The 63,557-nt window shown below is 37.3% G+C and overlaps 3 protein-coding genes and 1 pseudogene across 4 annotated transcripts; all 4 read left to right on the forward strand.

Moving 5' to 3' along the window:
• The first annotated feature begins 7,308 nt into the window (after positions 1-7,308).
• Positions 7,309-13,973, forward strand: LOC143554938 (homeobox-DDT domain protein RLT3-like). The gene is made up of 16 exons (XM_077044596.1): positions 7,309-7,744; positions 8,941-8,999; positions 9,101-9,403; positions 9,477-9,530; positions 9,613-9,829; positions 9,957-10,054; positions 10,436-10,522; positions 10,670-10,801; positions 10,876-11,016; positions 11,095-11,217; positions 11,302-11,715; positions 11,791-12,177; positions 12,258-12,872; positions 12,942-13,046; positions 13,136-13,335; positions 13,417-13,973. The coding sequence occupies exons 1-15, from the start codon at positions 7,480-7,482 to the stop codon at positions 13,322-13,324; spliced, it is 3,189 nt and encodes a 1,062-aa protein (XP_076900711.1). The 5' UTR covers positions 7,309-7,479; the 3' UTR covers positions 13,325-13,335; positions 13,417-13,973.
• Positions 13,974-18,734: 4,761 nt separating this feature from the next.
• On the forward strand, positions 18,735-22,550 carry LOC143554923 (uncharacterized). The gene is made up of 2 exons (XM_077044586.1): positions 18,735-21,429; positions 22,050-22,550. The coding sequence occupies exons 1-2, from the start codon at positions 18,735-18,737 to the stop codon at positions 22,439-22,441; spliced, it is 3,087 nt and encodes a 1,028-aa protein (XP_076900701.1). The 3' UTR covers positions 22,442-22,550.
• A 925-nt stretch (positions 22,551-23,475) lies between these two features.
• Positions 23,476-28,156, forward strand: LOC143554939 (AT-hook motif nuclear-localized protein 14-like). Its single transcript, XM_077044597.1, has 6 exons — positions 23,476-24,112; positions 24,852-24,904; positions 27,091-27,222; positions 27,287-27,436; positions 27,518-27,800; positions 27,919-28,156. Exons 1-6 carry the CDS (start codon positions 23,713-23,715, stop codon positions 27,981-27,983), a joined length of 1,083 nt encoding a protein of 360 aa, XP_076900712.1. The 5' UTR covers positions 23,476-23,712; the 3' UTR covers positions 27,984-28,156.
• A 17,902-nt stretch (positions 28,157-46,058) lies between these two features.
• LOC143554924 (protein SEMI-ROLLED LEAF 2-like) lies at positions 46,059-59,249 on the forward strand (annotated as a pseudogene). The gene is made up of 19 exons (XR_013139106.1): positions 46,059-46,205; positions 47,239-47,313; positions 47,952-48,067; positions 48,154-48,268; positions 48,351-48,479; positions 48,957-49,004; positions 49,077-49,231; positions 49,490-49,686; positions 50,544-50,836; positions 51,729-51,878; positions 53,070-53,429; positions 53,990-54,139; positions 54,729-54,804; positions 54,877-55,004; positions 55,624-55,820; positions 56,718-56,826; positions 56,919-57,008; positions 57,604-57,723; positions 58,710-59,249. The product of XR_013139106.1 is annotated as a protein SEMI-ROLLED LEAF 2-like (transcript).
• Positions 59,250-63,557: the final 4,308 nt, after the last annotated feature.

A 63,557-nucleotide genomic window follows, 5' to 3' on the forward strand; every position in this document is an offset into this window, starting at 1 on the left:
GTATATTGGTTTATAAATGAAGAAAACTTAAATTTTACAACAAAAAAAGTTAACTACAAGTTTTTTAAGCAAAAGTTTCGGTTTAGTTCGGTTTCCATCTCCCAACGAGTTCATAGATGGATTCCATATGCTTAATATCAAAGAACTTGTAAAAATGATTTTTGAAACTCAAATCTAGCAATAAACATGTTTAAACAACTATTTTAACAAAACTAGTAAACAAAAGTTCGGTTTCCGGTTTGGACTAGTTTCGGTTAAACCGAGGTTAGTCTTATACAAACCCACACCATGGAACTTGTAAATAAGATGAACAAACTAAAGGGTTAGAAGTTAGTCATAAGTGATATGTATAATAAGTTATGTGTGTGTAAATATATATCAAGAACACGAAGTCCTCCATGAAGCCTTGCCTTATGACATTCGAAACTTAACCAACCAAAGTCGGTGAAGTAACAAATAAAGGAAACAAGGGGTGTGTATTATATATATGTTGTACCACCATATTCAAGAGTTAGTAATGTTAGATGAACAAGTTAGAATGAAAGACTATAGTTAGTTTGACTTAAGAAGTCAAAACTTCAAAAATACATAAGAAATAACAACCTTGAATCTATGGAGTTTGAGAGAGTTTTTTTGGAGATGTAGCAAGAGTAAAATGAAGAAGATGGGTGTGTATATATAGGGAATGAGTGAAGGGTTGGGTATAAAGATTCTTTTATGGTTTGCATAAAAATGGGTATGTTTAAATGGTCAAACAATACATAATATAAAAAAAACAATATTTTATATATTTTAAATGACAGATCCAATATTTTATATATTTGAAATGTTCGGGTTACAAACGGGTCGGGTTTACATAACAAAAGTGACCCGAAATTGACGAATGTCACATGAAAGCCCAACACCACCTATGAAGCATTATGTACATGGCACATTGGCACCCTAGTTTGTGTTTGTGTGTGAGAGAAAGAGAAAAAAATAATTGTCTAATGATTAAAAGAGGGTTATGGGGCTTCCATAATATGCAAGTGAGGTTTTATGATGTAGAGAGTGGTTTAGGGTATTAATCTAAGTGAATCAGCAATAAAATGTAGTGATTTTTGTATATTTGAAAAAAGTTCATGTTCACTCTACAAATATTATTATTTAATTGAAAAGAATAGAAAGAATGTAATAATTTTTAATGTAATTATAGGTTTATAGTTAAAGGTAGTGATGAAAATGCATGTTCTTATACCAATATATCATCTTTTGTATAAAGCCCTCTTTATGACGCATCTATCACGTATCCTATAACGCCTCTATGTGGAGGGTTATCCCTACACGTCTCATATATAAATGTATTTTATAGTTTTCGTAGTTTTACACGTAAAAGTACTTTTATTTTGTTTTGATAGCATCAATGACAATGTATCGATACTTGAATAATGCATATGTATTCAAACTTCCATAAAGCATAAATTCAACTATCAACGAATGACAAAAGGATTAAGCAATAATGTGTCAAACTTGCCGAGAGCCTGGATGTCCTAAGCCATATAAATTTTTCTTATATTATTCAAATAAATTGTTCCATTCAAATATAGGTAGTTATAATAATAGATTTTGACCTATATGTATATGCATTCAAATAAATTGTTTTTCATATAAACCTGGACAATAAAGACTACAAATAGAGCACAAGTGTGAAACCTAAACATAATCCAATCTTGACAAACTTGTAATACAAGACTAACTTTAATACCATTTTCTTGTTTTTATGAGAATACGTATTATGGAGGAGGTTGGTTAATTAAAAAGTGGTATCACATCATTTCCATGTAAATAGTGAGGACATTAACTAAAGAGGGATAACTAACTGAGTATACAATAGTGATTGTTTTACAATTATATATTTTAGAGAAAATTACACAAACTGTCCTTGTATTACGTCAAAATTTCACCTTTTGTCTCTAGGTAGCTGAAAATACGGATTTTAAACATTTTGATTAGACGATCATCACACATTTTTCGTCCACATGGATGCCTGCTAAAAATTAAAAATGACGTTTGTTAAAAAGGTTTGATATGAGAAGTAAATTGACTCTACCCTCACCATGTGTAGTTGATGAAGCTCATACAAGGACATTTCGCGCCATGTGACGACAAAATGATGTAATTGATGGAGCTCATTCCAATCATTATCTAATTATTATTTGTATTAAAAATAAAACAAGTAATACCAACCCATCAAATGAACACATTCTTCCTCCCATCTGACGTTTTATGGGAAGTGCCCCCACCCCAAAACAACCCATAGCGTTCTGAGGGCGGTGTTCCCTAGTGGGCGCCAATCAATGAACACTTTCTTCCATCGTTCGAAATGTTGTTGTATCTCCATTATTAAAATAACTGAGTGGGTCCTTAAATAATTGGTCTAGTCATTTATTTCTCATATCATAATGTTTATTTTTCTTTTTAATACAATAAAGCTTGGCTGCCAAAATCATTTGAACAACCATCGACTGATGATGTTGTCCTTACCCTACCCCCCCCCCCCCCCCCCCCAAAAAAAAAAGAAAAAAAAAAAAAACCCCACCAAAATCCCCAAACTGACAAAGTTCTCAAACACTGATTTAGTACAATTCATTCGCTTGTGATTTATTTGAAAAAAACAAGAGGAATAGTATAACCAGTGGTTAAATACAAAGCCAACATTGGTCATGTAAACTTCTCCTAAATCGACTATATCAATAGACCAAGCAAAGGAGATGGCACTTGAGTTGCTTGAAAGTGGCCGACTATTTTTACAGATGAGATGATGTATGTAGTTAGTGCTTAGTCGTGATTTATTAACTTAATATGTATCATAGGTTAGGCTACTAGACATGTTAAAACCGGTTACTAGCCAAAAGCAGGTATTTAACTAACCAGTTTTGACCGCACTGACCGATAACCGGTTTGGTTATTAATGGATATCAGGAAAGGTGTCTGTGCCACGGAATCTGAGAAGGGGGACAGCAACGTAAAAGACTGAGGGAAATGAGTTCCGATCCCGGTATCGTCTGGTCCTTAGTCTTAGAGAAATTATTGGCGTCCCCTCCGCCCCTTTTTTCATTACTAATCGAATATCCTTCACTATTTGACTAAAAATGGCCCTCGCTTTAAAAAATGATGAAGATGAAGTCCGGGAGGCTGCAGGTACTATGGATCCTCTGACTCACCAAGAAGCTTTATTACACAAAAGTTCTTTGAAGACCTTTTGCTTCTGCTTCCCTGCTTACTATTGCTATCACCTCAACTGCTTTGACTTGCTCACTTAGAGTGAAGATCAATAATGGGCGGAAAGGAGTTCACACAAGACCACAGAGCGATAGCGTTATTTGCACCTCTACTTTGGTTGCGTAGGGTCTTTACCTTAATTGGGCCAAACAGCTGGTATAATTGGGCTAGCTAGTGAGCTGCAAGAATATGAAGTTGATATAATATTGGGCTGAAAGAAATTAATTCATTATTGGCCCAATGTTGTAAAAATGTCGAGTGTAAATCAGTAAATGTGTGATCAGTTATTAAATCAATTGTTGGCCGCTTGGCCTAATGTGGTAACATTGTAACTTTGTAAGAGAAGTATAATATAATCATAATGGGTTTGTAGCTGGGCAAGCAATGAAAAGGGCTGAAACGAAGAAGGTGGAGAAACATGCTAAAGCCTGCGAAGAGAACCAACATGTTTTTGTCCCTCTGGCTTTTGATACCTTTGGCTTCTTAGCACCGGAAGCTATCCGTTTCTTAACCAGGGTCCAACGGGTTGTGCAAAGCAATGTGTCGACTCCAAAGGGGTAGTGATATGTCTTTAGCAGATTAGGGTTTGCAATTCAGAAAGGGGTGGCGACGAAGCTTGTTGCCCACCTACCTGCTATGTTAATGTAATAGCTATGTTTCTACCATGAAATGAAATTAAATGTCATATACTACATGATTGAATCATTGACATCTATCATATTATACATCTAAACCACCTTAACACTCCACCAAAGTAGTAATGATTATTGTTGGATGTTATAAGTTAAAATCAACTATTGTAATAATCCTGTAGTTTCTAAAATGCAATAATTGAAATGAATAAACATAAACGAGTAGAAGACTCAAATAAAACATATTTAAAAAAAAACAAACATGCATTTATTGTTGATAATTGACGGTCTTGACCTGTAACCACAATCTAAACTTGTCTCGGGTTTTGTTTTTTAATTTTAATTTGATTGTATATTTTTAGAAATATTTATTAAAAAAAACGAGCATGTGTTAGTGAATTAGCCTTTTTGTTTGGTCGTCATACTTATCTAAACGTTGTTAACAGTTAATAATTTTCTTTATTTTTGGATCTAATCGTGTGTGCATATTAGTGCTTCAACACTTGGGGCATACGTCTAACTTTTATACGAATCGATACTCGTTCACTGATACTAAAAGTAAACTCTAAAGCACGTTATCTCAATCTATCTCTCAATGAAATGGTAGCTTCCATTTCTCTTATGCAACTATAGTTAGACTCTATGACTATCTCAACGGTATTCAATGTCTTGGGCTAGTATTTATGGTATTTATCATCAACAATTGCTCATGCAAATTCTAGGTTGATCGAGTTCGACAAAAGATGTATCACATCTCAAACATGTCCGTTCTTTTAAATTTTTGAGGGGTTTCCGCCTTTTGTAGTGTGTTAGGAGATGCCCTCCTAATTTAAAATCACGTAAACATATTTACCAAAATAGTCAACGTACCTTCTTGCCATGACAATAAGCTTTAAAAAGGCAATTGCCAAACCAACTAGTAAGCATTCAAGATACAATACAAGAAAGTTAAAGATTGCAATAAAAAAAATCTTAGTAGTTGGTAATTGTTATGTTAAACCTCACATAAACACCTCATCCCAGCTTTTCTAGACAACATTGAACATGAGTTTCCTTTAAGTAAATAACGAACATGATCCTACAAGAATCACGCTTTAGAATAAGCATGAACAACCAAATATAACCCAATTGAGATTTACCCCCCTAACCATATTTCTTATGCAATTATGGTCCAGGTGGACAAGTAAACTTTCTCGCATCTAAGAATATATGTTATGGACCACAAGTCAGTAATTTATCTACGGTGTCACGTTAGCGTTATATTACACTACTTCTTTCCACTTTCCTTCACAATATCAAGAAAATACTCCTTAATTCACCAATTCCTTTCCTTTTCAAATAATACAACTGATATATCTAAAATGAAATTAAATTTTAATATAACTAAATTTCATACTACATAAAACGTTACCAATTAATTAAATTGAAAACATTATTTTATAAATATGTATAAACATAAAACTGAAAAAAAATAAAATTGAGTCTTCAATGTTGCCGGGTAGTTTGAAAAATATAAATATATTTAACCATATTTACCGGTTCAATTATGTGTCAAGAGACCGATATATATTTTATGTAAAAAAAAATCGTTTTTGTTAAAGTTTATACCGAGATATTTAGAATTTTTTATTATACAAATCTATGTAGTTAGTTTTGTTTTTTTTAAATTAACAAATACAAATTACTAACCAACGATTATTAATATACATAATTATTATAAAAATAAAAAGGGATGAAAAATGGTGGAATGGTTGGGGGGAATTCCCAAAAACCTTTACCAATTCACCAACCACAAATAGTGTTCTCAATTCATCATTATGCCATGTGGACACCAGATGATAAACCAATATCTATACCACGTATTTTTTTTGTTTTACGTATCCGTAACTCTTCCTCAACCAGGTTGGAGTCTTTCTATTGATCGGTCATGTCATATAGGCCCGAATCGGACAACCAATTACTTCGATTTGAATTATCTGAAGAATGTCTTGTATAGATATCCAATATTTGATATATTGCATATCTATATAAGACATTCTCCGGATAATTCAAATCGAAGCAATTGGATGTCCAATTCGGGCCTATATGACATGACCGATAATCTAAGACCATGTGTAGTCAAAACGCCTCATTCTTGGACATTTTGCGTCATGTGTCATCCCCGTCAGCAACATAGAGTTTTGTAAAAAGTAGCGTCGTGGGCAAAACGACACAACTCTCATACAGTATTTACGTATATTCCTCTATCTCTCCCCTCACCACACACGATTTTATCAAAATTCGTACACCTTCGCGTTTTGTAGAAAACGCTCCATCCAAAACAACAGCCCAAAACGCCTGGGGGAGGGGGTGTGCCCCTGGCGTTTCGGGGCCAAAACGCCGCAACAAAGAATCACTGTGGATGGTCTAATTGTAACTACGGTTGAATTCCAATGTTAGTTCCAAAGGTATAGGCTCCAATCCAAACAATATGAAAATGAAATCTATTGGGTTATTAATATTCTTTTTATTGATTAAGATGATAACAAGCTAGGGTGTGCGCGCCTCAGAATTGTTAGCCTAAACTGAAACCAAAGTTATTGGTTAATCAAATTTATTACCCAACCATTTTTCGATTAATTGGTTCACTTTGTTCATTTTTCGGTTTGGTTCAATTAATTTTGGTTAATAATCAAAACATAACTTGGACTAAGATTTTTTTGCTTAGAAATACATTATATTTAAATATAAGTACATGAAGTAAAGATATAATTACATTAAATAGAGATATAAAGTTATAAATATATGAAAGTATGAATGGTTTGGTTTAGTTTTATTCGAGATTGGCAAAAAAACATGAAATAAAGGTCTATGAAGTAGATGGATAAATACATGAAATGAAGGTATAAAACATGAAATATATGAAATGATGGTATAAAAGCTAGAAATATATGAAAGTATGAATGGTTCGGTTCAGTTAATTTCAATTAACCGAGGGTACAAAATATCTTTCAAAAAAGATAAAAAATAAAAATCTAAAACCCTGATATTTAATCTCCTAAAAGAAAAATAAATCAAAATAATATAACCACAAAACCCCTTCGTGTAACGAGCCTAACAACGTTGTTAGTTTTACAGATTCTCCGATTATTGATCGAATTCATTGACGCGGCATGACACACCCCCTCCTATAGAAATAATCGTCCAAACTCAAAGTTGAACCCGTGTTTCTTCAAAACCATAAGTTATAAGCTCCAATGCTAAAAGCACGAAAATAAAAATCTGTTGGGTCATAAATAAATAAGTAAATAACCAGAGTTTTGAGCTAAACTGAAAGTTGAACAAAGTCTAGGGGCTATATTTATAACTTACCAAAGTATCCTTCAAAAAATAAAAAATCTAAAACCCTGATTTTTAATCTAAAAAAATGAAGTAAAAAAAAAAGAATAAAAAAATGAAAATAATATCACCACAAAACCCAAAACCCTTAACCCTACTCTGGAAACCTCTTACGCCTCGTTCATTTCCATCACACTCTGCTTCACTAATACACCAATCACCATGAATTCCATGACGTCACTAACGAATTAGCCTTAATTCGTTGAGGATGTCGAACAAGCAAGCTGCTCGCGGTAAGCAGAAGAAATGCAACCAGAAGAAGAAGAAGAGTATTACTATTAATAATAAGGTTGCCGCCAATTCTAACAAGAAGAGAAAACAGCCGCTGAATTCGAAATTAGGTTTACGGATACAGGATGATTTGTTACCGCCGCAGTATATTTTGAGCAAAGTGTTCCGGAAAGACGGGCCTTCTATCGGCGTTGAGTTTGATGAGCTTCCGACTCACGCTTTCCGGTTATGTAATGTTAAAGGTAATTATTATTATTATTATTAATGTTTTGTGAATTGAATTTGTGTGTAGAGATAATTAGGATGTTAAGTTTGTTTGCAGTTATTGATTTTATGGATGTTGTGATCGCCGTAAACGCGTTATACTATTTTATTTTGAGTTAGTGTAAGTTAATCACTCATGAATAAATTCCTGGATATTTTTAGGAATTAATAAAGCTATGAATGATATATATGTGTGTGGATGATTGAAGGATGTGATTATTTGAAGAGATAATTAGGATGTTAGTTTATTGATATTTTGAGTTAGTATAAGTTAATCACTCATGAATAAATTAACCTAGATATTTTTAGGAGTTAGTACAGTTATGAATGAGTGATATATTTTGTAGCTCTGGTCAATGTTGTGATTCAACTTTTGGACACTCAAACTAAGATGAAGTGATATGACTCAACTTTTAATTTTGACTATAAGTTAACTGGTTTTTTGGACACTCTAACTTTTGCTTTATTGGGAGGAAATGTGTGTGAGAGAAATGAAAAAAAGTTTGTAGGATATGAATATAGGTGAAGATGGATTTACTTTATATTCTGATGTAAGCAAGAAGATTATGGTTATTATTACTATTTTTGTCATGACCTGATGCTATTTGAAACACAACACAGAATAGCCTGATGAGCGGTAAACATGGTAAAGTAGAAAGAAATGCACGTGGGTGTGTATTTATATGATTTTTATGATTAAGTGATATGATTTAACTTTTAGTTTTAACTATATGTTAATCAGTCTTTTGGATACTCAAACTTTTGCTTTATTAAGATAAAATGTGTGTGTGAAGTGAGAAATGCTTGTAGGACATGAATATAGGTGAAGATGGATTTACTTCATATTCTGATGTAGACAAGAAGATTGTGATTATTTTTACTATTTTTATCATAACCAGATGCTATTTGAAACACAACACAGAATAACCTGATTGGTAAAGTAGAAGTAAATGCACATGGGTATTTATATGAATTTTGTTTGGATGTGGCCATGAAGTTATATTAAAACTTGTTTTTTTCTCTTTTTGCTAAAAGAAGCATTATTAGATATGATGAAGTTACAAAAGTATAATTGATATCTGGTAGAGAAAAAGGTAAGATTAGGGATTGTGCTTTGTGTTCCCAAATTTTTTTCATATATATATTTGTGTAATCGTCTATTTCTTCTCAATAGGTTCAGTGATATCTCATCGTGCTTGCCAAGAAAAACAAAGAGCACTTAAAAGGCAAAAGGTACAGAGAGTAGAAGTCTTTTGTTTAGTTGGTGTGAAATTTTTCTAACCATATTTTCTGTTGTAGTTATGACCCAATGATGCTATTTTTTTATTATACAGACTTCCAAGTCTACTGATGTTGAAGACCAAATCACCCCTCCGGACAGTGCTTCATCTAAACATGGTATGGGACAAGGTTTGATGACAGTGCAGAGGCTTACAAACAAGGAGGGTAATTCAGTCAAGAAACATGGTATTGGAAAAGGTCTGATGACAATTCAACGTCTAACAAATTTTGGTGCTGTAAACCTCCCAACATGTGTTGACAATGACCATGGAGCTTGTTCTCAGTTTCCACCTTCTACATCACAAAAACCACCTATTAAAGAGAAAAAGAAGCCTAGGAGACAACAACCGGTGAAGGTTTATTTTCTCTTGATCTTTTCATCTTTGTTAACACCAACTAGTGTGATTACTCACGGTGGTTCATATGCAGAGGAAGTCAGTGAATAAAGTACAAGAGAAGAAATCTTTAACTAGAAGTAAAGTGGTAATATTAATATATATGAAAGTATTTGCTACATGGGTTTGCAATTGTTGTTGAATTGTTGTTTGCCTGTCAAATTTTGAAGGTGAGACGTGAACAAGTTGATATGGAAAAGCAACCACAGAAGGAGATTTGTGAAATTGCTTTGGTGGGAGGAAAAAGTGAAGAAGACCAAAGTCAATATGCAATGCTAGCAGATGATGAGGAGCTGGAACTAAGAGAACTGCAAGAAACATCAAATCCACTGACACGTTGTGCTCATTGTGCGGCCAATGGGTTGCGGGGTTGCTCCCTTTGCAAAGGTAAAGTTCAGTCAGATGTGTTTTTTTTTTGCATTTAAAGCAATGCTTAAAGTTACGAGATATAAAATAGACATTTGTGCTTGATGAAACATTCCTAAGTGAACACTTGATTTATAATTTGTTGTAGATTTGCTGTCAAAGTTTCCCCCAAACTCTGTCAGAATGAAGCAACCCTTGCATATGCAACCGTGGAATTCTTCACAACTTGTCAGAAAGCTTTTTAAGGTACTTATTTAACCATTTCTAGGTCTGTAAGCAATGCGACAATAGATAAATTAGAAGTGACTAAGTGAGTAAATTCAGTAATCAAGTACCAGCAAATCTTGGATATCTCATACAAATGTCCTAATTTTATTCATACTGCTTGTTACATGTATAAAATCAGTTGGTGAGTTCTTACCCACATTGACACGTTGATTGTTGACCTTTTTTAACTTGTAGAGTGCTGGTTTTGTAACTCTGTCTCATTAGTGCCTTATTTTTAACCATATTTCTTCGTTATCTGTTTATGAGTTACGAAGTTTATTTTTATTTTAATCTTCGATGCAATACTAATACCGTCAGAATTTTATGGATATTAAATAGTTTTCTGACTCTTGTTTACAGATATTTCACTTTGTAAGCACTTATGCTGTAATAATCGGTGTCCAGTCTTTCACACTTGATGAGCTCGCACAATCATTTGTTGACAAGGTTAGTGATTATTTTCAATCCAAGTGTGCATATGTTAGAAATTATATTCTGTTGTAAACTCCCCAGGTTCAGTTAGTCATTATATTAACTAAATGACTTTTGCTTTGAAGCAATGATTTTTATTTGTTTCTGCTTATTATTTTTCAGGATTCCTTATTACTCGGGAAACTTAATATATCCCTTTTGAAACTGCTTCTCACGGGTGTTGAGAAGGAACTGGATAGTGGATTTGTGTCTCATATCTGCAAGAGCTGGAAGTATCGTGGGTTGCTTCAATCAGTAAGTATTAGTGATTTTTACCTTTTAATATGTTTAAATGGTAAATTGTTAGTTTTTAAAATCTCTGTTGGCAGGTTGAAAATGAAGAATCTGTCCTAAAACTGTGGAAGAAATCATTGAATTCTCTAACATGGATAGAGATATTACGCCAGGTGTTGGTTGCAGCTGGATTCGGTTCTAAACGTGACACATCACCTAAGGAACCTCCCACCAAGGTAAAAAAGAATCACAAAATTATGGTTACATCTATAAAATTGTCTATTATATACCAATTTATTTTATTTGAATCACAGGAAGCTACTCTGATGGCTAATTATGGCTTAAGCCCAGGTACTCTTAAGGGCGGATTATTCAATATATTATCATTGCAAGGGAATAACGGTATGAAAATATCTGAACTGGCTACACATTCATCAGTAAGTAACTTTGACGTCTATCAAAGGAAAGATAACAATTATCATTGAATATTTTATCTGACAATTTCATATTTCTTCATGAAGATTGTTGGATTGAAACTTGCAACTGAAACTGAAACTGATAAAGTAGAAAAACTAATAAGCTCAATGCTATCAAGTGATATTACTTTATTTGAGAAAATATCTTCTTCAAAGTACCGTCTCCGCATTAACTCCATCACTAAGAATTCTGACGATGATGAATCTGATCTTGAAGATTATGGTAGTGTTGATGATGATCCCAAGGATATTAAAGATAAAGATGGACAAAAGAATCCTGCAAAAAACAAGGATAATAAGTTACCTGTAATTTCTGAAATTGATGAGAGCTATTCTGGAGAAATATGGTTATTGGGACTGATGGAAGGTGAATATTCAGATCTGAATATTGAAGAGAAGTTGAATGCTCTATTGGCTTTGGTTGATCTACTTAGAGCTGGTTCTAGTATTAGAATGGAGGTAACTCAACTAATATTAGCCTTTAAAGCTTTTATGTTTATTTGTCTCACGTTGGTAAATGTAAAAATCTTTCAGGAACCTGCATCAAGCTCTGTTCCTAATGTTCATCATATTGGTTCTGGAGCTAAAGTAAAGAGATCAACCGCAAAGCAACTTGAGATTGAGTACAGTCGGCTTATTAGTAGCTGTGAGTCAGATACAGTACAAGACACGCAACCTGTTGATTCTTCAGGAATCATGTCAATAATCCAAGATAAAAGTAATTCCACTGGGGAATGTGCAGCAGAAATCAAAGTTGTAAATGATTTACATCACATGCAATCAATCTTTTTGGGATCAGATCGTAGGTATAACCGATACTGGATTTTCTTAGGCCCGTGTAACATGTGTGATCCTGGCCACAAGAGGATTTATTTTGAATCATCTGAAGATGGTCACTGGGAAGTTATTGAAACTGAACAGGTAATGTAATCTAGGGATTAAATTGGTTTTCTGTATTTTAAGATAATGCATATTGATTTCGAGTTTGTTTATATTTACAGGATTTAGCCAACTTAATATCAGCTTTGGATCAAAGGGGTAGAAGAGAGTGTCATCTTCTTTCATCTTTGAAAAAACACGAGGCTGCTCTTTGTGAAGCTATGTCCAATATGCATAATAATGTTACAGCTGGTCAGCCGGCTGTTTCAGGTGAATCTGAAAGGAGTATTTCTCGAGATGAGTGCTCATCCGCTGTGTCTGATGTAGACAACTTACTGGGACTACATCACATTCAACACGATAATCTGGCTTCTACCAGTGCTGTTTCTACTCCAATTGGAAACAGAGAGCAGAATAAACAGAAATGGTGTCGTCTTCAACAGTTTGATGCATGGTTATGGAGCTCATTTTGTTCTGCCTTAAATTCAGCTAAACACGGGAAGAAGTCTTTTCTTGATTCACTTGCTAGATGTGTGACTTGTCATGATTTATACTGGAGAGATGAGAAACATTGTAGAATTTGTCATACAACATTTGAGCTTGATTTTGATTTAGAAGAACGATACACCATTCATGCTGCCACCTGTAAGGACGACTCAGCTCCCGATATGTTTCCAAAGTATAAAGTCTTTTCATCACAGTTACAGTCACTTAAAGCTGCAGCATACACACTTGAGGTAAGTCGGATACTTATTTAATTAAGTTATTTGTCTAGTGTTTCCATCTTTTTAACTCTGTATATGCAGTCATCTATGCCTGATGGTGCAATGTTGGGTGCTTGGACAAAATCTGCACATAACATATGGGTTAAGCGGTTAAGACGTACCTCCACTCTGGTGCAGTTGCTACAGGTACTTTGTTATTGCAGTCTGACACACATAAATGTTTTAAACCTAAGTAGCCAACTGATGTTATATATTTTCTTTTTGTTGTATGTTAGGTTCTTTCTGATTTTGTTGGTTCCATCAATAAAGGATGGATGTATGAAAGTGACACAGATCTTGGGGTTGGTTATGATTTGGATAATATTATTTCAAGCTTTGCATCCATGCCCCAAACGTCATCTGCAGTTGCACTGTGGTTGGTTAAACTGGATTTCTTAATCGCTCCTAATTTGACAAAAGGGTGACTTTGAAAAAGGTACGCTTTGTTAATTTATGTATTTAGTTTATTGACCCCACATTAGTAATGGTAATTTGAGTTGGTTTATTTATGCTTCAGGTAAAAACATTCTAGTCAGTCGAGTAGATATATTACTCTAGTAAGGCAGCCGACTCGAACCAGTTGCATTTAATGCAAACCACCGTCCCGTGTCACTTTTTTGTCCATTTGCTGATGGAAGTATGTAATAGGTGGCCGGACAGTTGGAACTGTTACATGAGCTTTTTGTTTAAGGTTGTATGGGGCTGGTGTTACCTTATTTTTGGTCATGGCCTGGGACAGGAGTTAGTTAAGATAAAAAGATTTTGTACAGGCAATTAGGTGGTTAATGTTTACAGCTTTAGGTATAATACTTGTGGTCATTCACAAGACTTGCTTTTTGGCAGAAAACCATCTATATTACTTCATTCCTTATTATAGATGATGTATGTTGTAGTGCTCTTTAAAACGTTAAACCTTACTTTTGGTCGAAATGGAATAACGTCTTGTTTTGTTGATAAAGATGGTCAACCTTCTTTGTTTCGCTCAGTGCTGCAAGTATTGCATCTCTTTCGGTTCACTTAACAGTAACTGAAGTTTGAGTTGACTTTCTAGTTGTTTTATCTACTTTTCTACCATAAGGCAGAATGTTTCTGTAAGGCAAAGGATCCTCCCACACCACCCTGGATCTTCATAGACCAATTTTTGTCCTATACGGCTCGTATAGGGCTATACGATCGTATATGACCTGAATAGTGTCAGAGGTTGTCTGCCATCGTTTATTGTGCCTCGTATAGGCCTATACGGCCGTATAGACACTTTTTTTTAAAAAAATGATGACTATATATACAATATATGTGATTTATACGAGTCGTATTTGGCTCGTTTATAGACATTTTTTTAAAAAAATGATGACCATATATACAATATATGTGATTTATACGGGTCGTATTTGGTTCATTTATCTTAACGGGTTTAAATGTGAGCTCAAGCTTAGCTCGTCAAAAGCTCAAGACTGTCTAGGCATATTTGTTGCTTACATATAATAAAAATTTGAGGTTTTTTTAACATCTAGTCAACATACATTAAAATAAAAATGCACCCCAAAATTTGAGGGTTTTTTTAAATCATTTTCCGGCAGCGATTAAGTTAGTCTGAATGTTTCTGCAAATGTTTTTTATACGGTCGTATAGCCCTATACGACCGTATAGCTTTTATGGTTTTGTCTAAACGCAATACGAGACATTTAATGCCTATACGGTCGTATACGCTACAAAAAGCTGTTTTTTTGTCCCCTTGTCAGGCATGTGTACCCTATACGGCCGTATAGGCCTATACGAGCCGTATAGGCATGTGGGGATGGTGTGGGAGGATCACATCCCTTCTTTAAACCATGAGAACCCTTCTCAATACCCTGCTAACCAACAAAAATAGGAAAAATACAGCTTATGTTGGAAGATCCCTTCATTATCCACTGAGCTTCACTGCAGCCCTCAAAGTTCGAAATTAACAATTCAACCCATGAGCAATCAAGTAAGCACAAAACTCTAATGTTGTATGCCGTTTGATGTAATTACTTGTAAGACATTTCCAGTTGTGGTTGGGTCAACACACCTTTTTTATATTAAAAAAAATTGTGACCACCAATGCATTTGTCCATTTTATCAAGCTTTGCCTCGACCACCAATGCAAATGTCACTAAATGCAAACCCCCCCCCCCCCTCCCCTCTCTTTATATAAACGTCAAGAGATTATGGTAGGAAACTAGTGGAAACAAGGAATTACATAAGACCTGGAGGGTATATGTTTTTAACACAACACTCTGAGGTCAAAAAGTCAAGTATGAATATTGTGGTGGTTGTCAGGTGTGCTTTGCGTCGAGAGACGCTGTAAATTGGTATTAAAAAAAACTTTAACAAAATTCTTAACTTATGCTAGTATTATAAATGAAAAGCGTGACCGTTGAGTGACCAATATAAATTCTATAAATTTAAATATCAACAATACATGTAACTTTACAAGTTTGAAAAGATGAAATATTTTATTTTCTTTAAAGCTCTTCTAACTCTAAAATTAATTTTTTTATACTGACTTTATAGTCTATATCAATATCAATGTGACATACGGACATATGATTGGTATTATTATAAAAACAAGCTTCTGTAATATCATATTTGGATACATGTTATGTGGGTGTATGCTAAATCATCCATCTATTATTAAACACTAATAATCAATTATTTTTCTTCTATATATAATTGAAAACATCTTCGATTAAAATAGTGTATTCTAATTAATAAATAATAATTCATGTTCGTTTTCGTAAGCCCGTCGTTCTCATGGGCCGTTTTTCAAAGATACATCATACCATAGCCTCGTTGTCAACTTTGTAAAGCAATTCAATTCAAGGTTGATTTATAAGATTTGACTGCAAATCAATGCTTTAGTTAATGTGTGTATATATATATTTCAACCAATCAGCTAGGGAGTATTATAAATAAATGTAAGGTAAGGATGTGTACACCAGACCAGAATTGGCTCGAGATCCAAATGAACTTGCATTTGCGGGAGTCTTTGGTACGGGTATTTCCTTTTTATTACAAGTATTGATCAAATAGTTTGTTAAACTAAAAACTAACCTAAACTGATCACTCTGATATGAAAAGAGACAAAAATATTAGTATTAGAAATATATTAATTAAATATAAATTAAAGTTGGTTGCATGGTTATTCAATTTTGAACAAATTTCTCAAGAAGTCTTAATCAAACACCCTATGTTTTTAACATGTAAAACTCTTTTCAAATGATAAAAAGTCAAAACAAATGTTTTTTTTTTCTTTAGTATCATTTGGACTGAGTTGAACTTTAAATATCAAGTATTTGTTATGTTTAAAAAAATTATGTTATGTTTTTTGGTGGCTATGTTAGTAGCTGATCAAATTAATAAGGACTTTAGTGTTGTTTTTGCTACTGTTCGTTTACCATTTTTTAAATGACCTATTCTGATCCAGACTCATTCCGTCACAACCGACCTGTCTCGTCCTGACATTATACCAAGTCTAATAAACAGTAGATTTTGATTTATAGTTCATTAACATATATCCTTGAGAAATATATAGATTGACAACAAATACTATCCAAAGAAATGGCTTTCAACACTATTTTGATGCTTAATGCAACTAGAGGTGTGAATGGCCTTTCCAGATTTTATCAATTAAACCGCAAAACTCACCAAGTTAACTAGATATATGATGACTTTTGTATGGTTGTTCATTTTCAAAAGATGCTATTAAATAAAGTAAGAAGAAAATATTTAATATGTCAAAGTATTGATAATTAGGATGATTAATTAAATAAGAAAAAAAGATAGAAAACTATACTTGGCAAACGTAATCACGGATTGCACACTGGTTTGTGTGTATACAATTAAAATATATACATGACAACTGATATTAAAATTTTAAATACTCAGTCTCCAACAATCAATACTATAATATTCTATTAAATAATTATAAAACCCGTGAATTGATAAAAGACGCGTAACAGATCAGCATACCTTTATCCACTATAAAATCCAAGGGTCTCTATCCCACCGAATATCATCTTGTGAAATATATTACCTGCAACTCGTCACTCGTGCATCACAATGCTTAAGTGACAAAATGGTTTGTAGCCTAGTTATATATTAAGGTGTATAAATATAGACGTTCCTTTCAAGCAGGGGAGAAGGATGTTTTTTCGCGCACCAGTGTAAATTTAGTTGTTTTTCGACTGAAAATTTTTATACGTAGTGTAATTTTACCTGTTTTCGGCCAAAGGTTTGAGCCCAGCCCCCTGCGTTTATGATTTTCATAATACATTTTGAGTCTGCCCCCCCCCCCCCCCCCTCCCCCCCGACATTTGTGTCCAAGCTTCGCCACTACTTTCAAGTGGTTAAAAGTAGGAATATAGAAGTAGGATTAGTGAGTTAGCCGTTTTAATACGTGATTTGCTTAGTTTTGTATCTCATGTCTCCATAAGCGAATTTATTCTGATATAGCTATAAAAGTATTACTGTATTAATTTTAAAAAATAGTCATGTTCTTAATTTTTTTTCTTTTAAACAAATTGTCTGTTATGTCTGTATTACATGTTTTGAGTTTGGTTACAGATTTATACATGTCTTACTTCATTCTTTCTCAAGTCCGATTATTAGTTTAATTTAAATATAATTTAATCTGACTTAAACTTTTATGCTAGTATATTTAAACATATAATATTGCCTATAATTTGAATTTATGGTATGAATAAATATTAGAAAATAGAAAGTATATCGCGTCATAATTTGTAGATGCTAAGGCTATGCGAACCACATCGTTTTAAATAAACTGGGGCGTTTTGCATCGTGTGACGTCCAGTCAGTAAGAGGTGAGAATTTGTTTTTAGGGTGTAATGGTGTATGGGCTACAATAGTAATATAATTATATATATATATATATATATATATATATATATATATATATAACACATTAATAAAATATTAATATTCTTCAAACCAAGCCGGCGACAATATAACCCCGCCCCCGCCCCCGCCCCTTTTCGGCTTTTCGCCCACATATCGGCGGGGGCGGTGTTCCCCCTACTTCTCGCCCAAAATCGCCCAACCCACGCCCCCATTACAGATAGTCTAATGACTTTACATGAAAGTTATTTTAATCATATAATAATAATAATAATTAACTAGTGCTCTCTAATCTAATAGAAACAAAGTAAATTATTTATTCAAGATAAAGGAAAAAATCAAGCGATGGTGGAAGGGGCACGTGGGGTAGTTTGCAGTGGGTTTTCGTAAGTAGAGGAGATGCTGAGAGCATATTTGCGCGTCTAAAGGATCATCTCATCATCCTTTCCTTGCTCAAAACAACTTGGACAAAAACTTAATACCCAATTTATTATTCAACTTTAATCCTCAGTTTCAAAAGTTAAATAATGACTTTTGGGTTCGTATTTGGACTTTGGATCAGATGAACGAACTCACAGGTTACTACTAATGGTCAACATCAAGGTTGACGTAAGAAACAGGCTCGTTCACATGCCAAAAGTCAACGGTTTAATTTTCTAAATATATACAGTATCTTTCCTAAAATAATATTTTAACTTTAAATACATATATTTGTCGCATTTCATTTTTTATTAGTTATTTAATGATCAATTAAAGTTTTGCCATTTTATTATCCCAAGCCAGATAATAAGTTAATGGTTGAAACAGGAATGCAATCAGATTCAATATGCAAGTTGAACACAAAGTTTTGACTTGGTCACATGTTACAGTCACACCCAAGTTTATATATATTATTATATAGTTCCCAAAAATATTAGAAAAAATCACATTTGATCTACAGCCACCAAAAGCCTAAGTATGGGTACCAAATGGTTCCTTTTTTCTCCATCATTTATGTTCGTCGTGTTGGTGCATGTTGCACTATTTTCAGCACTCACCAACACGACGACAGCCCAGAACAATGCCACCGTCACAGGTGACCGTGTGGCATTGTTGGCCATCAAATCTATGATCAGTGACCCGCGAGGCATCCTAACTTCATGGAACGAATCCAACACTAATTTCTGCCAATGGCGAGGCGTCACGTGCAGCCTCCGCCACCCGAGAGTCACCCTCTTGGACCTTGAGTCCAGTGGCTTAACCGGCACGTTGTCTCCTTCCATCGGAAACTTAAGCTTTCTCCGAGGCATTCGGCTCCAAAACAACACGTTTTCGGGTATAATCCCACCGGAGATTGGCCGGCTCTTCAGGTTACAAGAACTACGTCTTTATAACAACTCTTTCACTGGAAACATTCCGACCGCCATAACAAACTGCTCCAATCTCCAAGTTCTTCACTTGGGTTTCAATAATCTAGTCGGAACGATCCCGACAGGTATCGGTTCGTTATCCAAGCTAAACATACTCATCGTGCATGGAAACATTCTACAAGGAGGGATTCCAACGTTCATCAGGAATCTAACAGTCCTCGAGGCACTTTCCCTCGGGGACTGTCAGCTCGGTGGAATATTCCCAGACATATTCCACCGGCTAACTAGTCTCAGAAGACTCGCATTGCCAGGAAACAACCTTGTTGGTACCATCCCACCTTCTTTTTATAACCTTTCGTCGTTAGAACAAATATTTCTCGATAATAATCAACTCACGGGCACACTACCCGCAAACCTAGGATCAATGATGCCGCGTCTTGAGGTACTCTCTTTACCCGATAATCGATTAACTGGCCCACTCCCGTCATCCGTTCTAAGCTCACCGCAACTAGCAGTCCTAGATGTAGCCCGAAACAACTTATCAGGAAAACTAATAATCACTCCTAGGAATTCATGTAGCCTTGATGTCTTGTCACTAAGTTCCAATAGTTTTGGAACCGGAGTAGATGATGAAATGAAGTTTATAGATGATTTATCGATTTGCCAATCGTTAGGAGTGTTAGATCTCGGGTATAATAAGTTAACCGGTTTGTTACCCGAATCTTTTGGTAAATTGTCTAACACAACTTATTTTCTAAGCATTGCATCAAATCATTTTACGGGTGGTGTATCTTCAACGTTTGGCAACCTTTCGGGTCTAACTCTACTAGACTTGTCTAGTAATCAACTAACTGGTACCCTTCCGTCCGCCATTGGCAACCTTGGATATCTACGGCGGCTAGATCTTAGCAACAATTCTTTCTCTGGGAGTATTCCTGATACCTTAGAAAACTTGTCATTGATTATTAATCTATACATGAGTTTAAATCAGTTTAATGGTACTATACCATCAACTTTAGGGAAGTGTAAAAGGTTGATAAGTTTAAGTCTAGATGGAAATAACCTGACCGGTGACATACCGAGCCAGTTATTCGATCTTACATCGTTATCCATAAGTCTTAACTTGGGCAACAACCAATTATCCGGATCACTTCCTGTTGAGGTAGGAAACCTTGATACCTTAACCGAAATTATTCTTGCGAATAATCGATTGTCGGGTGAGCTTCCAAGTAGCCTTGGCAGCTGCAGCAGCCTACAGAATCTTAACATAAGCAACAACATGTTTTCTGGATCTTTTCCAGCATCTTTGGGATCTTTACGGGCACTTGAGAATCTTGATGTGTCTCATAACAACTTTACTGGTGAAATCCCGGGTTATTTGGAAGTGATTCCTTTAAAGAGTCTGAACATATCATTCAATGGTTTTGATGGCGAGGTGTCGAGTAAAGGAGTGTTTGCTAATGCAAGTGCAGTGTCTGTTGCTGGAAACGATCGGCTTTGTGGAGGTGTGTCTGAACTTAAACTACCTAAGTGCAGATCTGATAATAAGAAAAAGAAGTTAAGTCTTGCGGTTATACTAGTGATTTCGTTACTTTCGCCTCTGGTTCTTGTAGCAGCCATGGTCATGTTATTCGTATGTTTTCGGAAAAAGAATGTGGATCATGAACCACCCGAGACTGTTTCTGGCGAGTCCCTTATCCAGGTTTCTTTTGAAACACTCCATAAAGCTACAGATGGGTTTTCGATCAAAAACTTAATCGGTGAAGGCAGCTTTTCGTCGGTTTATAAAGGGTATCTTGGCAAAGATGGTGTGAACAATATCGTTGCTGTCAAGGTACTGAATCTCCATCGTCGAGGCGGTTCCAAAAGCTTCATTGCCGAGTGTGAGGCGCTGCGAAATGCCCGGCATAGAAACTTAACTAAAGTCATAACTTGTTGCAGCGGTATTGACTATCAAGGTAATGAGTTCAAAGCTATAGTTTACGAGTTCATGCCTAATGGAAGTTTAGATATGTGGTTGCATAATCCTCGAAATGATTTGGAGTTTGAGTTTCCTCAACTCAGTCTGGTTCAGAGAGTGAGTATCGCGTTGGATGTGGCTTACGCGCTTGATTATCTTCATCTTCGTGCCGGAAAAACCATTGTTCATTGTGATTTGAAGCCTAGCAATATTCTTCTTGATGATGATATGGTTGCGCATGTTGGAGATTTCGGGATTTCAAAGATTCTTCAATCGGAGTACCAAAATAGACATAATAGTAGCTCGGCTGGAGTTAGAGGAACAATTGGATATGCAGCACCAGGTATGTCCTATTTGAAATCAAATATAGATATACAAATAGAACTTAAAAACTAGCCTAGAATAAATAAGGAAAAATCATCAAAATGGCCATCTTGACGATAAGTTTGATTAAATAGTGACTTTTAGAAATTTGCAATCAATCGTTGCTTGACAAGTGTACCTTGGCGAACCAGATTTCAATCTGGCACAAAAGATCCATTCTTCTGGGCCAGATGGTTATACTGCGACATCAAAATACGAGGCGTCAGCACAAACACAATGGCCCATGTGGAAGCTTCTAGTTGACGAAACAAATTCTTAACTTATAACAAGATGCCATTCTAAAAAAACTAAAAACAAGTAAATTCAAATAAAAAGTCAAGGCTATTTTGTTAAACTTATAAGTCAAAATGGTCATTTTGATGATTTTCCCTTTGTATAATGTGAATTTGATGTTGAAAACGTACATGCACCGGTGTATATTTTTGTACATATGTCAATCATCATAATTCATAACTACATAAACACTATGATGATTAATATTCTTAACATGTTTGTTGTTATGTTGTGGTGGTAACTCAGTAACACTTAACTATCCGATTTACAAACTTTCTGATATAAATAATATTAACATGATTGCAGAATATGGAGTTGGGAGCAAAGTGTCAAGAAGTGGAGATATGTATAGTTATGGAATATTATTGTTGGAGATGATAACTTGTAAGAAACCCACTGACTCCATGTTTGGAGCAGAGTTAAGCCTTCACAACTATGCAAAGAAAGCCATAGATGATGGTGTTGCATTGGGGATTGTTGATGCGTTACTTCTAAAAGACGACGAAAAAATTGGAGTGACAACAAACAAGGAAGAAACAACAGGAGGGTACATGAATCATGAAAGATGTTTGCGCTTGTTGCTTGAAATAGGAGTGTCGTGTTCGATGGAATCGCCGCAGTATAGAATGGACACTGCTAGTGTTATCCAAGAGCTCCAGTTGATAAAGGATGCTGTTTTAGGGGATTATACTCTTTAGTTATAAATTTTTGAATCAAGTAAATTTAGTGTTGGATTACAATGTTAAAGTCAACGTGAAGTCAACGGGGTTAAGTTTAGGATTGCAACTGAGGTGTATATAAAATGTGAGGAGAGAACTGTGGTTAGATTTAAAACCATTGTGTATTTCATTCTTGTTATTTTTTATATATATTTTTTTTGTAATCATTGAGATTTGAGAATTGAGATCGATCGGTGACATCGTTAATAGTTGGAATTGGCTCGGTTGCAAATTTTGAGGTTAAAGCAAAAGTAGATTGCAAAAGGGTATTTTGGGCATATTTAGTGCACCATATATTGTAGTATCATGTTAAGAGGTTAAAATCAGCATAATTGTTGAAATTGGTTCATTAGTTCAAAATTTTCCTTTTAGATTGAAATAAATATATAAATAATCAATCTACATGGGTCAAGGAAACAATTTAATCTTGTATTAATGTTAGAGATTGGCTCGATACCAAACCATTGTCGATCTCCACAATCTCATTCCGATTTTTTACATATTTTTAAAAAATAATGAAGATTTAATAAATACTACGGAGTATTAATCTTTATAGGTGTCTATTTATAAATATAAGACCATGCGTACTGAACGCTATGCCCCTCTCAAAGCGCCAGGGAACACAACCTGGGGGGGGGGGGGTTGGGCGTTTTGGTGAAGGTGTCACCCCTACATTCTCTTCAAACAATCATTTTATCAACCAATCAAATATTTGTATTATAAAAATTAGTTAATTAATGGGCAATTATTTCAAGGGCTATATACCACTATACTTTTTATATGAAGCCCCGTTAACTATGACGTTACATGTCGAAAATCAATTATGGATGGAGCTTTACCACACATGATTAAAATGAAAAATACATGAAGGTGTAACTACTAACTAATATTTTTTTTAATTAAATACTTCATGATCAAGTAGTGTATATACTAAGATTAGAAAGGAAATAATATTAGTATATTCTAAATAATTTATAAATTAGAACCACAAAACAAATTAGTATTAGTTTGACTTTTATAATACTCTGACCATTGTGTACACCAAGAGTCAACCATGTGAGGGTCAAACTCAATCAACTCTCCACACCCGCCACGAATCATGCGGCACAGGATCATAACCTCATCCAAAAAGAACAACTCCAACACCAACTCAACTCAAAGCCCAATCCATATTCCTCAAATATTGGAATACAATACAAATTATTAATATTCATATTCAAATAAATTATATTTTCTCAAACACCATTTGAATGGAGCCTGATGACCTTGGTCTAGGCTCTTACTATCACCACCACCACCCACAGCCACCACAACCACAACCACACCACCACCACCAACAACAACCACCACATTCAACCATTAACAATGGAATGTTACCAAACACCACCAATGATCCTAGACCATCTCAGTTGCTATATCCTCACAGTTCAGCTCCTTCTGCTGTCTCTTCTCCTTTAGAAACCGGTGTCCGAAGGAAGCGAGGCAGGCCTAGAAAGTATGGAACCCCTGAGCAAGCAGCCGCTGCGAAACGACTATCGTCTTCGACTTCTCCTTCAAGTTCTGTCCCACCCTTAACCCCTCCTGGCAAAAAAGAGTTGTCTTTGGGTGTTAGTGGTTCATCTACTACTTCTTTCAAGAAGTATGCTCTTGGTGTGTGTATATATCTCTTTCATCTTATTATATATGTTGTTGTGATCTGAATAAGTTTATTTGTTGTAATATTTTATTGTATCATGCTTGAATATTGGAGAGGTTGCATCATCATTGCAAGGATAATCTTTGCGTGGTGTATATTAAAAGGGAATGTGATGTTATCTTTAACCTTGTTATTGACATGCACTCTGGCCTTTGTAAGATTGTGAAAAACTTTAGGACCTCATGCTAGCTAACACAAGCCCAAGTATTGATCTCTAGACTAGCTTAGTTTTAAGCATCTTCGGTTAAGGGTATGGAATTAGATATACGCTTATCCGTACTATATTACTTGTTTACCTTAACCATATTATTAATGTACTAATTCTCAAGTTGTTAGCACTTATATTGCTAATTTTCTCTACAATAAAGTTATATGAAACTTAGAATATTTATAAGTTATGTAATAATCACAAGTAATTTTTAAGATGGGTATTAAGCCGGGTATGGTCCCATATGCTATCCCTATGATGCTGGACTTTGGGCTGGGTATGCCTTATGGTCCCATTGCCATGACTATGATGCTGGACTTGTTGATTATGAGCTACACTTAATTCTCCAACCTTATGGCTTTCTAATATGGGTTACAATTGTAATGAATATAGAAAACCATATATAGTTGTATCTTTGAAAATTTTGTCTAGATTATTATATATTGGCAGTTGGCTATATTCCATTTCTTTTATCTGTTTTTCAGGAAACACAGGGCAAGGTTTTACACCTCATGTTATTTCTGTGGCTGCAGGAGAGGTATCAAATATGAACATCAGAATATATAGTATTCCATTATATCGTTTACATTTCAGTTTTATACCAGGGTTTGTTTTTATGTGCCTATCTTGCAATACATTGATCTACATAACAAATGAATATATTCCGCAACCGATGGTTCCTGTAATCCTGTTTTCAGTGGAGGATCTTGAACACATAATATGGGTGGTCAGGAGGATCTTGAACAATAATTTGGATGGGCCGGAGTGAGTCGGACTCAATACATATAATTTTTTATTTTTTGATTTTTTCAAAAAAATTACACCACTGAGCGAAAAAACTGGGTGAGCCGTAGCCCGGCCTGGCCCATACAAATATCTGTCCCTGCCTGTTCTAGATAATCTCCAACAAACCTTTCCTCTCTACAAACTAATATGCTAGAGGTGACAAATGAACCCAAACCTAACAAGCAGACCCGAAACATTTAGGACAGATATTCGAGTGTGGGGCGTTCATGCCGGGGCGTTCCACCACAGAGGCAATACACCTTCTAAGAAGATTAATGGAAAAGTATAGGGAGAAGAAGCGTGATCTACACATGGTGTTTATTGACCTAGAAAAGGCCTACGACAGTGTGCCACGACAGGTGCTCTGGGAGTGCTTGGAGGGTAGAAGAGTGCCCAGGAAATACATAGAGATAATTATGGATATGTATACCAGGAGTGAAACAAGTGTCCGTGCGCCAGTGGGGGATACTGATTTCTTTCCTGTAGAGGTAGGTCTTCACCAGGGGTCAGCGTTGAGCCCGTTTCTTTTTGCAGTAGTCTTGGATGAGTTGTCAAAGTCGATTCAGGGGACTCTCCCGTGGTGCATGATGTTCGCAGACGATATTGTGTTACTTGCTGAGAAAAAACAAGATCTAAACATGAGGCTTGAGGAGTGGCGAACAACCTTAGAGACAAAAGGTTTAAAGATTAGCCGATCTAAGACGGAGTACCTCCACTGTGATTTTGGTGGGATAAACGACAATGAAGACGCACAGATCACAATTGAAGGGCAGGTGGTCCCGCAGGTAACGAAGTTCAAGTATTTAGGATCATTTGTACAGAGCGATAGGGAATTAGACAGTGATGTCACCCACCGAGTTCAGGTAGGATGGTGTAGATGGAAAGCAGCCACAGGTATATTGTGCGACAAGAGTTTCCCGACTAAACTAAAGGGAAAATTCTATAGGGTGGCAGTTAGACCTGCAATGCTATATGGAACAGAGTGTTGGGCCATCAAGAAGGCACAAGTGCGGAAGATGGAGGTAGCAGAAATGAGAATGCTACGTTGGATGTGTGGGCACACAAGGCTAGACCGAATAAGAAACGTTGTGTTTCGCCAGAGATTAGGGGTGGCGAACATAGCAGACAAGATAAGAGAGTGGAGATTGAGATGGTTTGGACATGTGAAGAGAAGACAGACGACGAATCCTGTTAGATCCGTAGAAAACATTACTATAGAGGGGAGGAGGGGTAGAGGACGACCGAAATTGACTTGGGATGAGAGGATTATGCATGATTTGATAGACCTAAACCTCTCCGAGGACATGGTTGAGGATAGGAATTCGTGGAGAAGTAGAATTAAAGTTAAGGATTTTTAGAGAGAATTGAATACCTTAGGGCTTAGACTTAACTTATTTAGGTCGCATACCATAATGGTATTTCCCTTACATATATTATTATTATTATTATAATTATTATTAGCTTTTATATAGCTGTTAAACTGTGATCTTATTATTAATATTATTATAATTAGTAGTAGTTTGTATATAACTGTTAAACTTTGATTTTCTTTATTTTGCTTCATACACATGTACTTAGAGCCGAGGGTCTCTCTGGAAGCCACCTCTTCATTCCTTTGGATGGAGGTACGGTGTGCCTACATCCCACCCTCCCCAGACCCTACTTATAGCTTTGCTGTCGGTGGGATTTTACTGGGCATGATTGATTGATTGATTGATTCGAGTGTGGGATTAGTTTTGAAATTTTTTTTGTGGGTATGGGACGGGTACGAGATACAGTTTTATAATCCGATACGACATTGAGATTACCAATACTTGTCTCAGACTTATCCCATTACCATCCTGATACTTGATACTGATGTCCTTTTTACTGCACATGTATAGTTTTAACAACACCAGGCCTCCTTTTCTTTTTGTGATCTGTTGGAAATTATCATAGGATATCAGCCAGAAAATAATGTCATTCATGCAACAAAGCAAGCAAGAGATGTGTGTTCTCTCAGCATCCGGTTCAATCTCTAATGCATCTTTACGCCAGCCAGCCACGTCCGGAGGCAACATTACTTATGAGGTAATTAATCAAGTTAGATTAAAACACATTTGTGAACATGGTTTCTAACTTTCTATGATATCAGGGCCGTTTCGACATCCTATCGTTCTGTGGATCTTATATTTGTACTGAGTTGGGTGGCACGGGTGGATTAAGTGTCTGTTTGTCTAGTAGTGATGGGCAAATCATCGGTGGTGGTGTCGACGGGCCACTGATAGCTGCAGGCCCTGTTCAGGTAGTATTCTTTTAGCATGAGTCAGAATAAATGTGACCAAATGAAAGGCTTTTATGCTTATTGTTTTGATTGTGTTTACAGGTAATTGTTGGCTCATTTTCTATTGAGAGTAAGAAAGAAAGTGCTGCTATTATAAAAACTGATGCTACTGCAAACAAGTTGCCATCACCAAATGTGGGGCCATCAGTTCCAAACTTAAGCTTCCTATCGGGACCGGATCCTTCTGGAAGAAATGTAGTAACGGGCGGTGATGAGCAACAAAATGTCGACGGGTACCAGTTCATGATCCAGAATCGAAATGTTGGTGTAAGCGATTGGAGGACTAACAATGATTCTAGGAACACTGCTGGTTATGACTTCTCAGGTAATTATTATTATTATTATTATTATTATTATTATTATTATTATTATTATTATTATCTACACTACAAGTGTAACGTTTTATTTTCGGTCGTTTTAAACGTTTAATTATTAATCGGCAGGGAGATTGAATCACGGGGCGCAACAGTCACCGAAGAGCGGGGATTATGATCGGTTTCAAGACTGAAGGAGTTGGATATAATAGGTTGTTTTGTGCAGGATATAATGGGAAGTTGTATCATCATTGTACAGTTAACCCAAAAACATATTTCTATTCAAATGTGCTAATATGTACTTTTAGCAGTTAGCAAATGTTTTTGTGTAATTGACACTAATGTATCAAAATTCATGTTTAAAGTATGCACGTTTCTCTTCTATATCTGTTATTATTAGTTAAGCTTCAAATCCAAGACCGCCAATATGATATTAATTGCAAGTCTAATGTCTTGACAAAAATATTCTTTTACGTTGAAATAGAAGTCAAACAGGCAACAAGTAACGCTGCTAGCCCTTTTTGGATTTAAAAAACCAAAATAAAATAACAAAACGTTAAATGCAACTAATTTCATAATGTAATGGATATATTTTAAAATAGATATATATATATATATATATATATATATAATTATATTGTGTATTAATGAGTGATTTGATTTGAGAGTATACCTATCCCAATTATCAGAAATATCTCCAGCTATTGGCGACTTAATGTCCTCAAGTTGCAGCATATTGGCCCTTGAATGTGAAATGACAATAATCTTAAAAACAAATTGTCAATAGTATTTAGATTATAAAGCAAAGAAGTTTCAAATAATTCCCAAAGTCATTGACCGGCAACCAGCAAAAGTCGTAATGTTTTGGACATTTCTTGGTGGTAGATAAAATCGAATTTTGGCATGAAAAAGTAGGAGTGTGCACGGTTTGGTTTGGTTTGGTTTGGTTTGGTTTGGTGTGCTTTTGGGCTAAAAGGTTTTCAAATTTTATTTTGATACGTGCAACCCATACAAAACATTATGACTAGTATGATACTATGATGTACAAATATAACACATTATACAACTTCGGTTGACCATTTTCTTTGTCGTATGATCTGCGGAATACATGATCATACAACCTTATGACCTGTCGTTGGTGGATATAATCTTTGTATAATATGTAAGTGGTGTTCTTTAAAAGGAAATTGTTTAAGAAAACCCACACACAAATTATTATATGAATACAAAGGAAAAACAAGACTGCCTAATCTTCTACGGAGTATATTAATTAGCGACCACTGGGTAAAACGGAAATAGGTGAAAATAAACATAAAATATTAAGAGAGACAAGTTTGTCTTCTATATTAATTAGTGACCATTGGTCTTGCTGACAATTATGACGCAATGAATCGAACTTCTGGAAGCTTTCAAAGTCTACACTAATTTAAATCAAAAAAAATTTGAACAATTTTTATAATCTTAATTTTATCTCCACGTCTCAAGTAAAACTAGGCTTGAAAACATTTGACTGAAGGTCATATACTTTTATCATCAAACTGGCAAACTAAACTAGTAGTTGTATTAATTCAAATCATATGATTAAAAGTCAATGCATTGTTTTCTTATAAAAATGTTTTATATTTAGGACAATTTCATATATAAATTTACAAACTATTAATAAAAATATCATAGATATTTAAGAAATATCATATATGTCATTCTAAAGAAGTTAAAGTTAGGTATACATTAGGAGGGTTGAGTTATAACAAAAAGATTAGTTTTTGTAGCAATGATAAAAAATAATCCTGTCCATTCATTTTAGACTTAAATAGTTGAGATTAGATTATAGAGAAAATCAAGTGTAAAACAAGAACGGCATAATAGGGATAACACATTTGTTGAATTTCTCTCTTCACATGCAAGACACATGTTAAATACCCCCATCATTTTAAAATGTCTATAATTTTTTCATACGAATTTTTTTTATAAAAAACAATTTCACCATAATAACGAGTGTTTTTTTATCTTTTATATGAGTACCAACCATATTGCTATATAAAAATAAATAAAAATTCGTGAGTTTTTTACAAATTGTGTTTTATTTTTTCATAATGTTTTTGCATTGTGTTTTTCACATTGTGTTATTTAATTGTGTTTTTGTCTTTGTGTTTTTTATTTTCATTGTGTTTTTTCATAGTGTTTTCCATTGTGTTTTACCGGTGACTTTCGGGCGAAATTTTCCGGCAAAATTTCCGAAGACCTTCCCGGCAAGATGGTGGCGATGGGTGGTGGTGGTTGTAGGAGATTAGTGAACATTTAAGTGAGTTTTTAATATTAATTAAGTGGGTTTTTGAAATTAAATTAAGTGAGTTTTCAATATTAAAGTAGTAGACTAAAATACCCTCCTTCCTAGCCTTCGTAGAAAAATTAAACTTCTTATTTGAACTTTCTCTGTATTATGATATTTTTTTATGTTGTAAGAGTATATATAAAATTATTTCTTATATACATCTTAGATGAAGTTGAATGTACACTCTATCGATGCCAGAAATCACCCACGTGAGTCATTACTCTACCATCTTATATATTTATTACTTTACTAAATTAGATATGTAATGTATATTACATGGATTAAATAAAATAATAAATGTAATGTTACATAGATAGTAATAAAAATATATATATATATATATATATATATATATATATATATATATGCAAGAAGCCCGTTGTTGCACGAATCAATAGAAATGTGCTATGTGTCCTCCCGATGATTTTTATTTATCTGTGATTTTTATTTATCATGTATAAGAATTAATATACAATATATGGTAAAACTTGTATAGTGAAGCAATATAAAATAGTAATACTATGTGGATGATTGACATGCAAATTTAAATATGCACGATTGTATAATCCATTAGATTGCGTTTATTATCTATTTAAATTATTTGGCTTGGTTAACTATAATAACAAGATTATGAAAGGTTGTTTTATCCCACGTTCAAGCTTCATTAGTCTCAACGTTACCATCACCATGACTTAATGATTAATTGTTAGTCAGTTAGTGTGTGTGAGAGAGTGATATAGAGAGTATGAATTAGTAGTGTTAAGGTTTAAGCTTTAAAGGGTTGGTGGTGATAAAAGTTGTTGACTGGCTTGGTTTTAAATTACACTCTAAACCTTGTACTTTCATTAGCTTAACTGAATGATTAACTTGTAAGATTCACGTGACAAATAACAGGTTATTTGTGCAAACAAAATTCGTTTTGCTTGTTTAAATTTTGAATAGATTATAACTTTTTTACTTTTAAATACCACATTTATAGAATAGGTCTCTTATAAAGATAACTGATGATGGGGGTAGCCCAAGGAAATAATAAAATGGCTGAAACACATTAACGCTAAAAGGGTTAAAAGGTTAAAGGCTTCGTTTCCCGCCCAAATTTATGTAAACAAGTACGTGAACAGTACCCACATGCTACAGTACGATGTCAACTCACTGATCAAATCACTGTTCCCTCTGAGCAAGGGACATGCACAGATAAAGTATTATTATTTTAATCATGGATCAACGGTCCAAAGCTTCCCGCCCACAAAGGTCAACCCTCTAAGCGAACTGGAGGTCAATTAGTTTGTACACTGGACAAAAGGCTCAGTCTCTTCTTCTATATAAGAAGAACTTAGCCATAAACAAGAACACACCAAGATCTGGGCAGATAACACCATCTCCCTAATCTTTTCTTCTTCCTTGAGAGATATGCTCTTATTTCTTTCCTACTTCAATAGCTTCATAGCTTCACCAAGAACATCATTCAAGAACCGATTCCAAACATCACGGTTCTTGATCCTTGGTGAACTATAGCAACCAACAACAAACTAGTGAACCTCCTTCTACGTTCTGCAAACGTAGAGGGACACCACGACCTGCGTTAGGTTAACTTGAACCCTTGAAACTTGTTAGCCTAACCAGTCCATTCACTATCATTGGTCTTATCTTTGTTGTAGCAACAATAACCACTGGCGAAGTATAGTTGGGGCCAGGGGTGGCCCCGGCCCCCTCCGTTTTTTCGCGCGTTAATGTAAATTTACCGGTTTTCGTCCGACATTTGATCTCGGCGTTAATGTGCTTGTGTCTTTAGGATATATTGTTAATTTAACAGTAGTATATTGTTATGTAATCATTATGTATAATTAGTTTTTGTTTAACAAGTTGTTTGATTACAGTTTGTTTTAGCTACTTCTGTGTTCAAAAACTTTTTATCACTATCTGTTGTTAGTGTATTTATCGATCCAAATTCCACTTTTTGTGTGCATTCTTTATTCATACGATTGTTTGCGTTTACTTTTTACCGTTTTATGTATGCTAAGTTGCATGCTAATTGTTGTGTGTGTGTATATTTTGTAGGCAACCTTTGACTGTCTGTTAAAGACTTATGGTTTCTTGACTCCTGATTTCTGGAGGGAAACAAGGTTTTCAAGATCCCCATTCCAAGAGTTCACTGATTTGCTAGCAAAGCCGACAACAAAGGCAATAACTTATGTTGAAGATGTTGCTGATATTGCTGCTTAGAATGATTTTCAATTTTGGTCGGCATGTTTTATTCTTCTTTTTTTTTTGCCTAATTTTGTTTTGTATGCAAATACTATATTTTTGGTAATATAATGGACAAAGTTTCTTCTTTTTTCTCTTTTTGCCTTCACTTCATCATTAAATGTAATTACCTTAGAAACATTTGTGATATAGTCTTAACTTTCAAATCATTCAAATCACATAAATATTGTGATATCATTCAAAAAACGAAATACCAAATTCGCGTTCACAATATATATAATCTAACTTGTACATTAGTAGCAAATTGCGCTACCCGAATTAAATATAACTTTAGATTCATTGGGTACTGAGGAAGTTTCAAATGTTGTTAAAAAAAGTAATAATAATATTAGTGTTGTGATTTGGTAAGTTGAGCATAAATTGATATAAAAAATTGAACTTTTATGTTGAAAAATAAAGGTAGAGAAAAGGGGGGGGGGGGGGGGGAATGGTTGATGCATAATAATAATGGTAAAACAAATGCTGGAGATTTGGTTCATTGTCGGAATTCTTTAACGGTTATTAACCAGCCTTCCAGCCTCTCTCCTCCGTGTAGGCGTCGACTTGAAGGTAACAACAACAAATCTTTGATGAGATGGGTTTCAATGCCACCATCTATGCACGCCACCTGTTTGATCAAATGCTTGAATGAAAATTTGAATATGCAGCTAGTGAAGAGGTAGGTCCCAGCAGAGCCCAGTTGGACCCGCAAGACTCACCTTGAACAGGGACGTCTGCTCAATGACCAACTGCTCCAGCAGGACCCACCATGCTCAAAGAACCTTACGCGCAGTACGCCAGCTGTACCCGCAGGGAAAGCCTCCCAATGGTGAAGTACCCCGCCTGTTCCCGCAGCTGCGGATACAAGCCATCAGGGAAGGCTACCCGTACTAACAGCAAGGCTACACGCACAAGGCATTCGTTACTTCAGTAGTCACATGAAGGAATGAGCAAGGCGGGAACACTCCCGCCTAAATGAGCCAGTCCGTATGCTTCTGGAAGGTCTTTCGTACTATACCTACTAAGGTATGGGCGGAACAGACAATTTGACAAGAGCAGCCCATGAACTAATCACAGGGTGACAGCTCACCGACAACAATACGAGGAGGAGCACCCTCTAGTACTGTTTGTCACTATTAGCCGCTGCCTACTCACCAACCCTTACGAGGGGACGTGCGCAGCCTACAGTTGGTGGAACAGTGCGTAGCCGGCAGTAAAGGAACAGTATACAGCCGACCTTATTACTGTTGGCCGTAACCTATCCACCAACCAGCATGGCCTGTGCGTACGTCCACTGTTGGTAGAACAGGAATACTATTCAGCCGGCTGTACCTGCTTGGAAACCTACCTTCGGCTATAAATACTCCAACACCTTGGAATGGTAAGGACATCATCTGATATCTCAATCTTATCTAGCAATCTCTTAATATACACTTATATTCAGAGCAATCTAGTCTGATTCTCACGCCGGAGGGTGGTCACAAGGAGGAACCTCCCCCTTCTCAGTGACGAGCTTACGGTGTCTGTTTTGCAGGTCCCCTGAAGAACAACCTTCTCTGCTAGACCTCATTCTCGTGGGAAACATTACTTAACCCCCAGATTATCTATAATCTGCCCGTGGGTTCACTTAGTGTTTCTTCATTGGCGCCATCCGTGCATAAAAGCTAGAACTAATTTAGTTTTTTCAAAATTTCTGAAGAAATGGTTAACGTTACTCCGGTCCCAAGGCCAGTAACCGACCAAGAAACCCCGGTAACCACAACCCCAGCAACTGGGAGGAACACCGGCGGTTATACAAATCTTACGAACACTACCCCGACTACCCAAGCCGGGGCAAGTGCAGTAAATATTCCACTGGGGTTCACTGATGCCCAGTTGGAAAAACGAACGAGGGCCCCTCGCCAAACACTAGATCAAGTGAAGGCGTGGGCCGAAGCACGTCAAAAAGAGTTCCAAGCTGAATTGGATGAACGCTTGCGTTCAGTTCAACAGGCTGACGAATTCGGCAGTACTCGCCAACAGCTCAATATGAACAGCGAGTGCGAGTACTCAGACGAGGAGAGAGAAGAATCCGATACCGACGCAAACCCTCGCCATAAGGCGAAAGGGAAGCGTAAGGAAACGGACTTCCAGCCAAAAAGGAATTTTGGGGAAGCTTTTAAACCAACAAATGCGGAGAGAAACCCGCGTGACTTCTCAAAAACCTTTAGGCCAACTGCTACAAATGCAGGAAAGTCAAAGTTCGCAAGGGACATTGCGGAAGCAATCGCCCCGAGAAGTGCCAAGCAAATGTCCAACATTGGCACTTATGATGGTCTATCCGACCCAGATGACCACTTGAACAGATTCATTGCGGGGACAACCGTCAGTAACTGGACGGAACCCACGTGGTGTTATATGTTCCAGATGACTCTGGTTGGAGCGGCCAGGGCAGGGTTCGATCGTTTACCGGTCCACCACATATATGACTGGGCGGACTTTCAGAACAAGTTCAGCCAGCACTTCAGCCAACAGAGGAAATATACTGAAGAACAGTGGACGATCCTCAACTGCGTGAGAGAGGAGGATGAATCTTTATTAGACTTCATCACCCGCTTCAACTCCAAAAAGCTAAGTCTCGGCAACGTAAGTGAAGATCTTGTTCGCGCCGCTTTCATCCAAGGCGCCGAATACCCGGAGCTTATCCGCACATTGACGGGTAAGGATGGCATGCCATCAACATGGGATGCAATCATGACGGCGGCCAAGCGCTTTGCCGAGACAGAGAAGCAACTGGGAGGGGATCTTCCCCAGAGTACACACCTCTACACGCAGAGGACAAGAGAGAACAATGTCCGGATCGCCCGGCAGAACAAAAAGAGGAAGCTAGGTATCTGGCAGTCAAGGGTAAACTTTGACACCTCATCCAGCTCTCACCCTTTTGTTGGCGGAAGAAATCACACGCACCCTTCAAGCCAAAAGCACCGGTGGACGCCACTCACCAAAAGCGTCACGGAGATATTTGCCACTGAAAAGCTACCGTGGCCAAAAGCTCCAGTGATCCGGCACCGACCTAATGCGGATCAGAGCAAGTCCTGTGACTTCCACGGGACAAAAGGTCATGGTACGGAAGAGTGTACATCCTTGAAGGATATTGTTGAAGCATTCGTCAAGGATGGAAGACTGGCACACCTGGTGGCATCAATCAAGAAGGGAGGACGGAACGACAACCGGTACCGAGGCAACGGACGAAAGCCCGTTGACATCAGCATCAACATGGTTCATGGTAACATCAGAGGAAGAAAAAGGCGAACGCCAGAACCATGTGCGTGGAAGGAAGCTGAGGTGCGCTTCCCGCGAGTGCCAGGAGGACCCAGCGAAGAAGGCCCTATCGTCATCAAGAGCCAGCTGGGGCACTACATCACTTCTCGCACTCTTGCTGACAAAGGCGCCTCGTCAACGGTGATGTACAGGCAGTTCTTCGACAAGCTAGATGACGAAGACAAGGAACGCCTGGAAACGATCTGCGCCTCGATGGAAGGGTTTGATGGCAGCACAAACACCCCCCTGGGTATCCTATCTTTCCCCGTCACTCTTACAGATGGGAAACACTCCCGCACAGAAGATGTGGACTTCGTCGTGATGAGGAAGCCACACCACACATACGACATTCTCTTCGGGAGAGACGGGATGGCAAGATTCAACGCCGTGGTATCCTCAGTCCACGGCATGATGGGATGGCCAACAGCTGAGGGTGTAGCGATGATCACCGGCATTCCCCAGGTATGCATCGCATCTGTCTCATCTAAACCCAAACCAAAGATGGCTAAACCAACCATCACCGAACCAGAAAGATGGGCCTTCAACGGCAAATACCCGGACCAGGCCGTCACCATTGGCCCAACAATTGTTGATCCCACACGCATCTTACTTAAGCGCTTATTACAAAGGAACGCCGACATCTTCGCGTGGACACCAGCTGACATGACTGGTGTACCCCGGAGTAAGGCAGAGCATAAGCTCAAATGCGATCCGGCTGTCACGCCGATCGTACAAAAGCGCAGAGTAATGGGGCCAGAACAAACTAACGCGTGTAGAACCCAAGTCAAGGAACTCCTTGACGCAGGCATCGTACGCGTTAGTAGATATCAAACTTGGGTTGCAAATCCCGTTATGGTACCGAAGAATAACAAACAATGGCGCATGTGCATAGATTTCAAAGACTTGAACAAAGCATGCCCCAAAGATTGTTATCCGTTACCCGAAATTGATCTTAAGGTGGACTCGTTGGCACCATTCCGCCTTAAATGCTTCCTGGACGCGTATAAGGGGTACCATCAGATCCACATGGCCGTTGATGATCAGGACAAAACCGCGTTTCGGACGCCCGATGGCACATTTTGTTACCAAATGATGCCATTCGGACTTAAGAATGCCGGGTCCACATACCAACGCCTGATGGATAACCAGTTTCATACCCAAATTGGGAGGAACTTGGAAGTCTACATGGATGACTTGGTCATCAAGAGCCCTGACCCAGAAGCGATGTTGAAAGACATCGAAGAAACTTTCAACACGCTCAGGAAGATAAACATGAACCTCAACCCGAGCAAGTGTGCCTTTGGAATGGAAGAAGGGAAGTTCTTGGGGGTCATCGTCACTAAAGATGGCTTCAGAGCGAACCCTGAAAAGGTCGAAGCCATTATCAAAATGGAATCACCTACTACCATCAAACAGGCTCAGACACTGAATGGACGACTAGTGGCACTTAATCGCTTTTTGGCAAACCACGCGGATAAGTCGTTTCCCTTCGTGTCAACGTTGAGAAACTGTTTGAAGAAAACGCACTTCCGCTGGACACCAAAAGCGGAAGCAGCTTTTCAGGAGATTCGGTCACGCTTGATCGAACTCCCAACACTCACAGCACCAGAAGCGGGAGAGGAGTTAATCCTATACCTTTCCGCAACTGATAGAGCAACCGGGGCAGTCCTGCTAGTAGAGCGAAAAGGCATCCAGATGCCAATCTATTATGTCAGCCGTATCCTAACAGACGTAGAAACCCGGTACTCTACCCTCGAAAAATTAGTCTTAGCACTTATACACGCTTCACGCAGGTTAAGACGATATTTCCAGGGTCACCCAATCACCATTTTCTCCAACTTCAAACTTGCAAACGTTCTAGGCAAACCCGAGTTATCGGGACGCCTAGCCAAATGGGAAATTGAGTTGGGAGAATACGCGATAAAGTATAAGCCAAGACCAGCCATAAAAGGCCAGGTTCTGGCCGACTTTATTGCAGAAGTGCCTGCATCGCGGGAAAAAGAGTGCCATGAAGAGGCTCAACCCTCTCCAGCACAAGACATCAATGATGTCTGGCGACTCTACACCGATGGGGCAGCCAATAATGAGGGTTCAGGCGCAGGGCTAAAGCTAACCAACCCAGCGGGCCAAGAATACACTTACGCTATTCGACTGAATTTTTCAAGTACGAATAACGAAGCCGAGTATGAGGCATTCCTGGCTGGGCTGAGAATTGCGCGTAAGATGGGAGTGAAAAACTTGGAAGCCCACGTGGATTCCATGTTGGTAGCCAATCAAATCAACGGGGCGTACACGGCCGTGAATGACACAATGGCCCTGTACCTCGCACAAGCAAAATCCCTTATGCGCGATTTCAATGACTGCAAAGTCATACACGTCAAGCGAAGTGAAAACAAATCTGCGGATGCGTTAAGCAAGCTTGCATCATTAGCCTTCACCCACTTAGGAAAGGATATCCGCATTGAACTCCTCGAGACACCTTCGGTTCCGCACAAGGAAATTTGTGTCATCCAAACCGGCACGGAAACGTGGATGACACCAATAATAAAATACCTTGCGGCAGGTACACAACCGGAGTCCAAAACACAGGCAAGAAAACTACGCTGTAAAGCACTGAATTATCAACTGATAGATGACATCCTTTACAGACGTAACTTTCTTGGCCCACTCCTAAGATGCGTGGACAACCAAGATGCTGACTACCTCCTAAGGGAAGTACACGAAGGCATCTGTGGAGTACACGCAGGTCCCCGCGCTGTTGTAGCTAAGCTAAACAACGCGGGATACTTTTGGCCGGGGATGCATACGGATGCGCTGGCATACATCAGAAAATGCAGGTCTTGCCAGCTTTACGCACCCAACACGCACCGCCCGAAGAATAAACTTGTTCCAGTCACTTCTTCATGGCCATTTCAGAAGTGGGCCATCGATGTGACAGGCCCATTTCCTACAGCAGCAGGAAATGTTCAGTTCCTAGTGGTAGCCATCGACTGCTTCACCAAGTGGATAGAAGCAAAACCTTTAGCCCAAACAACCGCGAAACATATCAAAAAATTTATTTGGGAATTTATTATTTGTCGTTTTGGACTTCCACAGAATTTGGTGAGCGATAACGGCACCAACTTTGCTGACAAGAAACTACAACAGTGGCTGAAAGAACTTCAAATCACCCACACCTTTACCTCAGTGGCACACCCGCAAAGTAATGGTGAGGTGGAAAGAGTAAATAAGAGCATCGTCGAAGGCATAAAGAAAAGACTCTTGGAACACAGATCCGGCTGGGTGGACGAGCTTCCGCACGTCCTTTGGGCAAACAGAACGCTGAAGAAGGCCAGTACGGGAGAAACCCCGTTCAGCCTCACTTATGGCACTGAAGCCATGGTCCCGGTCGAAATTGGTTTACCCTCACCAAGGGTCTTGATTCAGCCAGAAGACAATGATGCGGAAAGACGGTTGGACCTTATGCTAACCGAGGAACGCAGAGACTTAGCCGCAGTGCGTGAAGAGAACTACAAGCGACAAATGCAAAAGTACTACAACACGCGGGTAAAACTCTGCAACTTCAATGTAGGAGACTACATACTGCGTAACAACGAGGCTTCGAACCAGGAACGCCCAGGAAAGCTGGCCCCGGTCTGGGAGGGGCCATACATTATCAAAGAAGTCCTGGGAAAGGGCGCATACCGGCTCGAAAGGCTCGATGGCACTCCCATCCCAAGAACATGGAACGGAGCTCAATTACGCAAATGTTATATGTAGATCAATTCCAAAATTGTAAAGAAAAGGCCTAGAGCCACTTCTAATGGAAATGATTCTCCTTTCACAATGTGTTGATAGCCTTACCTTTATACTTATGAACTTCCCACACTGGTGCCGGTATTCACCGCATAAATGGGGGAAGAAGTAAGTCGTTACGTGTGGAAGGCGGCAAAACCCGCATAAACACAACGCTAAAAATAAGGAAAACCTACACGCAGGTCAGATGTAAGTAAAGTTTAGCCTTCCTTGTAAGTGCAAGTGACGGTCTTACCCGCACAATCACGAACAAGGAAGCAAAACTTCAACCTATCATCTACCACGTTCAAAGGTTAACTTATTCCGAACACTTAGAAATTTCAAAAAAGGATGAGGAAAACCTACACGCAGGTCAGATATGGGTAAAGTTTAGCCATCCTACTACGTGCAAGTGACGGTCCTACCCGCACAATCACGAAAGAGGAAGCGAAACTTCACACCTATTATCTACCACGTTCAAAGGTTAACTTATCCTCAGAAAAGATGAGGAAAACTTCCACGCAGGTCAGATATAAGTAAAGTTAAGCCATCCTACTAAGTGTAAGTGACGGTCATACCCGCACAATCATGAAAGAGGAAGCGAAATAAACTTATAATTTACCACGTTAAAAAGTTAACTTATCTAAGTACTAAAGAAATTACTAAGTTAGATCAAAACATGCGTAAAATAAACAAGGCAAAGAACAAACACAATCTTTATTTCATCAAATTCAAATATTACAAAGCTATACAAAAGCAAAAATCTATGCTAATGGTGGAAAGGGATCTTCAGAATCATGCTTCAGGACCACTTCCATTTGGACCCGCTCCATCAGTAGAGCGTGGTGGTTCAAGGAAGGCTTTAAGAATAGCTAGCCCATCATCAGCAGCAGCGACTTCGTTCACCTTCTCCACCACAGGATGCGAGAAGGCGGCATACTGGTTCACTGCTTGGTCGTAAATAGCTTCAGTATCCACATCGTACAAAGGGAAGTTGGAAGGCGGGATGCCTTTCTCAACGAACCCTAGACCAAGCAGGAAGCCGGCCTTTTCCCCATCCTCATGAGAAGCGTTGAGGGCTGCGCTCATAGCATCGTCATAAGACGTCTCTGAGAAGACCCGATGCACAACCTACAAAGAAAAAAATACAAGTATCAGAACCTTTTCTATTTATAAAGAAAAGCGTGAAGACATGAAGCTAGACTTACCCGAGACAACGCTTCTCGAAGAAGCCATTCCTTGGCAACCAGAGCTTCTTGGAGGGCGGCTTGAGCTTGGGTACAGGCGCGTTCGGCTTCACTTTTATTAAGGTTGGCAAGCAACACTTCCTTTGCAGCAGCCTCTTCGACGCCCTTTAGCTTCCGCTCAGTGTGGTCAAGCACGCCCCTCTGGTCCAGGATCTCTTGAAGCTTCTTCGCGTCCTCCATCGCCAAAGCATCATGAGCCTGCTAGAGAGCCTCTAATTTGGCTTTAAGCTCTTCATTCTCCACGCGTAGAGGCTCGGCAACAGCTTCAGCCTTGGTGGCCCTCTCGGTTGCGTTCCTCGCAGTTTCCTTGGCCAGCCGAAGCTGTTCATTAACAGCTTGGGCAGCCTTGGAACGGGCCTCGAGTCGTGCCTGAACTTCAACCTCGAGGGCCTTGAAGGCCTTCTCTTTTTCCGCAGCTACGGCGGAAAGCCTTTGGTTCTCCTCCCGGACAGCCCGCGCCTGAGCCACTTCTTTAAGGCGAGCTGCTTTTAACTTGTCGTTTTCACGACAAAGCAGCTCGACACGCGGCTGCATCCGGGCCAGGAGAACCCGAAGCTCATTGGTTAGCCTACCCTCCTGGTAGCTAGCCATGGCTTCCCCCAACGCACCACTGGGAGCAGCGTGACGAGCCCATTCCACGCACTCCACAGGGGTACGAAGGGTTGTTCCTCGGCGAATGTTCCATCGTGGAACATACACTTCATTGGAATCCGACACTGCAAAAAACATAAAGCAGTTAGGAAAGATGATAAAGAAAAAATATATATAAATGGGCCAAAAGAACCCTGCGCACCTGTAGGGTCAATTACAGGCCGATAGCCGCCGAACCCATCACCTGAACCCAATGGAAATCCATCCAAGAGGTCAGGCAGATGGGAAAGTGGCAGAGACTGACGAGAAGCCCCATGCGTACCTGATGGATCGGCTGTCGTTGCCGATGGCGGGGGCATGGTAGCAGCCGCCGCGGTCGCCGCCGCGGAATCCGCAGCAAAAGTTACCGCCGGCTCGGTGAAAGATGCTGTAAAAATAGCACTCACAGCCGGCGGTGACGTCATCACAACTGGAACAGTCGGCTCAACGGAGTGAGCAACCGAACAAGTGGATGCAGGCGCAGACGCAGCCGCCTGGGTCGTCGCCTCAGGTAGGCTGACCGGGCCTACCGTCATTGGCGGGGAAGTACTCCCCTGCGCTCCACCCTGGAATGCGTCAACATCCACGCCTGCGTAAAGAAGACAAGTGTTAAATGATATTAAGCTATGAAGATTAAAGCTAAAGGAAATTTGTACTTACGGGTCTTCTTGAGCCTGAAAGTACGGACGGGCGGGGATGAACCCGACGGAGCCGGCCTCTTCACGCCGGTCACCGTTGCCATCCGGGGCTCTTCGGTGACAGTTGTCACAGCCTCCGGAATGATCTTGTCACCACCGGGATTCCCCGCCACCTCTTCGCTCTCGGTCTCCGAGTCAGACCGAGGCGCTGGATCGGCTGTGGAGGCCACCTTCTCCTTCCCCTTCCCGCCGGCAGCCTTCTTCTTCCGCACCAACGGAGGACCATCTGCGGATTCCTCATCAGAACATACGATTACAGGAATTCCAGCAGGGGTTTCAACATTGAGGGGTCGAGGGTCGAAGAGCGCCTTACCTGGCCGACGGGCGCTAAGGATCTCATGGCCTAGCGGATAGACCTCCACGAACCGATCCGCCGTTTGTTCTAGGATGGGCAACTCGTTCTCATCTAGAGCGTGAGTACCCATCCGTGCGGGACCGTCAGCCTCCCGCGGGTTCAGGAGCGACTGCAAGTCGTTCCCCTCTGAAATAAACAGGAAAGAAGTTAGAAGAAATTCTAAATCAACAAAAGGGAAAAAGGCATACCGTAAGGAACAGAGTTCGAACCGTATTCGAGGACGATCGGAATCTTGCGCGCATCAGCCTCCTTCCACACCCGGTTCATCCCCAGCATCACCATCCCGGACTCCGCAAACCGGTAAACCGGAGATTGGACCCGAGATATCTTCGCAAACCATTCCGCCTCCTGGTAGCTGGAGGCGTGAAGGCTGGGAAGTGCTTGCCCGTTCTTGAATTTCATGGCAATGGGGATGGCGCGAGCGGATATTAAAAAGAACTCCCGCTTCCACGAGCGAAGACTGCGCTCGGTCGCGCAGATCTTTAAACCCTTAATCCGGGTTGTCAACGTGTACCACCCCTGGATGCACCTCCAAGTGTAGAATGTCATCAGGCGGTCAACATAGGGCTCAATGCCCAGTATCCGGCACACCCACTCAAAGTGGCGAATCTTAGCGATCGCCATGGGGTGCAACTCGGTCAAATGAACACCGTGCCTCTCAAGGACACGATAAACAAACTTTGTCAATGGGAACCTAAGATTCCCATAGACAAAGAATGCAGCATAAACCCCGATCTTGCCTCTGGGGGCATCGTACACCGTCTGGTGGGGTTCAGGAAACTCAGGCTCGAGAGACTCGAGCATGAACTTCCTGACGACGTACCGATACAGGTCGCCAGGTAGAACACACTGGCACTCGCCAGCAGTACTCTTATCATCAGCCGTAGATTCGAGATCACGAGACATCTTGTAGAAGAAGAAAACGATTTCGGGAGAATGCTTGCCTGAAAAGGTTAGTATTCGCTGGAAATCGCAAAAAAGATGAGAAGAGTGAAAGTGTGGATTACAAAGAACCCTCTCCCCCTTTATATACTAATCGCAATTAATGCGATGAAATTAATGCGGAAGAGAGAGAAAACGAAGGTGCAATGAAACTATGACACGTGGCAAAAAGCAAGCTGGCAACAGCTGTTGACAGGATGCATACCATTAATTTCGCGGCCACGCGCCCGAAAAATCGCCCCCACGCGCCTGAAAAAGCGTCTGGAATGACCATGTACTGTCACGTCACCATAACTTCCTGCACGTCCTGACACAGTCAGAAGAAACCGTCGCACGACGTTTCAGAGGTTTGGACTGTTCTTATCCTTTCACCAACTCTTCGAATTTCAAAATTCAAAATTCAAAAAGATTCAAAAGTGAGCGGGAAAATACCCCTTACCTTGGCAACCAAGTAACCGTAAGACGGATGCGGGTACAGTGTTAAGGCAAAACCCTTCACATACCTAGCACCCGCAGGGAATTGAAGCCAAGAATAACTTGGCAACCAAGTAACCGTCAGACGGATGCGGGTACAGTGTTAAGGCAAAACCCTTCACATACCTAGCACCCGCAGGGAATTGAAGCCAAGAATAACTTGGCAACCAAGTAACCGTCAGACGGATGCGGGTACAGTGTCAAGGCAAAACCCTTCACATACTTAGCACCCGCAGGGAATTGACGCCAGGAATACCTTGGAAGTAAAGTAACCGTAAGACGAGTGCGGGTACAGTGTCAAGGCAAAACCCTTCACGTACTTAGCACTCTGCAGGGAATTCAAACCAAGAAGGATCTTCTGGGCCATGCTTGCGGAAACGTGAATAACATCCCCGCACGACGGGAACGTCGAGAACTATATTGTTTGAAACTCCAAGATGGAATTGGTGGTTTTAGCATAATTGATCACTATGTCGAAAACCACCAAGACCCCATGGAGAATCCACACAAGTGGGACTCAACGCTCCTGACGTGCAAGGAGGTTACAAACCTACCCGCTTCACACCCAAAGATCAAGCAGAAAAGTCGAGAATTTCTGCGTGACATCAGGAAAACCGCGGGATGAATCACCACGGAAAACCGAAAAACTAAACCCTTTTCAAAACCCCTTGCTAAGTCCAAAAGTTCACCTCACTTATTAATAATTCATGAGAAGAACATTGGACTGGGGGGACTTGAAGAGGTAGGTCCCAGCAGAGCCCAGTTGGACCCGCAAGACTCACCTTGAACAGGGACGTCTGCGCAATGACCAACTGCTCCAGCAGGACCCACCATGCTCAAAGAACCTTACGCGCAGTACGCCAGCTGTACCCGCAGGGAAAGCCTCCCAATGGTGAAGTACCCCGCCTGTTCCCGCAGCTGCGGATACAAGCCATCAGGGAAGGCTACCCGCACTAACAGCAAGGCTACACGCACAAGGCATTCGTTACTTCAGTAGTCACGTGAAGGAATGAGCAAGACGGGAACACTCCCGCCTAAATGAGCCAGTCCGTATGCTTCTGGAAGGTCTTTCGTACTATACCTACTAAGGTATGGGCGGAACAGACAATTTGACCAGAGCAGCCCATGAACTAATCACAGGGTTACAGCTCACCGACAACAATACGAGGAGGAGCACCCTCTAGTACTGTTTGTCACTATTAGCCGCTGCCTACTCACCAACCCTTACGAGGGGACGTGCGCAGCCTACAGTTGGTGGAACAGTGCGTAGCCGGCAGTAAAGGAACACTATACAGCCGACCTTATTACTGTTGGCCGTAACCTATCCACCAACCAGCATGGCCTGTGCGTACGTCCACTGTTGGTAGAACAGGAATACTATTCAGCCGGCTGTACCTGCTTGGAAACCTACCTTCGGCTATAAATACTCCAACACCTTGGAATGGTAAGGACATCATCTGATATCTCAATCTTATCTAGCAATCTCTTAATATACACTTATATTCAGAGCAATCTAGTCTGATTCTCACGCCGGAGGGTGGTCACAAGGAGGAACCTCCCCCTTCTCAGTGACGAGCTTACGGTGTCTGTTTTGCAGGTCCCCTGAAGAACAACCTTCTCTGCTAGACCTCATTCTCGTGGGAAACATTACTTAACCCCCAGATTATCTATAATCTGCCCGTGGGTTCACTTAGTGTTTCTTCAGCTAGCTTGTTTGATAAATTGCTTCAATGAAATTGAACACACCACCTGTTTGATAAAATGCTTCAATGAGATTGAACGCACCACCTGTTTGATACAGTATATGAAATCAAATACGCCACCTGTTTGATAGAATGCTCGAATGAAGTCGAACAAACCACCTGCTTGTTACAATGCTCAAATGAAATCAAACAAACCACATATATGATGAAATGCTTGAGTGAAATTGAACACACTAGCTGTTTAATTAATAGAATGCTTCAAAGAAATTGAATTCACCACCTGTTTGATAAAATGCTCAAATGAAACTGAATACTTTTCTTTTTCATGTTTTTGTTATATGACTTTAATTTGTTGATTGAGATGTTGTTTTGTTACAGGCTGGTGGGGCATTTGCAGCTCTTTTAGTTTCATAGCAGCTTATCTTCCCTTCTTGAATTGCGATGAATTCGTGGTTTGGAGGGAAGGAAGCTGAAAGAAGATTCTACAAGAAAGAAAGTGGCAACTCATTTGTCACCTTCTTATTGGTATACATACATACATGTAATTGTGTTTATAAACACCCAAACAAAATGAGTGTTGTTTCGGGGGTGATATCAAGGCACATTGTGCCAGCATGTGGGAGTCTTTGTTGCTTCTGCCCGGGATTAAGACCAAGGTCTAGGCAACCTTTGAAGAGGTACAAGAAGCTGATTGCAGATATTTACCCTACCTCACCGGTTAGTTAGTTAGTTACTTCATCTCCTGCAATTTTTTACGTGTATGTTATTCAAAATTAACATTAACGAAATGGACGTGATGCCTTGTGAATTTCTAGTGATACTGTAGGGGTGTAAACAAGCCGACCTGAGTCGAGTCCAAGCTTGACTAGGCTCGAGGTTGGCTTGTTTAACTTATTAGAGCTTGAGCTTGATAGCTTGAGATTAAGGTCGGCCTGCTTCGAGCTCTATTTTTAAAAATCGAGTTTGGTTCGTGAATAGTTTTCAAGCTCAAGCACGGCTCATCTTACTTTCTAGAGTTCGAGCTCGGGCTTGGCTGCTCGTTTCGGGCTTTACTTTTAAAGTTCGAGCCCAGCTAGTGAGTGCATTTTCAACCTCGGGCTTGGGTCCTTTATTATTTGTTAATTAGTTTATATACATTTACAATTATATATATTGTTTAGTTACTTTTATCATAATAATAACATAGTAATAATTGTTATATTATATTAATCTATACATATATATTTAATACATCAAATAAAAGTTATACAAATAATAGGCTTGCTAGGCTCGCGAGCCAGCTTGAGCTTTGGGTTTGGGCTCGCTTATCAAACAAGCTTATTTTTAGGCTTGAGCTCGGGCTGAAGCTCTTTTAAGCTCGGCTTGATTCGATATATTAACGAGCTGATCTCGAGTAGCTCACGAGTGGTTTGGCTTGTTTACACCCCCTAGTTGTGCAGTAAATTAGTATCTGTTTGAATCCTAGCTATTTGTAGAGATGTAGCATCCCACTGTGGATAACTGCAACAAAACCTCATTTTTAGCATATGAATAGTGTTCTACTGTTTTACGTATCAGAACATACTCTTTATGTTATTAAATTATCTTTGGCTAAGGCTAAGCATAAAGAAGAATGCTGGTGTATTTTATTTTATGTGAGCATGATATGTTTTAACAAAACATGCTTTTATTACCAGGTAACTCATGTAATATCTCTTATATATTATGCATATGCTTATGTTACTTGTTCTGGTTTGGATTTTAAATAAAGGATGAAGAACCAAACGATCGAAAGATCGGAAAGCTCTGTGAATATGCTGTGAGAAACCCTTTACGGATACCCAAGGTATGCTTTATTTTTTACGTGAATGATAAGTTTTTAGTGCATTTAAAACTGGTTTAGGCCGATCGTTCGATATGGTCAATTTGTTTTTGGCAAAAAGAAAAATGATTTTTTTTAAATTCCCGCATACCGGATACTTTCTTTTGACCTTTAAAAGATTTTTAAGAAACATTACAATTATATAAATAGAAAGTTACTAACTTGTTATAACTAGGGGTTTATAGTTTATACGAGCCGAGCCGAGCCCTAGCTTGATTAGGCTCGAGCTCTATTTCTCAAGTTCGAGCTTCGCTTGTGAGTAGCTTTTCCAGTTTGAGCTCGACTCGGTTATTATTTATTAATTAGTATATATACATTTTTAATTACTTTCTATATATTCTTTAATTATAATTTATATCTGTTTTCTAGCTTTAAATCTTTTATATAACATAATAGGCTCGATTAGGTTCGCGAGCCAGCTTGAAAAGTGGCTCGGGCTCGTTTATAAACAAGCTTATTTTTATGATTGGGCTCGTTTAAGCTTGGCTCGATTAAGCTTTTAGCGAGCCAATTAAACCAGCAGCTTGACTCGTTTACTAATTTCAGATAAGAACCAACAAGTTGTGTGTAAAAGTACTATAATTTCCCATAATGCCCTCCAGATCACAGCCACCCTTGAGCAACGCTTTTACAAGGAATTAAGAAATAAGAACTTTAGAGGTGCAAGAATTGTCATGTGTATATACAGGAAGCTATTGATTTCATGCAAGGATCAAATGTAACTTCATTCCTATGACTATTCTTCTACTATTTTATGCATATCTGTAGATGAACAATAATAATAATGTTGATTTCCTTGATTAGGCCCCTTTTTGCTAGTAGTTTGCTTACTATCATGCACACTTTATTGAACGAGACACGACAAGATGAGATGCAAATATTAGGATGCCAAACGTTATTTGACTTTGTAAATAGTCAGGTATGAGTGTTTAGGCGATTATTATTAGCTTTTGTCTCATTGTTTGTATTTTTGGATTGTATAAAGTTTTTGTGATTTGCAGATAGATGGAACATACATGTTTAACTTGGAAATTTTTATCCCTAAACTCTGTCAATTATCTCAAGAAGTTGGGAATGATGACAGAGTGGAGTCGCTTCGTTCGGCTGGGCTGCAAAACCTTTCTTCTATGGTATGACATTTTCTACTGAACTTAAACAGCGTAAACAAATAAACGTAAACGAACAGACATAAACGGGCATAAATGAACGAACGTTCACGAACATAAACTAACAAATGAGACATGAGTTCATCCGTTTATTAAATAAGTGAATACAAATGAACTTTCTGTTGAAGGGTTGACTGAATGTTTGATTCTTTTACAGGCCTATTTCTAACAACTTTAACTTATCTCTAATCTTAACTCATGTACATGTGAAATGATGATCAACCTTAAAAAACTACCTCCTCTGGTGTTATAATTTATTTCACACTGGTGTCATAATTTATTTCACACGAATCAAGAAACTTATATTTTAAAAACCATGTGAAATATCTTCTAAATCTTTTCTTAACTATACAAAAAGCAGATAAATTGTTTAATTTTGTATATTTATTTATTTATCTATTTATCTATGTTCATGTTCATGATGTGCAGGTCTTTTTGTAGGTTCGGTTCATGGGCAGATATTCCTACACGTCATCAGAATTTGACAATGTAGGCATAATTTTATGTATATAGTATTAAAAGTTAAAACCATATTAATGATTTTATTTTTATATTACATAGATTGTTTCGGTAGTCTTGGAAAATTATGGAAGGAACCAACATCGGCGGGTACAAGAAGTCCTTAAAAACGAAATAAATATACCTCCAAATGCTTTGTTGAAGGTTCCATCGTGGAGAGAAATTGTTAATGAAAAGGGTGAAGTAACCGTCACACGGTAAGTCCTTTATTTCAAAAGTTTAATACTGTGTAATTAAAAGGATCATGTTAAGGTTGACCTGTGCGACCCATTAAGTCAAACAGGTCGACTAGCCAACCTTTTTAGTTAAACACGTCGACGTGCTAAACTGTTTATGACCCCCTTGACCCCAGTTTTTCCAGCCCATCAAACTGGATTGACATGTTTAGATAAATGGGTTAAACGGGCGTGTTCAGGAACACGATTTTAAGTCATTTTTTTTCTTTCTTTATACAGAGAAGATGCTAAAAGTGCGTGCTTTTGGTCCCGTGTGTGCCTTCATAACATGGCCCGGTTAGCCAATGAAGTTACAACCATGAGACGAATTCTTGAATCTGTATTCCGTTGTTTCGATGATGAGAATTTATGGCCTTCCTCACGCGGGGTTGCGTTTCCAGTTCTCAATAGCATGCAAACCATAAGCAATGAATCTGGTACTTATCATTCATAGAGTTCATTTGGATATTATTATTATCATTATTATTTTAGGCATACTCGATTTTAAAAATCTATACTGTCAATTTGACCACTAACAGTCATAACTTCTACTTTCATTGCAAAAAAGCAATCCGCGTAGCATAATCATATTATATTTACATTTGATTTTGACTTGTTATCACTCACAATGACAATTATGAACTAAATGGGGAAACTTGCAAACGAAATTGAGTGGAAATCAAATATAAATTGAGTGTGATGCTTATGCCACTGAGATTGTCCTTAGCAATGAAATTGAAGCTGTAGGGGAGTGCATGAAACCAAAAAATCGTATTGCAACCGAAAAAAAAGAACTGTAATAATTGAAACCTGAAACCAAATAAAAGCTGACCGTTTAGTTTTATGTTTTTGTAAAAGCCGAACTTCCTGTTCAGTTTCAGTTTTGTATTTAATTAAAACAGAAAACCAAAGCGAACCATGTTTTTGGATAATAAATAGTGTAACCCAATAGGCCAAGTGTACAATAATCAATTAATTATTAATTTAAAAAAAAAAGATTTTGGCCAAAAAAAAATTTTCAGCTCAAAAAATTGAAGCTCAAATAGAAAAGCCAAAAGCCAAAAAAAAAAATGAAACCGAACTTGACTAAAACTGATAAAAACGAAACCAAACGGTTTTCAAAAACAAAAAAAAACTGTAATTTTGGTTTTTGGTTCAGTTTGAGCCCAAATGGGTCCATGCACATCCCTAAGTGAAAGTTAGGACTGTCATTGTTTGGATTGTTAAAATCCAGTTTGCATTATTTTTATTATTTTTTGTTGACTGATTGATATTTCTTTTTCATACTTTTCAGGTGGAAATCCACATTTTCTGCTCTCTGTATTAGTGAAGCATCTTGATCACATAAACGTCTATAAACAACCCAACATGCAGCTCAACATTCTAGAACTTACCACGTCACTTGCACGTGAAACGAAGATAAAACCGTCCGTCTCGATAGTCGGTGCGATAACCGATATTCTTAGACATTTAAGAAAAAGCATTCGCCGTTCACGAACCGATGCAAAGCTTGGAGCCGATGTGATTGAATGGAACAAAAAGTTTCAAGAAGCTGTTGATGAATGCCTTGTAGAGTTATCTTCAAAGGTTTTTTTATTTCTTAATTTCTTGTTATTAACTAGTATAAGGTTGCAAAATAGGTGGGCCGGGTAACGGGCCAAAATGCGGTGTTTTTTGGTGCTTGTTGACATGGACGGGTTGACCCAAACTTATTTTTGTCTAAATTTTTTACTTTCTGTATAAACAATTAGCGTTAGGGTTGGACCTGGCTCGCTTACAAATTAAGTTGAACCGGCTCGTTTGTTTCAACGAGCTGAAATGTAGAGCTCGAGCTCGGCTCGTTAAAAGCTCGAGCCAGGTTGTTTATTTTAACAAGCTGAAATGTTGAGCTCGAGCTCGACTCGTTAAAAGCTCGAGCGAAGTTTATTTTTACGAACTGAAATGTTGAACTTGAGCTTGGCTTGTTAAAAGCTCGGGCCAGGTCGTTTATTTTAACTAGCTGAAATATTGAGCTCGAGTTCGGCTCGTCAAAAGCTCGAGCCATCTCGTTTATTATGTACTTTTTTACACACACATATGTAAATTCTGCATTATGTGTATGTTGAAAATGTTAGTTTCTTGTTTATGTATTGAAACAAAAATTAATATTGTTAACATACACATAATGCGAATTTTATAAACTACATAATTTGTAACTTATTTTTCGTTCTTTATGTATGCGGTAACTTGCAGATCATGTCCCTTGACTTTTTAGAAATAACTATTATACCCTTACAACTAAAGGAGAAAATGTGTAATATATTTTCTTTTTCTTTTTACTTTCTTTTCTGTCTTTATCATTTATTCTTATCACTTTTATTTTCTGAAATTTTGTCAATCATTTAATAAATTTATTTACCCGTGTGGCCCTTCCAATATGGGTCGAAATTGCGTCCTCTTAGGTGTATCATTAATTAATATATTTTTTATCATCAATCAGGTAGGTGATGCTAGTCCTATTTTTGACATCATGGCTGAAACGTTGGAAAACATATCTACTATTAAAATTAGAGCACAAACTACAGTCGCTACTGTTTTCCGTACTGCTCAAGTTATCGCATCATTGCCACATATGGCGTATAACCACAAGGCAAGAACACAACTTATATAACTTTCATAGCTTCAAGTAATATTCTTAGGCTTGTAAACGAATCGAACGAACAAACGATTGAACACGAAAAACTTAACAAGCGAGGTTTTCCTGTTCGTTCGTTAAAAAAGTAAACGTGGCCGTGTTCATTTTCGTTTATGTTTGTTAGTTAACAATATAATCGAACACAAGTCATGTGATTTTTTATAACTTTATAAAACATTCTTAGGCTTGTAAACGAGCCAAACGACCACGAACAGAGCATGTTTGTATTTGTTCGTTTAACCTTAACCGAACAAACGATCGACCATGAAGAATTAAACAAATATTCTTGTCCGTGTTCATGTTCGTTAACAGTATAAACAAACGCAACTTATATGACTTCTATAACCTCATATAGTATTCTTAGCCTTGTAAACGAATTGAACGAACACGAACGTAGCATGTTCATGTTCATTCGTTTAATTATAAAACAACAACCGAAACAGTTAAAAAAACAAGGTTTTATTGTTATGTTCGTTCGTTAAAAAAATGAACGTGTTTGTGTCCGTTTATATTTGTTCGTTAACAATATACACGAACACAACTTATATGCCTTTTATAACTTCATATAATATACTTAAGCTTGTATACAAACCGAATAAACATGAACGAAGCATGGTCGTGTTTGTTTATTTTACTTTAACCGGACAAATGATCGCACACAAACAATTAAACGTACGAAGTTTGTGTTCGTTCGCTAAGTAAATGAACGTGTTCGTGTTCGTTTATGTTTGTCCGTTAACAATATAAACAAACGGTTCACGAATATAAACGAAGGGATGCAAATAACGTAGATGAACAATAACAGAGCTAAATCTAGTTAAAAGTAAACGTGAACAGGAACGCGTAGGGCTTAAAAAGATATTAAAACTAGACCATATTTTAAGCGGCTAAAAAAACAAACGAATATATTAACGAATGAACTTAAACAAACGTAAACTAAGAAGCATATGAACTAAAACAAACAAACAAACAAACGTGACATGTGTTCATGTTCATTCTTTTAACTAAATGAACAAAAAGTTTTGTTGGTGGTTCAACGGGCTTTTAAGAATTTCATTTACGAAGTAGAGCCCAGCCCTTTCATGATTATTCATTTAATTAAATAAACAAACATATATATTCTAACTTTTATAATATTATATTTAGGCATTTCCCGAAGCACTATTTCATCAACTGCTTCCTGCAACGGTTCATCAAGACACTGAAACTCGAATCGGGGCCCACCGTATATTTTCTGTGGTTCTTGTGCCATCTTCTGTGTGTCCTCAACCGAGTGCTAACGTGGCGCTTGATACAAAAAATATTTCACGGTCGTTATCGAGAAAGGTTTCTGCGTTTTCATCTTCAGCAGCACTGTTTCAGAAAATGAAAAATAATAAGCCGAAAGCAAATAATGAAGGGGAACCAAAAATTAATAATGGTGGAATGATGAATAAAGTAAAGTCGGCTTATAGCCGAATGTATAGCATGAAAATACCAGTGTCTCAAGCTGGAAAGAATGATAATGTAGGTTATTTTTTAGCTTGTTAGGGATGTGAAAACTGAAAAAACCCGAATACCGAATCGTTTAATGGGTTTAGTCAGTTGAATTCGGTTATGTCAGGCGCATTTCTAATATGGATTGGTTCAGTTTTCAACAAGAGCCAAAAAAGTTCAAAATCAATCAAACCGATGAACGTTTCGGTTTTGGTGTTTTGGTTTTAATAGTTGGGTTTGAAAATTTTGGGCCAAAAAATGGCCAAATATAATGAATTTGGGCCTTAAAGCTTGTGATTAGATTTTTTTATGTTAATGATTAATTAATTATTAAACATTTGGGCTGAAAAAATGGCTCAAATAATGAGTTTCGGCATGAAACTTTGTGATTAAATGTTTTTGTTCATTAATGATTAATTAGTTCTTAAACATTTGGGCTCCACTATTTATTAAAGTTCGGTTCGGTTTTTTCGGTTTTCCGTACATGCAAACCCAATACCCAACCATAAATTTGGTTACGGGTCGGTTATTTCCGTTTCATGCTTTTATGCATGAATTTTTATATACATATATAATTTTTTAAATTACAGGAGGACGTTGCACTTAGGCTCAGCAGTCGACAAATATCCATCCTTTTATCCTCAATTTGGGCACAATCGATCTCCCCCGATAACACACCCAACAATTATGAAGCAGTCGCTCACACCTATAGCCTCGTGTTGTTATTCTCTCGTGGGAAGGTAAATGAGGAAATACATTATAGTTTTGGAATGGGTAAACTTCACCTATACTGAACATTTATAAACTTGGTTATTATTTAGTGAAACTTTTTCTTTACTATTACCTCCTATGTGAAGTTAATTTGAAACTCTAAATAGTAATCAAGAATCAAGATTCATATATGTTACATTTGCCTCACCTGACTCAAAAATATAACATCTACAAAAAAAGAGTTAATTACTCGGATGAACCCTGTGTATATCCATATTACAAGTTTGGTCCTTAACTTTGAAAAATTACACGTATGGTCCCAAATATTACGAAAGTGTATCATGAATGGTCCTTGAAATGGATGGGCGTCACTTTTTTCTAGTTACGTGGGCGTGAAATGACTAAAAAACCCTTACTGCTACACCTGGAATTTTCAAAGTTAAGGATCAAACTTGAAATATAGACATACCACAAGGACCATCTGAGTGATTAATTCTAAGGGAAACTGAATAACTTTAGTGAAACAGTTGGAAAACTTGATTAATATCTGTATAGTTACCACTAAATTTCAAATTTGTGTTGTAATTGTTAATATATATTTTTTTATAATTTGTGCAGAACTCCAGCCGTGAGGTGTTAATTCGAAGCATCCAGCTGGCATTTTCCTTGCTAAATATTTCTCTTAATGAAGGAGGTACGTTCGTAAACTATAATATTATAAACTCAAAAACGATTTCAGTTATGATTTTTTTAATATCATGTGTAGGGTCACTTTCACCAGCGCGTCGAAGATCTCTTTATACGTTAGCGACATCTATGATAATAATTTCAGGGAAAGCATTTGGAATTGTTCCTCTTGTTCCGGTTGCCAAGTCACTACTTGCTAATAAAATGGTATGTGAATAATGTGTAGGCTTGTAAACAAACCGAATGAACACGAACGAAGCATGTTCATGTTCTTTTGTTTAACTTTAACTGAACAAATGATCAAACATGAACAGTTAAACAAGTGGTATTTCTTGTTCGTGCTCATTTGTTAAGAAAATGAACGTGTTCGTATTTCTTTTGTTTTTCGTTAACAAATAAATTAATGGTTCACGAACGTAAACGAACATAAATGATCATAAATACACGAACACAACTAAGCTAAAACCGGTTAAATGTGAACAACAATGTATTGGGCCTAAAAAGTTATTAAAACTATACTTAATTTTAATAGCCCCCAAAAAATGTAAATGAATATGTTAACAAACGTAAACGAACTTAACAAACATAAAGTAACAAAATATAAATGAACCTAAACGAATGAAATAAAAAAACGTATATGAGCATAAATGAACGAACGAGACGTGTTCGTTCATTTACCTATATTATTTTATTTTAATATGGTTGACGAATAATTCACTGAACGATCGGTTAGTTTACATGCCTAATAATGTGATCTATTTTAATCTTTCCCCTTTTATGATTTGAGTTAACACCATGCATAGCTTTTGATTTGATATGGTGACAGGTTGACCCATACTTGACTTTGGTTGATGATTGCAAGTTGATCGTTGGATCTAAAGGAGATCAAATTAAGAACAGTTATGGTTCTAAAGAGGATATCAAGTCGCCCTTAAATCCCTTTCGGAAATTAAGCTCACACAAGGCCAAACCACAAAATCATTGGCTGATGCAATTGTGAAACACATGGAAACCACCACAGGGGTAAATGCGTCATTTTATATTTCTATAATTGTAAGAAATATAATATTAAAAACTCATTATGTATGTGTGCACTGTTTATATGCAATATAAACAAGTGTTCATATTATGAAGAATTAAACATGTAATATGAACAATTACATATGCATTTCATATTATGAATAGTTAGATACATGTTCACATTACATATATAAATGGTTCCTTACATATATATAATAAAAGACACTAAAATTTCTAAATAAAGATAAAAAATGCTCGTTTTCCTGGTGTAATTTTTTTTAAATAGTTATTAAAGTTCAAAATAAATGGGGGAAACTAGTTTTAAAATAACTAATTATAAAAAGAGGGATAATTTACTGTTTTACCCTTTTGTGAAATGTGAAAGTCAAAGATGAGACACGTGGCATTTTCCTATTGTTCTAGAGGGTTTATTGGTTTTTACATGGAGTGGTTTTTATTTGATCGCATGAGTGATATAGAAGGGATCATGCGAAAACTTCAAGAGAACCGCTTTAAAACAAGATTTTTTTTTTCTTTTTAATTTTTTTTGTTTCTTCATTCTTTTAATATCTTATTAATCTTTGTCAAAAAAATAAATAATTTATGTGTAGTTAGCAAGTTACATATACGTAACTCGTAAGTTACATATGTGTACTAAGTATGAGATACATATATGTAACTTCGTGAGCTACATACATTTTTATATATTTATTTTCTTCAATTTTATTTACAATAAAAACCTTATAATTATAAAGAAATGAAAAAAAAAGTTATTTGGTAGGCAATAGTTTTCTCGGTTTTATTGCAACGTTTTGGTTTTCTCATGGGTCATGAACCCTCCCGGCTTCCCCCTATATCTGTATATGCATATTACTCATTATGTATGTGTGCATTGTGCAGTCTCAAGTAACAGGCATTGAGGAAGAGTTGTTAGACAGATTTGTGCCAGATGACCATGGGTTACGGGACGATAGAAATATTATTAAATACGGGTCGCCCAAAAGATGAGGTAAATGTGAAATTGTGAATAAATGTTTTTTAAATTTTTATTTATCATTTCCCTTGGTTTTTAACATATTAATTGTTAATTATTATTTGTAGGTTGCTCCACTCCTTTTCCTTTATAAAGATACAAGCAAACCAAGTTCAGATATATCTAACCTCTTGAGTGTCGATCAATTGTTGGAATCGGTAAGTGTTCTGTAAACGAGTCGAGCCCGAGCTATAGACTAGGCTCGTTTCAAACTCTATTTTTAACACTCGAGCTCGGCATGTTAGTTTTTTTACTTAATTTTGTCATAATTTTGAAGTATATAATTTATGCAGACATATATCTAATATATTAAGTAAAAGTTATATAAATAATAGTCTAGTTTAGGCTTGCGAGCCGGCTCGAACTCTTAAGCTCGGCTTGATTTGAGCTTTTAACGAGCCAACCTCGAGTAGCTCACGAGCCGGCTTGATTTCTTTACACCCCTAGTTCCCATGGTTACAAATACACACAGGCATGTATGCACATATATGTAGATATATGTGATTGTGTATATATATCCTATATATATAAAAAAGATTGGTTGTTAGGAGTCACTCAAGTTATTAAATTTTTTGGAAGTTTAAATGATCTTTAATATATATATATAGTTCATTATAGTGATCATGTGATATTGGCAACACATTCCCTCTTGATTTGATTTTGAATGCTATAATCATCAATCTAAAAAGTTAAATTTGATGGTTGAGGAACGGACTATAATATTTAAAATACCGATTGCTGGATTGTGTACAGTTAATGGAATATGTGCAACAAGTTGGTAGAATGTCAGTATGTAATGCACCTAATAATATGTCTTTCATGGAAATGAGCATGCAACAAAGACCAGTCTACCAATATATTGGAGGCGATCAGGTACATTCACGTTCTTCTTTAAATGTTGTTGCAAAAATGTGTGTATGTGTGCATAAGCATATAGGCTCATAAAAAAAAGACTTAATAAGGAACATGTGATAAAAATATATATAACTCCGGAACATCTATGCTTGACTGTATAAATAGGGGTGTGCATGGGCCGGTTTTGAGCTCAAACTGAACAAAAACTGGATATTCGGCTTTTGGGTTCTTGAAAACAGTTTGGTTATCACAATGGGTGTGGTTTGAGTTTGGGTTTTTCCGGTTTTACCGTCTGGGCTTGAAAATTTTGGGCCGCAAAAAATGGCCCAAAGTAATGAATTTGGGCCTACATATTTTTGTTTATTAATGATTAATTAATCAGTATACATCTAAAATTATAATTCTTAGGCTACAACATTTATTTTTTCTTATAAATTACTTAATATCGTTTTTTTGTTCGGTTTTTGTCGATAGAAAACACAAACCGATCCAAACTTGGTTTTTTAAAGAACTTAAAACCGAATGGCGGTTTTTTTTTGGGTTCGATTATGCTTGGTTATTCAAGTTACGGTACGGTTAGTTATGTTTCATGCACACTCCTAGTTATAGTTGTTATGAAAGATACAAAAGTTCGTTGGTGATATAAATATTGTTCACTTGTTGCCTTATTAGTGCTTATTTACGGGTTCACTGAAATAGTGACTCGTATACAATCTCCCACCATATGAGAGGTGATTACCCGGTTGCATAACCGTCCGTTCTCACGGTTCTTTACTTAAAATTGGTTATGCTATCTACACTCCCTTGTGGATATACGTTTTTTTTCTTCATTATCAATTATATGCTGATAATCAAGAAAATCGCATAATGCATTTGTATCTATTGTTTTGAATGTGATACACGGGAAAAATTTTACCGCTCTCCACTACTTTCAATGATCTTTTATGCACTATGTAAAAGTTCCTTATGTTGTTTACTAATGTTACGAATTGTGGCTCTCTTAGCAGGATGAAAGTGAAGCTCTTTTTGCAAGTAAACCTAGTCCCGAATCGTTTAGGTTATCAGCTGCAAGTCCATATGATAACTTCTTAAACCGAGCTAGAAGTTAAATAGATCAGAACCTTAAGATGATTTTTCTGTTGGTTTGAGCAATATGAGCTCTTCTTTTCCACTCTTTTGATATAGATGGCCTTTTGGCCTTCTTGTTTGAAGGCGAGTGTAAACCGTTAATACTGTAATTAATAAGAAAAGCAAGTCGTGTCTTGTCCGTTTTTTGGCAACCATGAAGAGTCTGTTGACGGAAACCTCACTAGACCCGCCAATATCATGGTGGTGTTCCAGATATAAGTAGAGCAAGATTCGAACCTTTTAAGAGAAATCAGGTGTTTATCAGTGCATCATCCCTTTGACGGGTGGAAGTGAATAATATCATCTAGGGTTGATAAAATCGTATAAATAGAGTTTCCAAACATTTTTGCCGACATAAGTTTCCCCCGCGCGTCGCGGGGGACTGCACTTGACTTTCCGCGATGTGCGGCCAACAAAATAGTCAGACTTGCATTATTTTGGTGATTTTTACTTTTCTAGGGGTTCTCCGAGCGTCGCAGGGGATTTCTCTAAGTCCTCCGCGACGCGCCTAGGAGCTCAAATTCAGTAAATTTTGTTTTCATCGTAAAATCGTCGTTTCAACTTCGTTTTCCTCCCCGTTTTTTTCTACGTCTTCGTATATCAACCCTCTATCATTTAATCTTCCAATATCTTCAACCCATTTTTTTTATTTTATTCTTTCACTCTTGTGCATCTTCATGATTTAGCCTCATTTTCGCTCTTTTTGCACATGAACCCCTGTAAAAACATATAAATACTAAATATATGCTTATACTGAACAAAATATGATATAGTATAGCACGGAATATTATTAAAACGAGTGTGAAAACGGATGTGTTTTGTAACACATTAGTTAACCTTTAATTAGTTAATTATCCTAACAGTGTTCAAGCCGGACTCGAGATTGTATTGTCCGACAAGTTCAAGGAGGATAAGCGAGACAGATGAGTTCTAGCCCTTTTTACCTTTAAACATTTTAGGGGTTGTATGCATGCTCATGAAGAAGAATAAGAAGTGAAGTCTTAGGCTTCAGCCTATGATTAATTAATAAGCAATATTTGGAATGGTAATGTTTAATGAAAATGTAAGACTACATGGTTGTTTGTTGTTATGAACAGTAAAGCATGGGTATGAACACAATAAAAGACTAAAAGCCACTATTGTGTTTAGGGCACGTGTTGTTATATTATGCGGTCTAATTATAGATACAAGGTATTGATTGTTAGTATATTGTATGTGTGTGTGGTCCAATTGTTGATACTAGGAGAATATGGTTCAATCATGGATGCGAATACGATGAAAATATGGTTAAGTTATGGATACTATAAGAATATGGTCTAGTTATGGATACAATGAGTATGTGGTCCAATTAGAGATACTATATATGATAGTTAATGAAGATGTATGAATATATTGTATGATTGTATGGTCCAGTTATTATACCAGTAGAATAATAAATGTGTAAGAAAGAGGTGCATGCTTTTAGTATGCTTGAAGAAAATAAGGTTACAAAATGAATGAATGCTTAAGTAAGAAATGTTATATAATTGTATCTTTGAATACGAAAGAATCACATGTCAGTTGTTTGTTTGAGATTGACTGTGTGTGTAAAGAAGAAAAGGTTATAACTCACTTAGCGTGTAAATGATTTTTAGTATGCATGCTTTAAAGATGTGACGAGATTGGGATACGTACAAAACTATCTATATTGAAGATTAGATTAGAGAAAGAAGTTTAGTGTGTAAAGTTTCATTTTATTTTTGTTGCGTAGAATGTGTTATTTTATTATGTAAACTGAGTTTATGTGTATTTTCAGTTAATAGTAAGGTCCCCGGATTTGAGATCTTTCGATTAAGGAGCCACAACCTGTTGAGTTAGTTAGCCCCTATGGTCCATTTTGACTTTTCCTTATGTTAACTCTTTTGATACGTTTTTTTTTCTCTGGTTAAGTAACCAAATCGAATTAATGAAATAATAAAGTTCATTTAATTCCAATTTATTTTAATTAGTTTAGTTTCTGTTTGATTATTTTCTAATTTAGCTCATTTCGGTTTATTTAAATATCAGTTTCTATTTTCTTTTAACGGGTAATATTTATTATTTGTATTTATTACACTCATTAAACATCATGTCTCAAATAAAATTGGATACCACAATCTTTCGGTTGAATGTCATAAATATTTGTCACTAGACTAAACTAGTAGTGGTATTTAAATATATCATTTACATCCATAAAGGAGAATTCAAATAAAAATAAATAGTTTTCTAAAAATGATAAGAACAACATAAAATTTGAAGTTAGAAAACTATGTGAACCTATGTAGCAAACTATGTAGCCTAAATTTTAGATCCTAGGAAATTATTTGATATTTTGAAAACTAATAATCTCAACCAATAGATCTTAGATTCAAGGACCTAGATATATTTTACCTCTTCCTAGAAAACCATATATGTTTTTTTTTACTTTAACCCACCCCTACATCCATAAAAATCTCATAAGCCATAAAGTATAAGAACGAATTAAATTAGTAGTTGGTGGGCCATTAATTAATTGGTCCACCCGCGGTGTGACCCTTGTGGTCACAAATTCGAATTCCACTTTTAGCACAGAAAATCTTTGTCATGAACAAGGATGCCATATATCGAGCTCTTAGGTATAGTCAAGTAAGAGGTTTTATGAGTTGTCGGCTTCCTCCTGAAATGGATTGGCACCATCCTCAACTATCAAACTAACAATGATGGTGGAAATCCCATCTGAGGTATGAACACACCTCGACTTTGAAGGGATATGCCACTGAGTCTGGATTGTCATCGTCGTTTGAAAAAAAAAAAGTTAAATTAGTATATCTAATACTAGAAAACTGATTCATTTATATTATAATTTGTATATAATAAAGTGTATATAAAATGTACCAATAAATAACAATTTTTTAATAGCTACTTTTTATTTTTCATAACTTTTGTTATTGTGAAGCTAGAGCCGTAGTCTTTACTAGGTAACACTAACATCTTTATCACGATACCATAAGGGGTGGAGCATACCGATCAATAACTAAACCAAAAAAAAAATAATAATAACTATACAAAAGTTTGAACCAAATATCATGTACACGCAAAGATGTAAATTATTTCATTGATATTTAGATTTTAGATTGCCAGTGGCCGTATCGATCAATCTTTATTATAGTCTATAGATTGTATCATGTTTCCTTTAATAACTACAAGTATGCGACTTTCATCAATCCCAACGTTTCTTAAGCGTATAGTAGTCGTGAGAAAAACTAATATTAAATGGGCTTACATAAAATCCGTCTGGTCGTACAACCCAAAAACAATGTTGAGTTTGAACAGTTTCTAGCCAACAAAAGTCTTTAAGCTCGCCATCGTACAACGTCAAGGATTGGAATTTTGAACCCCACCAGAAGTAGCTATAGAATTTAGTGCGGCCAAAAAAATTTTCACAAAAGGACCAGCTATACTTTCCATTGAATGGAAATGTATGATTACGAAGATCATCATCTTTAGATTTGACATGACCAACGATATTGCTATCAATATTATTCGTAACAAAAATCTCCCATTTTGGAGTACCTTGACATGCATGACTTACATAAACACTAAAAGAGGATATAATGAGAAAGGTGAAGAAGTTATGCATTGCTAAAGATGTTAAAAACCAACTTAGTCAAAAAAAGAGAAGACCAGTTTAGTGTTCAGCGAAGTCTCTATATATATATATACTACACAATATTCTTATATTTTATTTCATATAATTTAATGCTGGCAGTCTATATATTCTAATGTCAGTTATCTAAAAATTAATGAATAATTAATTTATTGACGAACATATCGGTTATTACATTATACCATAAATAAATTTCAGATGTCGATGCCACAGAGTTTCATTTTATTATTTATGTTTTATATTTTTTAGTTTAGTTAATTTAATTTTGTCTATTTGTTTAGATGAGTTAATTTTATTTTTTTCCCCTTTTCTATTAAAAATTAATGATAATTTTATATATATTTGTTGGGTTTAGTTTCGGTATTATAACGGATACCAACAAAATTTGCGCAAACTTGTGCAAAGCTCGGGTTTTACCAACGTCTAGGGCAAATAAACGTCGTTTTAAATATCATACTAATGTTTCTTATCATAAACTATTTGAGTGTTGCTTTTGGTTTTTTTAGTTATGTTAATTTGGCTCCAGAGCCGTAATGAAAATAACTTACACCAACAGAAATTGCGTTGACTTGCCGACGCAACGCCCGAGTTTACTAACCAAATAAACGTTGTTTTAAATATGTTATTATTTTTATATCATAATTTATAAGGCTATGTGTAGTGGAGGGCTACAAAATGGGGCGATTTGCGCCATGTCCAAGTTAACAAAGGGTAGGTTTTTGTTTTTGGGGTGTAATGGTGTTGTAGCCTCGTATATATAAAAGAGTTCAAATAAGAATAAGGAGTTTCCTAGGAATGATAAAAACCAACAAATTTTTGACATTTAGCATTACAAATTATGGTGAAAGAACAATTCTATAAAACTATGTCGGTTATAATGATGAAAGAGTAATTATAGGAAACTATGTCAGTTAATGGTAATTTTAAATTTCAACTATATATTAACATTATCCAGTGGCTATGATTTATCCATAGTCTTCCTAGGATACTACTTATTTATTAGGATAACTCGTCATCTATATATATATATATACTAGTTTTTATCCCCCGTATTACGGGG

Source organism: Bidens hawaiensis, unplaced genomic scaffold, assembly GCF_021521415.1.
Source record: "Bidens hawaiensis isolate Kalapana, Puna unplaced genomic scaffold, B.hawaiensis_p1.1 tig00017886_1, whole genome shotgun sequence".
NCBI lineage: Eukaryota > Viridiplantae > Streptophyta > Magnoliopsida > Asterales > Asteraceae > Bidens > Bidens hawaiensis.

Excerpts from the sequence above, each read along its gene's own strand:
- LOC143554938 (XM_077044596.1), top strand. The coding sequence starts at position 7,480 with ATGTCGAACAAGCAAGCTGCTCGCGGTAAGCAGAAGAAATGCAACCAG. Across the intron at positions 7,745-8,940 it reads CCGGTTATGTAATGTTAAAG|GTTCAGTGATATCTCATCGT; the intron begins GTAATTATTATT and ends TCTTCTCAATAG. Across the intron at positions 12,873-12,941 it reads CTGCAGCATACACACTTGAG|TCATCTATGCCTGATGGTGC; the intron begins GTAAGTCGGATA and ends CTGTATATGCAG.
- LOC143554923 (XM_077044586.1), top strand. The coding sequence starts at position 18,735 with ATGGGTACCAAATGGTTCCTTTTTTCTCCATCATTTATGTTCGTCGTG. Across the intron at positions 21,430-22,049 it reads AATTGGATATGCAGCACCAG|AATATGGAGTTGGGAGCAAA; the intron begins GTATGTCCTATT and ends ACATGATTGCAG.
- LOC143554939 (XM_077044597.1), top strand. The coding sequence starts at position 23,713 with ATGGAGCCTGATGACCTTGGTCTAGGCTCTTACTATCACCACCACCAC. Across the intron at positions 27,437-27,517 it reads TAGCTGCAGGCCCTGTTCAG|GTAATTGTTGGCTCATTTTC; the intron begins GTAGTATTCTTT and ends TTGTGTTTACAG. Across the intron at positions 27,801-27,918 it reads TGCTGGTTATGACTTCTCAG|GGAGATTGAATCACGGGGCG; the intron begins GTAATTATTATT and ends ATTAATCGGCAG.